At 37.4% G+C, this 72089-nt stretch overlaps 2 protein-coding genes across 3 annotated transcripts; both read left to right on the top strand.

The window, feature by feature from the left end:
- Positions 1–12363: 12363 nt before the first annotated feature.
- On the top strand, positions 12364–45449 carry LOC121413045 (short transient receptor potential channel 4-like). Of its 2 annotated transcripts, XM_041605809.1 has the most exons (13): positions 12364–12601; positions 16120–16143; positions 31894–32073; positions 33346–33679; positions 34369–34538; positions 35214–35568; positions 38264–38403; positions 39128–39243; positions 39857–40090; positions 41920–42118; positions 42851–43045; positions 43466–43510; positions 43942–45449. In XM_041605809.1, the coding sequence occupies exons 1-13, from the start codon at positions 12416–12418 to the stop codon at positions 45181–45183; spliced, it is 3420 nt and encodes a 1139-aa protein (XP_041461743.1). In that variant the 5' UTR covers positions 12364–12415; the 3' UTR covers positions 45184–45449. The 2 variants fall into 2 exon arrangements, with proteins under 2 accessions (XP_041461743.1, XP_041461750.1); XM_041605816.1 differs by lacking the exon at positions 16120–16143.
- Positions 45450–55679: 10230 nt separating this feature from the next.
- On the top strand, positions 55680–70052 carry LOC121413035 (protein FAM47E-like). The gene is made up of 8 exons (XM_041605800.1): positions 55680–55866; positions 59061–59217; positions 60352–60573; positions 61701–61852; positions 62690–63059; positions 66477–66572; positions 68108–68254; positions 69663–70052. Exons 1-8 carry the CDS (start codon positions 55796–55798, stop codon positions 69792–69794), a joined length of 1347 nt encoding a protein of 448 aa, XP_041461734.1. The 5' UTR covers positions 55680–55795; the 3' UTR covers positions 69795–70052.
- Positions 70053–72089: the final 2037 nt, after the last annotated feature.

Raw genomic sequence — 72089 nt, 5'->3', positions numbered from 1 at the left:
TGTTTGCACTTTCATGCTTTAACTGTTTAAATTTCGTCAACGGATGACGTAAAGGGGATTATTTTGTTGACAATGTAAAGGACAAAACGCTCTTAAACTGTCAGACATGACGGTCCCTGTACTTTCTGGCAAGTGTCTAATAGCCCGCGGGTATATATCTCTTTATAAGTATTCAAGCCCTGTTTCACACAGCGATGGAGCGACCTATGTCTGTCTGTCCTGCCAAACCGTGCCGCGTCGACATGATCAACTCCGTTTAAAAAAAAAGTTTGTCACTCTTTAAATTCGTGTACGGTTAAACACTTCAATGAGATTTTAAATGTCATTGTTGATCCATTACGCCATTTTACAAATGCAAATCACATTTGAGGTTTGATCTGAGTATGGGCAGACAGGTAATACGTAAACTCATTGGCCCGTGTCCTGAAGTTGGGTTTAACTTAAACTCAGTTGTGGTTTAAGTATGGGAAGCCAAAAGTATCAAAATTTGTATTAAGTTGTACGTTTCTTATGTTGACTCTGCTCTTTCCTGATTCATCGATGGTGAAAACAATCATCTATTTATACTTCCTAGATAATCATGAATGATTTAAGAGCCAAATGAGCTGAAATATGATATCTCTCTATACTGTTAGTGATTTATGTAACAATTGGCCATCCATACTTAAACCATAACTTTAAACCCGAGTTTAACTTAAACCCGACTTCAGAATACGGGCCATTATCTTCACTGGTTTGGCACTGAGCTGCCACGATATCCATTGATTCGAATTAAAATTGAATTTTTCAATTCCTATTTCAAAACAACATTTTATTCCTACTGATAATTAATTATTCTTAATTGAAAGGATATCTATATAGAACAAAGATTGCTTTAAGTCTTTATAGTTGGGGTAATTGGAAATGGGACATCTTTTATAAAGAAAAACTAACACTTTTTGTTATACTATACTTCTTCTTCTTTTTCTTCTTCTTTATTTTCTTCTTCTTATTATTATTATCCTTCTATTCTTATTCTTGTTCTTACTCTTCTTTTTCTTCTTTATCTTCTTTATCTTCTTCTTCTTCCTCCTCTTTTTCTTCTTTATTTTCTTCTTCTTTTTCTTCTTCTTATTATTATTCATCCTCCTCTTCTTCTTCCCCCCCTCCTCCTCCTTTTTATTTAATTGGCGGATGGCACGTAATGTCGCCTTTAATCTATTAAATTGATGTGGTTCAATTTATCATGATGCACATTATTTAGTCAGGGTCACCGATCTGTATTATCCGTGATTGCGGATTTGCAAATTTACCGCGTTTTTCCATCAGATATCCGGAAGCTACCTGGTCAGGACAGTGTCGTTAACTTTCTTTGAATAATGGAGCCGCCGGCGCGTCACCTTTATCATGTTTATTGAACTAACCAGTTATAGTCATTAAACAATTTTCCGGTAAGAACCAAGAAGCACACTTTCGGCATGCCCCCCCCCCCCCCAACTCCCTCCCATCTCCGGAAAAATGTAATAGGGCGGAGTTGAAGACAACATTCAGATGATTATGGTTTGAACGTAAAAATATTTGCTATATGATAAATCACGCCTTGCTTGATAGATTAATGAGTAGATTATATGAAAACTATATTTCATTCCCCTATATGTACTTTACCCCCCCCCCCCTCTCTCTCTCTCTCTCTCATCATTTGTACATGAATCCCTCCAAAATATACCTATTGTGTCATCATCTCTTCAAGTTCTAAGTTTATTTCATTTCTCAACTCAATGATACAACATAGGAAATAAATACACAGATAAAGAATGATAACCATACAAATCAATACAAATTAATATACATTCCAAGCAATATGACTATACAAGAAAAGTAAATAAGTGTTCATGGTGAACACTAAATAACGTGATATTCATATCAACCAATAACAATATATATAATGAAAATAGAACCAAATGTATAATATTCTCGATGAAATGATATGCAAGGCGACCTTTTTAACTCTTTTTTTCCATTAAAATAAGTTATTAGTACATGGAGGGATCCACTAAAAAGCAGGGCTTGTTGAGTGTGGATCCCTCAAAGGGTTGATGAAAGATTTGTAAAATGATGTAAGGCAGTTGCTTTTGCCCCTACATCGGTTTGTAACAATCAATAGCCGGAACGGCGTATCTGGGTTACATCATTTTATTTTCTTACTCTTGTTTGACAAGCAATTCAAAATAACGTCCACTTACCCACACGCATGCATGACCACGCTTTCCTTTAACATAAGTTGACGTGAAACGCTGAACTCCTGAGCACGGGATGAATCAGATATTGAGATGTTTTATGATGGTTGTTGTTGCCAGTTTTGCTGGAGTGTTTGTGTATTGATTAGTTGTTCCATTAGAAGAAGTATCCATTTCCATCGCACCTCACTATGCATGCCACATTAAAATGAGTATCCTGGCGCCTAGTTTGTTTTCCATGCTTTTCCGGGTTTTGTTTTTTTTACACAGTCAAAATAGACCAGAGTATAGTTCAGCAATATACGAAAAAGGCTTTCAAATGAAAAAGATGAATTATACATTACACTATTATACTTAAACACCTTCAAAGACCCACATAGACAACTCGCACAGAAATATCAATAATTCTTATTCACCCAGGATAGCCAATTTCAGCTCATATTAACTCTTTTCCCATCAGGCTCTGAATAACAAAATGTTTTAATTAACATTATTCATTTTCATTCGTCGGACGCTAGCCAAGTAGGTCCCTTTCGATTCGGCCGGGGATCGAACTCATGAATGCCCTCCGGTTTATAGAAGTGGGTGCTCTACATACCACTGATCGCCTTGTCCGGTATAAACAACTCAAAACGCGACTGTCCTTTCTCCTTCCCATCCACAATCACAAGAAAATGACTATAAAGGAAGGGGAAAGGGTGCGAGGTAAGTGAGAGAAGGGGCTCAACTCGGCTGAAAACAGCGTATGGAATTGACACCGTTGCGTATTAATGTGGCTTTATTGGTATAGAAAGTACTTAGTTTTCGGATAGAGATGGGATGGATTTTAAGCTTCAGATGTGAACGGGGACTTAGCGGAGAAAGCGCGATGTTGGGTGAAAGATCGAGGCCACGGTGAAATAACAAGATCACGAATGCGATTTGGGATTGATCTTTGACTGGGAAAGGAACGAGGAGATATTAGAGGGAGATAAGTGTGGAAAAGAGAAGATAAAATAGATAGTGAGATCAGAAAGGAAATAACAAGTAGAAAATAGGATAAGCTGCGGGTTGAAGTGCGACAAAGGTCAAGGAGGGGAGAAAAAGGGAGACCATGAAAGTGAACGAGAGTGAAGAGGGAGAGAGGGGTAGGAGAATAGATGGGTAGTGTATATAGATGGATTGATGGATAGATAGATAGATAGATACAACATATAGGTACAATAGAGTATGTAAAAATTATATATCACGGTATATTTGTTATTTCATCATTTTTTTTAGTAGCTGTTTGCATTTTTACCATCATCGTCATTATATTCATTATTATAATAAGAGTAATTCATACCATGGTTATCTTGTTTCTTATCATCATCATTAACGTTCGTAAGTTTAGAGCGACTTTCGACTGGTGATCCTCTCTTGCGTGCTAAAACATCGCCAATTCAATATACCATTTACCACAAGAAAGGATCACTAGTCGTTCTTAAAGTCGCTCTTTACTTACGAAGAGCTTTATCAAACACCCAACAGGATGGTAATGTGAATGACATATTGGTTTAGAAGGCACATCATTTTCTCACTAGATTTCCCTTTACACAAAGTTCACATCTAACTTAGATTGGCGTTGAGGTTTCCAACTCTCGGTTGAAAAGTTTGTTTAGATTATTATCCCTACTCAATATTCATTACGACTCAACAGATGTTACGTTTGTTTGTGTTTTGGGGGGTTTTGCGGGGAAGGGAGATCCATTAATTCCCATTCTAAGAATAATTTGATCTTCCCCACAAGCAGGGGTAACTAAATTTGTGCAGACGTCATTTGGCATGTTCACGTTTCTTAGCAATTTGTCACTGTATAGGTCAGATTTGATTTATTCAGTCCACAAATACCATTAAACACAATAGCTAACACAGCTACATGCCAGTAGCGATTGCGGTTTGTTGTGCTATGGTAGTAGATGCCCCATGAGGAGTGTTTGTGCGTACACCCCAGACCACGTTCAGATCTAACATAGATCAACATTGTTTGACGCGACAATGGCTCCGGTCTTAATATAACAGGGCGTATAGAGTGAGGGTTGTGAAAGTTTTTGGTTTTTGATAATGTACAGAGAAGGGTTAGGTTTTATATAATTTTGGAGGTTAGATTTTATGTTTTTTCTTAATGCGCATATTTTCCATCGGAGCAGTTGTCACCGGAGCAAATGTCATGGAAACCGAACATTATTTATAGCAGAACAATATGGAGGAAGGAGAATCACCTCCCCCCTTCCCCTTCCTGTCTAAGCCTCTTTGAATTTTCTTCCATCCAAATCTACACCCCTCCTTCATTGCCAATTCCATAGTTCACTTCTCCCTTCTTTTCTCTCAATCCGGCCTTCCCCAACCCTCCTCCGTCCCAGTCCCTCCACCTCCCGTCCATTTTTTTATCAGTCACACCAACGCACACAACGGCATGACGATCAAAACTATTGCGTTACTCGAATGACATAATATTGATCGAATTGGAGTCAGTTCCGTCGGTGTGGCTACATATTTTTTTTTACTCCCTGCCCCATCTCCCCTATTAGTAACCCCTTAAGTCCGCCTGCACAATCCTCCACTCACCTCACCCTTATACCTCGTGTTACACTTTCTGCGTTCCTAAAACGATTTCATGTTTATTTTCGCTAGCATCCGCTCAGGGGCCTGTTGCACAAAGACTTGCGTTTAAGCACAACTCGACAAAATCGAACCCAAGTCCATAATATGCGCCATTCATTGGCTGTAAATCAAGCAGCGATTGATCGTAGCTCTTTTTGAAAGTGGGCCTTGTTTGCAAAGGGCGGTTTGACGGTTGAGCAAGCTTCCACGCCCTCGCCAAACAAGACTCGACGAATCTAACCTTTAAATCACTGCTTGTTTTCTTGTTGATGTATCATGTCGACATTCGCTTGGGTTGTTAGATACGACAGGAACTAAATATTCTAACCGTTACCCACCTCATATTGTCTCATACCGAGCTGTTGGATCGCTTCGTTCACTCGCACTTGTTTGCCAAGAATCACACGTCACATCCAGACTTCAATATTTGCACCCATTTCAATGTAAATTTCATAAAAAAATGTTAAAAAAAAAAAAAAAATCATAAAAATGATTATGGAGTTCAAAGCTCCATGATTCGCCAGCATATTCTATTTCAATTTCTTTCAAAATCGAAAAAAAAACAACGATTTTTTTCTTTCGAAAATTGGCGCCACAATTTTCCTGTTACATTGACTTCTCTATCCACATTGGGATCAACAATTTATTCTTGTCTATGGGTAGACTAATTTGAGTTTGATAATATCATATCTTGAATGACAGCTCAAAATTGATTGGCTAAGTATAGAGGATGCAACTTAACCATGTAAAGTATCAAAATCAGTTAACCTTTTATGCACTTTACTTGGAGATATGATATACTGTCTAGTAGTAAAATGCCTGCCGTATCAGGGCCCCGTCTTACAAAGAGTTACGATTGATTGAATCAATTGTAACTCTATGGAAATCAATCAGTGTCATATTTTTACTAAACGAAATTTGCAAAATGTCCTTTGTAAACAAAAGAAAACACACAAAATTGTCAAGAAATCAATGACTTTATGGATATACATTCATATTTATGAATTAGATTTTTTTTAAATAAATATGCATTTCATATGTTGACTTTGCTGGCTTTCCATAGTTGCGATTGATCGGATCATTGCAACTCTTTGTAAGATGGGCCCCAGATAAATATGACTGTGTGTTATGCCTAAACATTTCTTTATTTAGGGCCTGTTTATTTTGATAGGTGCGCAGCAAAAACCGGGGTTTAATCGGTGTACATAGAGGACCACAGCAGTCATTTTACACCGCTGTTAAATTGACAGTGTTAGTTTAACACCACTAGGTGTTATTACAACACATTTGGTTGCTACAATTATTGCACTCTTTGGTGTTATGTTCAATCTCTAGGTAGTAATTTGAACATATCAGGGTGTGATTTACTATTAACACCAACTGGTGTCAGTTTTAATACCACAGTTTTTTCGGTGTGTATAGAGGACCTAAACAAGATTCCCCTGGATTCATGCTCCTTTGTCAAAACAATATACTGGCTAGATTGATGGACATGCGTATAGGTACTGGCACAGATCAGGAGCCCGTCTTACAAAGAGTTACGATTGATCCGATCAATCGCAATACGGATGGCCACAGACGTCAACATATTTATGAAATGCAGGTTTGTTGAAAATAATGATGTATTTTTATAAGTTCATCGATTTCTTGACTATTTGGTGTGTTCTTCTTTGTTTGCAAAGGACATTTTACAAATTTCCTGTAGAAAGTTATGACACTGTTGGATTTCCATAGAGTTACGATTGATTGGATCAGTCGTATCTCTTTGTAAGACGGGCCCCAGGAGTAGTGACAGAAGAAAAGGAGGCGCAGTAAAAGAGAGAGGGGAGAGACGGAGAGAAAAAAGTAAAGGTTATATGAGAGACAATAGCTGAGAGAGAGGGAGGGAAGGCAAAATGTGCGGGATTTGAGAAAATGTACAGATATGTTTAGGGTGTGGTTGTGCGTGTGTGGTAGGGTGGGTGTGTGTGAGAGAGAGGGAGTGAGACGGAGAAAGGGCGCGCGCGTGCTTTGAAGTAGTTACGGCTATGGTATACTTCCTCACTGATCAATGTGAACATTATTTTTCCAGGAACGAGAATGTTAGTTGAAGTTGTTTAAGTTTTTAACACTATGACACACCTACTGATATGCGTGTGTTAACGTTATCATTATGGATTCATTGAAAGTGAAGGAAAATCTCTCTGTTTGTTTACTTGTTTATTTGTGTAAATTACAAACCTAATGATGATTTTTTTCTATATTAGTATAATGTCGTTCAAAATAAACGTGTAATCATAATTACTATGATTATAAGGTAGAACAGAGTTGTAAATTACATCACGGATTCGATTTAATTTTGTTTGAAATTGATGGAGTTTATTCAGACGAACAAATAAAACAAATTAACATGTCTTCAGTTGCCAAACAAGGTTTGGGTCTATCAAATTTGAAGCAAGCCCAGATATATAACGAAATATTTCATGTGGAGATTTGGTTGTTTTTTGCATGTAACGTTAAAGATTGAGAACCTAATGACAGAACATAATAGATAACAAAGGTGAAAAGGTGACCTCGAAATGGTTATTCCAGATACCGTTGACTTGCGTCATCAGTCGTACTATGAACCCAACACTGTAAAACTGTGGTGTTAAAACTGACACCAATTGGTGTTAATAGATAACCACACCCTAGAGATTGAACATAACACCAGAGAGTGGAAATGTAACAACCATAGGTGTTGTAATAACACCTATAAGTGTAAAACTAACACCACCAATTTAACACCGGTGTAAAATAACTGGTGTGGTCCTCTATGTACACCGGCTAACACCAAAGTTTTTTGCTGTGAAACCTTAATTAATCTAAATATTAGCAGTCCCATTACATGTGACATGTCTTAAGACATGTCACCATGCTGTGCGAGCACTTATCCTTTCTCGGTTAGATTACTGTAATAGTTTATCTACTGTTTTGTCAGCTAGAGATAGAAGAAAACTTGAAGTTATACAGAATCGTGCCGCTCGTTTAATTTTTGGCATTGGATCCCGAACTCATACTACACCCCTACTTAAGGAACTCCACTGGTTACCTCTATTCCAACGCATTCAGTTTAAAGTCTGTTTATACGTATACAAAACTCTAAATCAATTAGCACCTGAATATCTTAATAATACCATCAAATTATACACACCCACTCGTAATCTTCGTTCAATCACTGACACATGCAGACTTTGCATTCCCTTGTCAAAACTCTCCTCTGCCGAAAAAACGGTTTGCCGTAGCAGCTGCCAAGACTTGGAATGCTATCCCTCTTTCAATAAGAAAAGTTTCCAGTGTTCTTGGCTTCAAATCATCCCTTAAGACATACCTTTTTCCTCAATAATTAATATTTTCCTTTTATCTTGAATATTGTATAGTAATCATTGCAAATATTAAATGTTTCCTACTTTTGTACGCGCTATGGTACTTTTTGTTTTTAGCGCCTCTAAATACCCATTATTATTATTATTATTATTAGGTTTTTGTCAAAGCATGCAATGAAGATATCACAGTATGAACAGTATGTCACCGAAGAATCATGGGTAATGGCTCTCTCTCATAATGAAGTTCCCAGTGTGTAGAAGTCAATCTCAGTGTATTATAATAAGGAGAATAAAATTACCTAATTAGAGATAGACATTAAAATAAAATTACAGGGATCTCTGACTGGGATGAAGGTGATGATAACAAAGCTAATGATTACATTCATAATTATTTCAACATCTTATTTCTTGTCATTCTCCCCTGGTGATTAAACCGTCAATTCAAGACGATGTCCAGGGCAGGTACTCGAGCACCAACGTTGCTTTTATAAATCTCAGTTCGAAAAACCCGAGTAAGCACACATGATTTTGCGTAATTATCATTAGAGGCTTTCTTACGATTCATTAATTTTGTAAGGAGCAGATACAACAAAACATCATTATCTTTTTTTTTATGAAATCCAAAATCAGTAAGAATCATGAATAGTGTGATAATTAAGCGAATATTAGTTATGAAAATATACAATGAACAAGTTCTGACACGGCATTTTGGTATTTTGATAAAGGCCAAGACAACCTCACTTTTTTTTTCTCTATTGAACATGTTGAGTAATAGCATGCTTGATATGCCCCCAAATTTTCACTTTATACTAGATCTACTTCTTTCGCCCCACTCCTCTCTTTCGCCCCACTCCTCCTTTTTTTTCTCCTTTTGATTTTTTTCAATACTTGAAAAACCATAGCGTCGACCCCCCCCCCCCGAATAAGATTTGTTCCCCTTATTTTTCGAATCCGATTTTTTTGTTGACCTGTTCTTTCAAGTTCTCAATTCGTAGGACATAAAGGGCTATAAAGGGGGGGGGTGAGAAATGACTGAGTGTGAGAACATAAGCGAGCCTGCCGATATTAATGTTCAGTCAGCTTGACAAATGTGTTATGCTCCAGTCAAGCATTTATCTCATAAAGAAAGAAAAATGTAAATCCTTCTTTTTATTTTTATCATTTTTTTTCAAGCTCACTCGATCACAAAGTACTGAGGTAGTTGTGGGTAAAATGTGGTCGAGGAAAATATTAACATGGCCCTAAAAACGCAATAATGTCTTTGAAAAACTATCATGTATCGCAGTACTCTCGCGGATTGCTGTGTATGTCCATTTTACCCAGGTCTGCTAACAGGGGTAGGTTTATGCCATCACAGTGCTGACAAGAAAATGTTATCCCACTATACATGCTATTATATAGAAGGGTTGATTTTTTTTCACCCCTGCCTTCCCTTCACCTCTATCTTCATGATCAATCTATATTTATGCCCTCCTCCTCTCTTCTTCTCTCCATCCTTTCTCACAAATTGCACTGCCTTCCTTAACGCCCTCTGCACCCCGTGTGCCATACAAACATTTCCTTGCCTACCCGCTCAAATCCCACTTCTTTATTCTGGCTGGCGTACCCCCACAGAGCCTAGGTTCCCTTCAGAATATGCATGCAGCCTCACGCCTGTGCAGGTTTACATGGCCCCCAAGGCAAAATAAATTGACTTTTACTGAGCAAAAACCATCAGCAAAATTGCACTTAACCGCTCAATTGAACAGGCCAGCCGTGAAAAATACTTGAAAATGACAGGACATAGTCGCATTGCTCTCGCACCCGTTTATTTCATTTTCATTTAATCCAAATCTTTAAAACTTATGTCTTAACCTTTCTCCTTTGTGATGTTTAATTCTTCCCTTTTACGAATAAATGAAAATTAGACATTGAAGAGTGGAAATTCAGACCCAAAAATTAAGAAAATGTTTGGTCCTCGAGAAAATTATTGCTCAGCAGATTAGCCGCTGAACATGAAACTTTTTAGGAATTTATTTGCCATTAGCATTTGACATTTTTAACATTGAAGACGAACGCCCTGCGGAACCAGAATGAGTTATTGCTTTGAAAATTACAGGTATTTTGATTATTTTGATATCTAATAATAGGCCAGAAATACCTTCACATTTCGAACTAAAGTCCGCACAGTTTTCTTGCAATTATAGTATCATAAATTGGATGGAATTTTTTCTCTACATGTACATACGTTATTTTAAAAAATGTCATAATGTTCTTCTTCATACGAATAGGAGTCATTGTCATTCGAGGAGCTATAGTCCTAAACCAACTTTGAGCAGTCCTTCGCGCAGAAATTGTGATAAGATTATCATGATTTCAATGTCGTCTGAGATCACAGGAAAAATAGTCTGAAAGTATTGTTTTTCTTAAAAATGTTCAATAAATAAATGGAACAACCGAGCCGAAAATATAATACCTATTCAAGATGATTATCATATTTATATTGGAAGATGTTTATTTTTTTTCTTTAAAGGTGACTTTTGCATTACACATGCATGGTCAATCGTACAAGGCGTTTATAATTATCATGGCAAGCTCTTATACAGAAAAAAAATATATATATATAGCTAATGTAATGTCAGAGGTAGTATAACAGTGTGTTCAATAAACAAAAGAATACTTCAAGATACAAAGTGATGCTTATAAGAACAAATACTCCCTTTCTGGAGGCTTCCATGGCGAATAATGAATCAGTGTATAGAGGCCCCATTTTATTTATAATAATGAAATAACAGAACATTATATATAAATGTGTGTGTATGTTTGTGGTCGTACGTCGGTTTTCGGTTTTACACTCGGACAAAATGTTGGGTAAAAATTCTCCATGGGCATGATGGGGGTAATTATATGTCCAACCAACATTGGGCAATTCTTTTGGGTATTTTTATTTATCCAGTGTGATACAAATTTTTCCCATTCTCAAGTAACTGCTGCTTTTTTTAAGCTTACTGGACAATATGCTTCCCGCAGTGGGTAAAATACTGTCCAAAAATTGGTTGGATACATAATTACCCTCGTGCTGGTTAAAATGTTACCCAATATTTTTTATAGTGTACTTCGACTTTTCATAAACATATTTTCTTAATGCAATTTTAAAAGTTTGCACAAGATCTAAAACACCATCAAATTCAGCTTGGCCTTCTTCGTTCGTCATATATATATATATTTTTTCAATAATATACCATTTTCATCCCCACATACACAAACACACACAAATTATATGAATACTATAACCACGGATGTTATAGTGACCGACTGCAAAGCAGTTTTGTGATATGATAATAATAGTAATATTTGTTAGACATGATCAAGGCTTAATTTACATCAGTTTCACTTATTTTTGTTCCCGGGGACGATTTGATCTCAATTATTTTCAGCTTTCAATTAACAACATGTTTTTTTATTCATACTTCTTTATGTATCAATTAATTAGTTTATTTGTTTGTATTCTCAATGATAATTTAACAACAAAAGAAAGAAAGATTATTTTTTATTAAAGACGTTTAATGGAGAGGCGAAGAGAACTCAGTGACACGTGCTGATACAAAACAACAACAATTTTAACGAAGAGAAGAGATCGTGTTAAACATCAATTTTTTTGGGGGGCGTTACGTTTGCCTGGAAAAAGAGAGCTAAATCATATGACCTGCTATCTAAAAAAAAAATAAATATTGTTGTAAAAAAAATTGTTATTGGTCCACAAATTAAGAAAATCTTCCTTTGACAAGTCAAGTACGGTTCTAAGTGTTCATGCTAAAAAATAAATGCCCTCGTGTTTCATGTGTTTGTTGGTTTGTAATTATTTGCTATGAATATAACAAGAGCCGATGGTACAAACATGACAAACAAATGTCATCATTGGAAATTAAAATGTCTCGAGGCTGATTTCTTTTCTCGCCCCCCCCCCCCCCTCTCTCTCTCTCTCTCCATCTCACTTTTTTAAATGTCAGTCTTATCACGTTAAGACGGTGGAGCATCATTCAGCTCTTGTATGGTTTTATTCAAGCTATATCATTTTACTAAACGTGTAGAGAAGCAAAGTCCGGGACATACTAGGAGGAAGAACACAAAAACAACTAAAAAAGAATAATTAGAAGAAAAAAAATCAAAGCGGAGAGAGAGCCTCATTACATTCTCTTCTATGTTATCTCCCTTTGCAGGCGGAGTGATGCTGCCAGACAGCGGAGTATCATCATGCCCAAGTTCTACCATGTCGATTCGCTCAGTGACCGCATCCCCCTGCAGATCGTCCGGAAAGAAGTGCCCCTGTCACCGGCCGAGAAACAGTACTTGTTGGCGGTAGAGCGGGGCGACTACGCCAGTGTTCGACATGCGCTCGAAGAGGCGGAGATTTACTTCAATATCAATATCAATTGCAGGGTAAGATGATCGATCTCTGCATGGGGGGGGGGGCGTTTGAAGATTCTGAAGATTTTGGAGAGGAGAGGGGTTAAGGGGTGGGGGTGGGACATGGGATTGGGCAAGCACGTACTCGAAAGGATAAGGGATCGAGCACAAGAAAAACTCGGACCCCACAGCTCTCTCATTCATCCGTAACCCTGCTCCAGATTTTGGGGGCCCGTAACACAAAGCTTAGCAATGATGGTAGAACACTTTTTGTCTACCGCTGATTCTATTGACTACAATGTATACCCAATCGTGAAAATCAAGCGTATGATTAATCGCTATAACCTTTGTGTTAAGGTGATGTTTGATTCCATATTTGTTGTTGTAATCCGACTTTCTAACTGCTTGATAAATAGATCAATCAAGAGATGTCTAGCGTGGAAAAACTTCGTGTAACAAGTTAAGAAAGGTCGTTAACAACTCCGTATAAAGTTTTTAGGGCCCCTGGTACCCCCACAATTAACAGAAGGTCGGAGAAGCTACGAAGTTACCGATTATGTGATAAACGTACTAAACATAAAATTTAACACCCGTCTTCAGGGTTTAAAAAACTTTCCGAAGGTTCATGATTATACTGGTACTCATAAAATAAATGTTAATCAAGTTTTACTAGCTTGTAATGTGAGAGTGGTTTTGCATTTTGCTGGTTGCTTGAAACTTTCGCATTTTTTTTCATTGATACATATCAGACACTTTTCGGGGATGAAAGTATTCTATCAGCTATGTTGTCAAATGTCATTTTTATTTACATCATGAACTAACACATTTTGGTTTTCAATTCATTGTTGTTGTTTTTTTATTCATTCAATGCAAATCTTTATCTCAAGCATGTCCAGTTTAACTAGACAAGCTTTCCTGAAAGATTTGTAATACATGAATTAAAAAAAATGAAGACATGTGTTGTTCCCTAATGTATTACAATATTTTAAGAACAGGGGTGGATCCAGGATTTTCCGGGGGGGGCTAGTTTCCCCGATGAAAATTTGACAAGCAAAAAAAAAAAAGGTTTTCACCTAAAATTTCAGGTCATTTTGTCCGCGGAAAATTAGACAAGTAAAACAAATAGTCTTCACTTACAAAAGGGGCATACGTCGGTAGAAACGACATATTTACATTACAAATTTAGATAATCGCTCTCAAGGGGGGGACGGGCCGGATAAGGCGCCCCCCCCCCCGATCCACCACTGCATGACAGAGCTAAAAACATTTCTATCGATGTTAATTATGTTATGTATTTCTAAAAAGTAAATTAGCATTATGTATTTCATATCAATGAAAATTTAAAAGCGGTAAAATAAAAGGGTTAGACAGGACAGAGAGGATGTGCATGTGTGTGTGGGGGGGGGCGTGTATATAGGGCTCGCTGCATACATCTTCTAATGGTGTATTTTCGCAATCACTGCGTTGACGCTCTCTACAACGCACCAATTCCTTTGAAAATGCAAGTCAAATGACAATGGACAGCTGAGAGGTTTTTGTCGGAAGTCGAGGGAACAGGACAGCCAGCAGATCGTCCGAAGATTCGGATTGGACGAAAAACTGCTAATATGTCTTTTTATCCAGAGTCCAGGACGGCACGGCTGTTTAGATTCACCGATTTTCGACAAATGCTGCTTTGATATGACGATCGTTTGACAATAGATTTTCTGCGTTATAAAAAGCGTCTGCGAATTTATTGCTAAAATACCCGAATAATTTTGTGAAGCTAGCGTCAAATGAGTCTTTGGCCTGCGGCTGTCGTGGTTTGAAATTATATTCAGATTTCATCACCTCCTTTCTTCCTGCAAAACACGAAGCATATCTCGTCGAAAACTTATTAGCTGCGTGGCTGTTACGTCATTTCCCATTTCATTTCCCTGCGTACAGACACGTGCTATATTTTATTATATCATTCAAGTATTTACCTTCGTTCTGGTAAATTGATATGATATCTTATTTATGAAGAAGGGGGATTTCATTTCACTCTTAACCTCATCAAAATCATTATTAAAGGTCGCTTTTTCATATTGGCAGTGTTATTGTCGGCCCTTTTCCTTATTATTTCCCTATCCTTTTTCTGATGTCGGTACTTGTAGTTTATTAATTCCCAATAACATTACCTTATACACAACAAAAACTGTGGTGTTAACCGATGTACACGGAGGACAACACCATGTTATTTTACACTGGTGTTAAATTGGTGCTGTTAGTTTTACACTTATGGTTGTTACATTAACACTCTTTGGTGTTATGTTCAATCTCTAGGGTGTTATTTTAACACATCAGGGTGTGGTCCTCTATTAACACCAATTGGTGTCAGTTTTAACACCACAGTTTTTACAGTGTAGGTGTCCAAGTTCTTACAAACCAAATAATCTACGTTATAGGACTCGTGATATAACATGGAGGATGGGTTTACGTGTTATATGTAATGTACGTCATTTTCCACATACACTCTAAAAAATATTGGGTAAAAATGCTCCATGGGTAATTATGACTTCTGTCCAACCAACATTGGGCATTTCTTTTGGTCATTCTTATTTATCCAGTGTGATAAAAATATATGCCCATTCTAAAGTAATAGCTGCTTATTTTTTAACCTTACTAGACAATATGCTTTCACCATTGGGTAAAATACTGCCCCAAATTTGTTGGACACATAATTACCCTCGTGCCGGTTGAAATGATATTTTACCCAACATTTTTGTCATAGTGTATATATTGTATAACGGACAGCCGCATAGCATGGAATACTGTATACCTTTCATCATTCCCTCCAAAATATATACTATATATATTATATTCCTTTCCACCCCTCTTCCCTTCTCTCCTCCCTTTATTATCCTTTCGTCTATCGTCTTTTCCCCTCATGTTCCGTTCTTGTTCTTTCTTTCTTCTTTTTTATACCCTTCATTTATTTCGATTCCTTCCTTCCGCCTTTCCTTAACGGGGGTGGACTTTTAGGCTAATAACCAGAGCAGATCGAATGTTAAACTCGCACTTCAAACTTTCAATATTTTCATGGCTTATCGTTACGCTAATTTAGGTTTCCTTGTCTTCGAGTGTTATGTTTATACATGTATTTATTTTTTTAAGAAAGATAAATATGCTTGTAAATTTGAATATGAGAAAATAGTTTATCTTCAATCTCCAATTCAAGAGAATAACGTATAAACCTTTTCGAACTATCACAGACTTAAATCTGGTCATGTTTAACCCCATTTTGTAGGATATGGGGAGGGGAAGGAGACTACATTGAGAAATAGCCAAGAAACCTTTTTAAACACCCTTCTTTTTATAAGGCGGGAATAAATTAATATGATTCTACGTTGGATATATGTTAGGTAGATCTCTTTTTCACAATGGCTTGCATTTTCCACTATTCAATGTTAGTGGTTAAATGGCAGAAGATATAATTTCAAACGATATGAACTAAAAATAAAACACACCCATCATTCTTTCTACTCTCCCGCCTTTTCCCTAAATATTTGTTTTGTTTTCCCTTTTTTTAGGTGAAAGGAGCCGGCGAACCAAAGGTTGTTGAAAAATTATATATATATATATCCATTTCAATCCTTCAATTTCATTTCACCTGTTTGTTCATTTACATTCTAATCACGGTCATAAATATGCTCATTTTAACATAGAGAAAAGAACAATAATAACGTCGTCTTTGCATACTACATTTAAATGAAGTTAACCGTTTTGAACAACATTTATATAATTTCTTTCATTTTTACACAGTTTCATTTGGTTACGGTGGTGGTTATGATGTGGTTTTGATCGGGCATGTGATATAGTAACTGATTTAGAATAAATCTAGATTGGCTAGGGTGAATAGCCACTCAAGCACTTGCTTTAGATTTAATTCAGAAAGATGGGAATTTAACGTTTCAAGGTCAGGTCCACTTGTTAATTTAAAAAGTATCCTAAAAACCATGGACCTACAACACGATGAAAACAAAAGAATGATCGTATTAAGTCACACAGACATTTTTTTTTCTTTCTAAATATTTAAATTTTCGTCCTATATTTTTTAACATAATCTTTGAATAAAATAATACAAAATATATAACCTGTCTTATCCTTGAATTTTATATGTATGATACAAAACCTTTTCTGTATAGATATGAAATATCATTAAGATTTGTGGATTTATTATGATAAAATTTATTAATTTTTCAGTGTTTTGCACGTTGAATTGTTCTCTTTTTAAAGTTGTTTTGTGGGATTTGACCTTTCTAGATTTTAATTAAAGGGTTCAAATAGGATTCAAATCATATCAAGTGTTTGACTGATTATTAACCAATACCAGTCTGGATTTATTCTAAATCCGTATAACGCCTGGGTCATACGTGCCTGTGGGCATTGTAAAGCCCTTTCTGACCGATGTTTTGGGTTTAAAACAGAATGCATCATCATTTTATTTAAAAAAAATCATTTACTCGTTATTTTGATTTTACCTTTTTTATGTTGTATATTTTCTTTATTAATCGTGTCTTTTCATAAGTATGGGTAATCCCACTGGAAAATGCCGGTGTCAATTTAACACCAGCCTGGTATCGGTCCACACCAGAGAGGTGTTGGAACAACACCGGTTTGGCGTTAGGCTAACACCAATTAGTGTTAAACCAATATCGGTTTGATTCATAACCGGTGTTCAGTGTTTCAACGCCTCCTTTCTGGTGTGGACCAATATAGATACCAGGCTGGTGTTTAATTAACACCTACGTTTTGCAGTGCCCCTTTTCATAGAAATATGCCATTGTTTGTGTTCGTCCGGGAATTAACACGGTTTTATGATCTTACGCAGATTTTTTTTCTCTAAGGAGAGGACAATGAAATATAATACAAATAATTATTGCGGGGAGCAAAGCGAGTAAACTGATCGGAAGGAAAATGAGGGGATTTTTGTGAAAATGTTCGAATTCGAGGGAGACTACACCTCGCCCGCAACGTACAGCCATATAAATACGACTTCCCTTTAATTTAACGCTCAACGAAGCCTTGTGGCCCAGTGGATTAATCTTCTGACTTTGAAACAGAGGGTCGTTGGTTCGAATCCCAGCTATGGCGTAATTTTCTTCGCCAATAAATTTATCCACATTGTGCTGCACTCAACCCAGGTGAAGTGAATGGGTGCCCGGCAGGATTAATTCCTTGAACTGTTGAATGCACTGAGCGCTGAGAGGCAGCTCGAGCGAAAGCCAGGGTAATAATAATGACAATGCATGCGCCTCGGAATAGATTATTTCTAGATAGATAACGCTATGTAAATGCCTATTATTATTATCACATTATATGATTTTTTTTTCTCATTTTTTCTACAAAATATTTTGTTTGACAAATGGACCGGGACATGACATTTGAATTTCACGTTCATTGCTATTCTGATCTTTAAGATTGTTGGCATACAGAGGCGTTTTTAAAGAAGTCAAATGCAGCTTGAATAATTGTTCCTCGGAAGATTCAGTCACTGCCGCTCAGGTCTTCGTCACACGATCAGACGCTTTTATTTGTTAATGAAATGAGAGCGATTGTTGCGAGAAGGTGAACTATTGCATTTCTCATTAGAAGCAACTTTCAAATCTCTCGCGATGCAAAGAGAAAACGGTCTTCCTTCCCTATATATATAATCAAACTCGCGATGATCAAGTTGAAGGCCTGGTCCCACTCGCCGACGAATATAAAACGTATTCATAAAAGACACGACGGACAAGCAAAACTTCGGGGGTGACTCCCTACATTTTCATCCGCTCCAGAAATGGACAAAATTTGCGAAAACATAACGAAAAAAGGAGTGGATAGTGTGTTTAAACGGAGGTTCATAGGGAATGTAGAGATGAAAGCGGATGGAAGTGGATGACAGCTCCGTAGGGGTTAGGGTTTTGAATAATTTAATATACGACATGTACGAGATGCATACGTTTACATCTTTTGTGCTTCAGTGCTACTGACGATGGATAGGCGTTCCATGCAGGCGCGGATCCATGGGGGGGGCCGAGGGGGCCTCGGCCCCCCCCCCCTTCGGCTAAAAAAAAAGAGAGAAGGAAAGAAAGAGAAAAAGAGGGGAAGAGGGGAAAGAAAAGAAGAAAAAGAAGAAAGGAAGAAGGGAAGAAAAAAAGAGAGGAAAGAAAAAAGGAAAGGAGAGAGAGGAGAGGAAAAAGAAGAGGGGAAAAGAGAGAGGAAGAGGGAAAGGAGGAAGAGGAAAAAAGAGAGAGGAAAGGGGGAAGAAAAGAAGAAAAAGGAAAGAGGGGGAAGGAAGGGAAGGAGAGAAAAAGGGAAAGAAAGAAAGGAAAAAGAGAGGGAAAGGAAAAGGAGAAAAAAAGAGAGAGAGGAAAAAGAGGAAGAAAAGGAGGAAGAGAAGAAAAGAAAGGGAGAGGGAGGAAAGAGAGAAGAAAAAAGAGAGGGAAAAGAAGAAGGGAAAGAAAAAAGGAGAAGAAGAGGGGAAAGAAAGAGAAAAAAGAGGAAGAGGGGGAAGGAAGAGAAGAAAAAGGGGGGGAGGGAGAAGAAAAAAGAGGAAGAGGGGGAAAGAGAGAGGAAGAGGGGAAAGGAAAAGGAGAAAAAAGGAAAGAGAGGAAGAGGGAAGAAAAAAGAGGAAAAAAGAGAGAGAAGGGGAAAAAAGGGGGAAAGGAAGAGAAGAAAAGGGGAAAGGAAGAGAAGAAAAGGGGAAAGGAAGAGAAGAAAAGGGGAAAGAAAGAGAAGAAAAGGGAGGGGGAGAGGGGAAGAAAAAAGAGGAAGAGGGGAAAGAAAAGGAGAAAGGGGAAGACGGAGGAAAGAAAAAAAAGAGAGGGGAAAGAAAAGAAAAAAAAGGGAAAAAGAAAGGGGAAAGAAAGAGGAAGAGGGGAAGGAAGAGAAGAAAAGGAGGGAGGGGGAGAAAAAAAGAGGAAGAGGGGGAAAAAGAGAGAGGAAGAGGGGAAAAGGAGAAAAAAGAAGAAGAGGAAGAGGGATGAAAAAAGAAAGGGGGAAAGAAGAGAAGAAAAGGGTAGAGGAAGACGGGAAAGAAAATGATGTTCGAACCAAAAGGGCGCTGAAATAATGTTCGAAGAAATGTCAAAATGCTGTTCGAACTGGGGCAGAATTGATGTTTGAACGGGGGGGGGGCGAAATGATGTTCGACGTAGGGCGCCAAATTTAATGTTGGAACTAGGGGCGCCAGATTGATGCTCGAGCTAGGGGGGGGGGGGTGGCGAAATGGTATTCGAACTAGGGATGCCGAAATGATGTTCGAAGTGGGACGCCAAATTGATACTCGAACTAGGGAGGGGGCCGAATTGATGTTCGACGTAGGGGCGCCAAGTTGATGTAGGGGGCGCCAAATTGATACTCGAGCTGGGGGGGTGGCGAAATGGTATTCGAACTAAGGGCGCCAAATTGATGTTGGACCTACATGTAGGGGCGCCGAATCGATATTCGAACTAGGAGGGCGCCGAAATTCGAAGGGAGGAATGTTCGAAGGCCGATGAATATAGATGATGATGGAATCGGCGGCCAAAATGATGTCGAATCGAACGGGGGGGGGGGGGCTGAAGAAGTGATGATCGACCTACATGTAGGGGCGCCGAATTGATATTCGAACTAGGAGGGCGCCGAAATAAAGTTCGAAGGGATGTTAAAATAATGTTCGAACTGGGGGCGCAAAAATAATACTCGAACTGGGGAGGGGGGCCGAATCGATGTTCGAGCTAGGGGGGCGCCAATTGATACTCAAACTAGGGGGCGCCGAATTGATGTTCGAACTAGGGGGGCGCCGAAATGATGTTCGAAGTGGGGGCGCCAAATTGATACTCAAACTAGGGGGCGCCGAATTGATGTTCAAACTAGGGGGGGGCGCAAAATTGATACTCGAGCTAGGGGGGCGAAATGATATTCGAACTAGGGAAGGTAAATTGAGTTCGAAGGGATGTCAAAATGATGTTCGAACTGGGCGCCGAATTAATGTTCGAACGGGGGGGGGGGCACATTGATGATCGACTTACATGTAGGGGCGCCGCGCCGTACTGATATTTGAACTGCCGCCTTGTTGTTGGCTCATTGTTCCATATATTGAAAGTTTTTAAATGCCTTGGCCTTGAGGTTTTTAGGCCTTGGGGTTCCATGCCTTGGCCTTGGCCTTGGGGATTGAAGCCTTGGTCTTGGGTATTAAAGCCTTGGCCTTGGAGGTTTGAGCCTTGTCTACAACACTGATGGATATATTGATAGATATTATTTACAGAAATTTTGAAGTTTACTTGCACACACTAAGAAATAAAGGTTTAGAATTGAACCCCAAAAGGCTGATGCAAAATCAGCACCCTATGGGTTCAAAAATTGAACCCCTGATTTGGGGTTCAAAAATTGAACCCTGCGGTTGGGGTTCATTTTTGCACCCTGCGGGTTCAAAACTGCACCCCTAGGGTTTCAATTTGAAATTTAGGGTGCAGTTTTGAACCCGCAGGGTGCAAAAATGAACCCCAACCGCAGGGTTCAATTTTTGAACCCCAAATCAGGGGTTCAAATTTTTAACTCATAGGGTGCTGATTTTGCATCAACCTTTCGGGGTTCAATTTTGAACCTTTATTTCTTGGTGTGCAATATGTAAAAGAATAAATGAAACATTCATTGTAAAGGTGAAAGTTTCGGATGCGTGTTTTATTTTTTGACGAATCGTCAAATACTCAAATAACTGAAATAACTGTATGGTTTTTATCGTTCCTATATTGTTGTTTCATGTAGTAATGCGTTAAAGACAGCTATATACAGTTCATGATACGACACCTTTTCGTTTCCAACCTACAGTGGGAAATCACGTTTTATTATTTTTTAACGAATTCCACTGAAACTATACACAACAAAAAGTAAGTCCCCCCTTAAACAAACATCAATAATTTCCGAACCAATGCGAGTTTTTAATATATTTTTACATGAGCGTGTAAGTAATTTTATAAGCTTTCCTCTGAGTAAATGTTATGGACGTATTTTACGTCATGCTTTAGTGAGCACCGTCAGAAGGCAAAAATGTCACTTTTCAAAAGTCACAAGCCAAATTGATTACTTTGATTCCATTTTATTGGAGCTAATTCCACATTCTCATCATGAAAAATGGTCAGAAGGCTTGTAAAAGGTACTTTCTAAAAGATGATACAACTTTTTTGACTAAATTTTACGGTTGAATAAACACAAGTCCAAAATTACTATAATTGAATTTTGTACACATTTCTATCAATAAAAATGATAGAATATGATGACAGTTATTTTGGGGAGAGCATCTTCAACAATAACCATCGTTTCACGGTTCAATGAATATTTATTGAAAACAAAAATACGATTTTATAAATATCATAGGCATGTATTGTTTCATTTTGGTAACTGAAAATTATCTTTTCTCAACTTTTTTCGTTTATGTTCATGACCAATTAACATGCTTCAATGATTCAAAGGCGTTTAATTACACATTCACGCTTGAATGAACATGTGGAATGTGATCAGCTCGTTTTTACGTTATTAGAAAAATGCAATTTGTAACTATGTATATCTTTCACAAACCTCCTTGCATAGTTCATTTGATTTGATTCTTATGAAAATCCCGATGTTTAATGCATCAGTGAGCACACAATATTCGAAAATTATGCAAATGAGAAGAAAGTTCTAGGCCTTAGCCCCACTCTGTGCCGTATCGAATGATTCTTTTGGTGTGCGCGGCTTTTAGATAGTGTTACCTTGAAGCCATGTGCGAAGTTTCATGAAATATTTGTTGGCAGAAGTAACAAAAACCGTCCATGACACAAACCCTCATTTCATATTTGTTAAAATTTTGACTTCCTCTCTCATAGACTTGTGTACATTAAAGGTGCATATATTTAAGAATAAGTAAGCCCTTATTCAATATGGTGGAACTTTTTTCACGGCTGTCTTTAGCAATGTCACTTGGCAGTAATGTTTATCAACCTATCGGCAGTCTTTCTGTGCAAAAATGAAATCGATTTGTATATTCATGGATGAGCGAGCACGCATCAAAGTGGGAAAATTTGTATTTTCAATGTCAAAGACTCATTTTAAAGGGTAATAAAGTGAATATTGGGGGCAAATTCGGTTTCAAATTTGACTTTAATTGCTGTTGTCTTATCATCCATCATTTCTATCACTACACACGTTCCGAACTTTAAATATTTTCATGGTTGAGCGAGCACATTCGAAAACTACGGTATGAATACTCTTTATACTGCATAAATGCATACTTCCCTAACAATTTCTCATGATCAGTTTAATTTATGGACAAATCAGTCTGTCAGTGGTGGATCCAGAATTTCGAAATGGGGGAGGGGCCTATAATCGGGGAAGACATCAACATTTCCAAATTTTAACATGATCTAACAAGTTTTAGAGGATACTACCATAAACCCTATGATGATACGTCACAATACAGGGGCCGCGGAACGGTTTTGAAAGTGGGAAGGGGGCTGACCATCCAGAAAATCACAATCGTATGATCATTTTTACATTTGTGTACATGCTTTTGGAAAAAAAGTGAGGGGCTGAAGCCCCCAGCACCCCCCCCCCCCCGCGGCCCCTGCAATACACTGTGCTCACTCAACCATGAACATACAATATCAAAATTGTGTGTGGAGTGGCTAAATGGATAGTAAAACAGCATAACACCATGAAATTCACCTAAAAACAATTTTTGCCCAACTTTGCATATGCACAATCTGAAAATCGATTCTTGTGACTTTCAAAAATAGTCATTTTCAATTCAATCTTTAATCACTCATGCATGACACAACCGATCAATCTCATTTTCACCAGGAGTTGCTTAATGAGTGTAGAAAACCACCTACGAAATATCATATCTCAAAATAATTCTGTTCAAAAGTTACAGCAATTTGATTTAGGGGGGACTTACTTTTTTTGTTGTGTATTTACTCAGGCCTAAACTGCATTGCTATCATTTACATTTATTGTTACGTCTTGAACTAGTTGATGTATACAAGATACATGGGACCTTGGAATTCATGTTTCGCTAGTATCGTATGAAAGAGAGAGATTAGAACTTATCGTCCAAAATGATGCGAACTTAAGAGCATTGTTTTCATATTTATAAAGACACTGATAATAAAGAATATTTTTTACAGTATATTTATCTTTAGTATTTTATTTTCTATTTATATACACCGTTTACACGCATTCTGTTTCTTTTGAAAATCTATTTGGAGTATATAAAATTTGAGCAAGATTATAAGATACATAACCTTTTGATACTTTATATGATTTTTGCAAGAGCGGAAGAGCCAATGTTTGTTGATTAGGATTGACAAGACAACTCACTGTTTTGAATGGATTTCAAGCGAATAACAAACGATTATATAATAAATCCAAACACAGATCTAAGTAGGCAGTGCACTCCCAATTAGTAAATGCTGAGTGCTGACTACGGAGTCTACCTCAACTATATAATAAAAAGCATGTTAATTTATATCTTTTGAAGAATATCTTACCCAAAATAAATATTGATTTTCTTTCATGCAGAATATGCAATTTAGTTATTGCACAACCAGTTTTCATACGTGGCGATACAGGGGTGTCATCCCCCTAAGATTTTTCAACCCTGAAACAAAAAGTAGAAAAAAATGGGAGTACCCACAGGAACGAAGAATGCCTACAATGCAAGAGAGGTTTCTGTGAGAATTAACTGAACTAGACATTACCCATTCGGCAATGGGAGTCAATATTTCGGCACGATTATTACTTGACTTGAAATTAGGGCCCCCTAAGAAATCCTGGATCCGCGCCTTGCTCCCGCTCACATAATTCTAGCAGGGCCTACTCTGATGAGAAATTTAACGAAATTGAAAGCATCAAATGGTTAAAATACAAATCGCTCGAGTTTCCCGCTCGCATTGATTATTTTTATAAGTGATATTACATTTATTCATGAACACATCATTATAAATCCATTATTCATTTGCCTCTTCTTCATGCATAGGCGGATCCAGGTGGGGGCCCGAGGCGCCCGCGCCCCCCTATTGGTAGAGCAAAAAAAGGGGAAGGAAAGAAAAAGGAAGGAAAAGAAAAGAGAGAAAAAAAAGGAGGAAGACGAATGAATAAAATAAGATGAGAGGAAGGCTTGGAAAAAATATTTCATGTCACTATATAAAATTTTCGCTCGCGCTTCGCGCTCGCATTGCCTGTTAAATGATCCACATATCTTGTTCAACGTGGAGCTTAAATATCAAGTTTGGAAGTCAGTATACAAAACATATTTCTCCTTGGAAATCGAACTTTCATTATTTTTGTGATTTACATATTGAATTTTAAACGTGCTCTGTAAAAATGTCAGTTTTATGGTCTGAATATTAACATTTTCCAATTGCGCTGTGCGTTCGCGAATTTGATTTATCAGGTACCTATTATTTTCATGTATTCCATAAAGTTTTCAAAATATCCCTTTTCAGGTCTGATTATCAAAACGCATCAGCTAGCGCCGCTATGCTTGCATTTTTAATTGGCGGGTTATGTATGTCTCAATATTGATTGTATAACAAACTACCTAAAATCCCCTTTTCATGACAGTTTATCAAAAATTTCGGCTCGCGATTTGCGCTCGCATTAATGGTTAAAAATATATCAACTAATTAATGATGCATCCTATTCATAATAAAAAGGTGCTTGAATGTACAGTGTTCAGGCCATAATATCATCAGATTCCGCGCCCTCATTATGCATGTATAATAAGATATCAATTTAATAATTAAATTGTCCCTTTTTTTAATCTCGCGCTTAGCAAGATGAATAGGAAGATATATAGTCATCATATTCATATGATAACATGTCCTAAGGATGGCAAGGTCCTATGTCTCAAAATTAAAGTAATAATGAAACATATCCGCTCTTTATCAAGTGCGATTTATATCCACCTTACAAGTTTCCTATAAAGTGTTTGAAATATCAGATCGGAATATCAAATATTTTAAGCTCGCGCTTCGCGCTCGCTTTTATTTTCATGATAAAAGATTATGTAGAATGCCTAGATTATAGGTCTAAATCTGAAACACGCGCGCGCATTTTCATTCACTTATCCAGTTTCAGATCACATATAAAAAAATTCCGCTCGCCCTTTGTGCTCGAATTATTAATGTAGGAAGATCCCCTTTCTCATCCCTTTCATGATTTAAACATGAATAGAGTATCCCGTTCAAGGTCGAAATCACGATTTTTTTTTTACGCTCGCACTTTGCGCTCGCATTATTAATATAGGAAGATTCCATTTTATTCATCTTTTTCATGATTTAGGAAACAAATCTAGAATTTTTCCGCTCGCACTTCGCGCTCGCATCAATTGATTTGATTTGATTTATTGTTTTCTTCTGCATCCATAACATTCGTATAATACATTTTTCATAACATAATAAACATAATATTAGCATTTTTGGCATGAATCATAAATAAAGAGTACTAAAAAAATAATTCCAGACAAAATTATTAACTATATGATATTCACAATTTGCAGGAGAAGGATTGTCATCATAAGCAGATTGCTTGAAAAAATGACAATCCCAAACTTATACTAATTGAATTAATAATATTTATAAAGCAGAATGGGCATATATTTTCAAATACGAAACATGAATTCATGCAATATCATAGTGTGAAGATGAAGATGATAAAGCTGAGGGTGACGGTGATATGATGTTGTTGTTGTTGATGATGATGATGATTATGATGGTGGTCATGATGAAGATATTGGTGATGACTAAATCGAAGGAGGAATAAATTCACGATAAAAAGGATACGACACAGAAATTTTACTTCAAATATTCTGATAATAACATAGATTTAACGTTAGCCTTAAATGAGTGAAGAGACGAAGATTGTTTTACAGACTCTGCTGGTAGAGAGTTCCACAAATCTGGACCATGGTGTCTTATGGATCTCTGCGCAATAAGCAGTTTGGGGTTGATTAAATGGAAATTTGAAGAGTAACGGGTAGGGTATGAATGAATAGATGTATTAAGAGTATAAAAATTGTGGAATGAAGGTGGGAGCATGTTATTTATGTACTTAAACATAAGTAGTAAACTCTGAAGTGTATTATGTCAAATACTGTTAAGAGTCTTTAGTTTATGGGATAATGGATTTGTGTGTGATAAATATTGGGAATCAGTACAGATTCGAATTGCTTTTTTCTGTAATAAGTATATTGTATTAAAGTTTTCCATTCTTTATGTAGAAATGTCAAAAATTTTCAGCTCGCGCTTCGCGTTCGCATTATTTGATTGATGAAATATGTAATGTCTTCATGGCTAAATGCAAGCAGTCCTTAAAAGGCACCTTTCGATCAGTTCAAAACGTATACAAACATTTTCTGCTCGCGCTTTGCGCTCGCATTCTAGAATTCTCGCAAATCTAGAATTTTTCCGCCCGGACTTCGCTCTCGCATCAATTGTTAAGTAATACTGTATAGCTATCCTGTTCATGATTACAAAAAAATAATTAAATTTTTTATGTAGAAATGTCAAAAATTTTCAGCTCGCGTTTCGCGCTCGCATTATTTGATTGTTGAAATATATCACGTTTTCGTGGCTAACTGTATGCAGTCTTTAACAGGACTGATAGGCCTACCTTTCCGATCAGTTCAAAACGTTTATCACAAATTTCTACTCGCGCTTCGCGTTCGCAGTAATTATTGCAGGCACATATTTTTTTCAGAAAGTTCAATTTTAGGAAAAAATTCATGCAATTTAAAAAAAAAATTGCTCGCCCTTCGCACAGGCATTATAAAATAAGGATTATGATATTATACATTTATGTTGATTTAAAGAATAAAGCTAAGATGTGACTTGTAAGACTACCCCCTTCAAAGAAAAAAACCCAAAAAAAATCTTCGAGCGGCCGATCGGGGAAAATATGGCTGAAAAAAAAAATTGGGCCCCTTTATTGGCGAAAGCTGGATCCGCCCCTGATTCATGTGCCTATGAAATAAGATAATTTAACATGCATTTAAAGCACTTATGATTGCCTGGGGAGGGGCCGCCATTTTTCCGAAAAGTACACAGGGGCGCCAAAATCAGGTCGAATTTGGGCCCCCTCCCTACGAAATCCTGGATCCGCGCCTGGTTCATGTACATTATCTTTTCGTTGTTCAGCTTGAGTGGAAATTACAACGGACATGGAACGTTTGTTGCTCGTATAATTATGTTGCGGATTTACATCGTACACTGCGTTCATGCGTTCTAAAAGTTTTGTGCGTCTCAAAACTTTTGCGCGGATGAAATTACGATGGACGGACACTCGATGGATGGAGCGGTATGTAGCACGCGTATGCAATGAGTACAATAACGGATGCATAGCGCTTTATAACGGATGGCACGATTTTTTCCGTTTTACATCCTCTTTGCATCCATGAGTGCAGTGGGACCGGCCTTTATAACCTTTACTATTATTTTTTAAATGACAGATAAAATCCAGACTCTCAGACTTGATTACAGTTCGAGGGTTTCTCGTTATTTGTTCTATTTTGTTCATAATATCACGGGATTTAATCGTGATTTGAGATGTCATATTATGATAATGTTTTGTGTAACCGTAACCTATTGGATGCTTTTGGGGTTTATATTAACAGACTAAATTGCGGTGTACATGGTGCAAGAAGTTGATACCTGGTTTCACATGTTTTACTAATGATGATAATGGTGATTCCTGTTTCTTTGTATGCAGTGTTAAGGTTAATCACAATATTAATGTCGATGATAAAATGACAATCATTAAGCAAAGGATAAATGAGCGGGGGATAATGTATGGTTAGGGGACCGGACTGTCGGTTGATCGGTTGCAAATCTGGTGGATCTAAATAAAGGTACTTCCTCTAGTTTCCACCCAATTCGCATCATTTTTTGTCTCACCTGCATAGCAGTGTGAGACTATAGGCGCCGCTTTTCCGACGGCGGCGGCGACGGCGACGGCGGCGGCGGCGGCGTCAACATCAAATCTTAACCTGAGGTTAAATTTTTGAAATAACATCATAACTTAGAAAGTAAATGAACCTAGTTCATGAAACTTGGCCATAAGGTTAATCAAGTATTACTGAACATCCTATTAGAGTTTCATGTCACATGACCAAGGTCAAAGGTCATTTAGGGTCAATGAACTTAGACCATGTTGGAGGAATCAGCATCGAAATCTTAACCTGAGGTAAAGTTTTTGAAATGTCATCATAACTTAGAAAATATATGGACCTAGTTCATGAAACTTAGACATAAGGTTAATCAAGTATCACTGAACATCCTGCGTGAGTTTTATGTCACATGACCAAGGTCAAAGGTCATTTAGGGTCAATGAACTTTGGCCGAATTGGGGGTATCTGTTGAATTCCCATCATAACTTTGACAGTTTATGGATCTGATTCATGAAACATGGACATAATAGTGATCAAGCATCACTGAACATTTTGTGCAAGTTTCAGCTCTCATGATTAAGGTCAAAGGTCATTAGGGTCAATGAACTTTGACCGAATCGGGGGTATCTGTTGAATTACCATCATAACTTTGAAAGTTTATTGGTCTAGTTCGTTAGACTTGGACATTAGAGTAATCAAGTATCACTGAACATCTGTGCGCATTTCATGTCACATGACCAAGGTCAAAGGTCAATGAAATTTGGCCGAATTGGGTGTATCTGTTGAATTACCATCATAACTTTGAAAGTTTATGGATCTGATTCATGATCTTGGACACAAGACATGCAAGAGTAATCAAGTACATGCAAGAGTAATCAAGTATCACTGAACATCCTGTGCGAGTTTCAAGTCACATGATCAAGGTCAAAGGTCATGTAAGGTCAATGAACTTTGGGCATGTTGGGTTTTTTGTTGAATAACCATCATATCTCTGTAAGTTTATTGGTCTAGTTCATAAAAAGTGGACATAAAAGTAACCATGTATCACTGAACATCTTGTGCGAGTTAGAGTAGTTTTCAAAGTCAGCACTGATGCTATATTGAACCGCGTGATGCAGGTGAGACGGCCAGAGGCATTCCACTTGTTGAAAAAAAAAACATTGGACTTGGAGTTAAGATGTGGAAGGTACATTTTCAGAATGTGTCTGGTTGCCATGGTAACGGAATATTACGGTAATAAACCAGAGGAAATCTTTCGGAGCGCATTACTTCCATCGATTGTATCTAAAGTTCGTGAGACATTACATAAATACATACAGATCTTGGAGTAACACATTATTCAAAATTGCTCAACATTACGTTGCCATAGTAACAGCATATTATGTTTCACATATTTAGTCGTCTAAGGCGTGGTATTTGAAATCCCCGGTTGTACTTTTAGTTATTGTTATTATTATGATTATTATTATCATTATTATGGATACCATTATTTCAGTGTAACTGTTATGCTCATTTCGATCATCAATTATGATGATAAATATAATTACTGTTGCTATGATGATTCTAATAACATAATGATAAAAATGATATATTTCGGAACCTTGTTGTCTTCTTTGTAATTGAATTCCAATCCCCTTTCGATTTTCAACTATTCCAAAAGCATCATTACCCCTAAATCTTTGAAATCATACAAATGCAAACACAAAATTTTCAACACTATTTATGCAATTTATGATAGGAAACACACAAACACGATCGGTATGCCAAATAATACACCTCTGGAAATCTTTTTCATACGGGTCTACGCCAGAAATTCATGAAATTTGGGTTAAAAATTATCGAAACATGACACTATCTAATTTTTTCAGAGATCGTCAAATAGAATTGATTCTCGGATAAAATTACGGAAAAAACAACGGTATCACGTGTTCAGGCTTTGGTCTACAGGACTCAGCTTTTTCGAATTTCTGACGATAAAAAAGCTTGATATTGACCAACAATTTCGAATTCGGTGCCAAATAGGGTCTCAAATTGCAATATTCATTTCAAGACATCCTGGATCACATCTTGACGCCTGAGGTTTTGTGATTATCGCTCGTATCGGATTGAAATCAATTACAGAATAATAAAGGTAGAAGGTTTTTCGGATATCACACTTTAAGTCGTATCCGTAGTTACGAAGGCATCTCCGATGTCAGCTAGTAGTCCAGCAAACAGGACATTAAATATGATGGCTTTGATGAAGAGAATATCATCTTTCTAGCAAAGGGCCTAAGGCCCCTAGATATGGTCAATGGGATATCGCATGTAACTATAGGTGAGATGCTTCAATGTGCAACCTGATTGCAAGTTAAAAATAATCTCAAATTCAAAAGGTTAAAAATGATCGAATTTCGAATGGTGTGGGGGATGTAGGTCGATCAATATCCGCCGTCGGCAATCATATACCAAACACTGCTTTAATTCAAGAATTGTAGTTAAACATGTCGATATTTTTAATGAAAAAATAGAAGTAATGAGCATTGGAAGTGGTAACTTAACGCAGAAAAACAGGCAGGCTATAGTCAAAGATGCTGACAAAATTAAATATTAATGAAAGATGTAATTAGCATGGGGCTATAATGCAACATCTCCCAATATGACTAAAAGTTAATTTTAAAGATTCCCAATCCAGTAATGAAATAAGGTCATTTCTTACGTATTGCTTTGGTGGGATCTTACATGTGACATCTTTGTTCTATTTGCAAACGATTTAACAAAATGAGCACTATAGGGGTGACGAAAAGATGAGTATATGTGCGGGTTCTGTCCCAGCGACAGGGGATGATGCACTGGAAATTGAGAACGGAAAATGGTTCCATGTTAAAAGAGAGAGAAATACAGCTAGAGCATGGTGACAGGCGAAACATTGCATTCTTTCACATTATCGGCCAAAATTGAAGTAATCGGCTATCACAGTTTTGTGATAACCACGAAGATTATAAATTACAGAAATATCGAATATACATAATACCTACATGTCAGGGGCCGCGGAACGGTTTTGAACGGGGAGATGAGGCAAAATTGGGGACTGAACATGTCAAAAATCACAATCACGTATGGTAATTTTTACGTTTTGATTTGTACATGGCTGTGGAAAAAAAATGAGGGGGGGGGGGCTAGAGCCCATCGAGCTTCAGCGGCTTTCAGACTCCACATTTTTGTGGCCCTAGCATTTATATTACTTCAGAAGGCTAAAGGAAATAACATCACTACAAGCATGCTTGTAGGGAAATATTCCAATGTCTAATTGTTAGATAAAACCTTGCGTTCTTTTATCCTCTTATTCCAAGAGTAAGCCGACACACCCAGTTTCAACAAAATGTAATCATCGTTTCTTTTTCTTTTCTTCTCCATCATCATCATCTCATTCTAGGATCCTCTGGGTAGAACTGCGCTCCAGATTGCCATTCAAAATGAGAATATCGAGATCATTGAACTCCTTCTACGGTACCATGTTCACGTGGGCGACGCTCTTCTTCACGCCATCGACGAGGAGGTCGTGGAGGCCGTCGAACTCCTACTCAACTACAAACCTCCAAAGAAGGACCTCCATGTAAGAATGTTTGTTTCTTGGTATTAATATTGACACGTGCGACCGCTCTTTTCCCCTTGCTATGGTATGTCAGATGGCCAAAAATGAAAAGAAAATTGGCGAAAAGGGATGAAAGAAGTAGTTTGCCTGGTCCATGTAGCTGTTATTTTTGTAATTGAAAGGTCACCTCCTTTCTTTTCCCCGGTGTCAAAAGGAAACTATCATCACCAGCCTGGATTGACACAGAGAATCTCGTATTTCAAATACAAACGATTCCGATTTCAAAGTATTTTCTTTGCGTTCTTCATTATTTTACAACTAAGAAAATAAATTTATTTTTGGACATAATAAATTCGTCTACTCTTATTCTTGTTCATTTGTCGATCTCTCCTCACATTTTTATCCAAAGTATTCAAAACACTTTAAGCCCACACAGCATAAACGTTGTGATGAGCAGATTGCTGTGGGCAATGCATCACAGATTTTCTCCGATTTTCCCTGTCTATTTCAATTTATCATCTTTTATCATCACGTTTTATAAAAGGAAGCAACAGATTAAAGCCTACTTCTTCCGACGATATATCCCCTAGCAATGGAGAGTTTATGTCAACAGAGCGATTTTTCCATCATTCATGATACTAAATAATAATTCCCCAGAAATTGCTGACGTATATACACCCGCAAATGGAGAATCTAGACATGGCGATGATTAGTTGGCCACAAATACTCTTTATCGTTCATTTGGACTGAAATCGAGCTCGGGAATTAATGGGACCGCAATAATCGTCATCTGAGAACAGACGACGACGAATTGCTTTTAAAAATGTAGGATTCTCGCTTTGGTCTTTGTTGTTATGGCAACCTCGCTTCTTAATATGGAACCGGGGTAACATTTTGCACAAAAATAAATGAAGGATAAGAAACGAAAAACGTCCCAGACAAAGTTTAAGAAAAAGAAGTAAGGCTAATTCTGCCGCCGAGTCATGCTTAGACTTTCTTGAGATCAGAGTCTTACGATGCACGTATATCATGGGGGTGTCAACACGGTAGAAAACAAAATCCTGCAACTCGTTGTTTTACTTTGTGTTAGTAAATATCATGTCTATCTTTCTTTTTATAAGCAACAATATGCTTATGGAATAGAAAGGTTTAAATTATCTCATTTTGCGCAAGTCTTTTAAATCACGTTCTCATGTCACTATTTAACATGATCAAACGGATGACAAGCTATTTCATGTTCATTCATATCATAAGTTGTACACCTTTTTTGTCCCCCGTTATTTCGAAATATAGGTCCGGATACTTCAAGAGACACAAGAATCTGACTACGACTCGGATATCTCACCAGTCATCATGGCGGCCCATCGGAACAACTACGAGATTCTCAAGGTGCTTTTAGAACGCGGAGCTTCGATCCCTAAACCTCACGACGTGAAGTGCGGCTGTGACGACTGCAAGGCCAGTATACGACACGATGGTTTGCGGCATTCACGGTCGAGGCTAAATATTTACCGCGCCCTGGCGAGCTCTTCGCTGATCGCCCTCTCCAGCGACGATCCAGTACTCACAGCCTTTGAGCTGAGTTGGGAGCTGCGAAAACTCAGTCATAAAGAAAACGAGTTCAAAGGTCTGTAGGCATCAATTATATCTTTCTCTCTTTTGTTAGGCTCTTATGTGTTCAGGGTCGGTCTCTCACTTATTTCGGTCGACACTACAAAAAACAACCGAGAAACAGAATATTCAGTATGTAAATGTACAACAGGCGTTCGCTATCTCCATTTTGATATTTGAACGACTAAGATAATGCGTGCGTAGATATAGATAAGTTATTTTTTTAAAGGAAAGGATTTAAGTTGCTCAGGGTATGTTCTACCTCTTTACAACCGTAACACCAGTCGTCTGTGAACTAGGCGAACCTGGCGAACTAATTACCTTACCAAATGAATTAACCTACTGTTGAAAACATACTCTTGACTCGTCCAGGGGGCGTTTCATGAATATTTAATGGTATTTCATTGTTTCTCGGATGTTTTATAAAAAAAATATCTAAAATTCACATGGAAATCGCGCTTCTCAGCCAATCAAAATCGAGGAAAGTTGTCATATCAGGCAACTTTTGTGAAAACAAATTTTGATAAGACTTCAATCCATATCTTACCTCGGATCAGGCCGACCAAGCTAGCCAAAAGGAAACAGAAATTAGCCACGATACCTTGAGGTCGAGGCATCTCACCATAATTGTATTCATCATAAAAACTAAACCATATTCGGCCATTCAGTTGATATTCCTTTTCACAATTTTGTTGGTGAATGCAGAAGAGTACGAGAAGTTGGCCGAGAACTGTCGAGAGTTTGCGACCCAGCTGTTAGACCAGACGAGAGGGTCCCACGAACTATCGACGATCCTCAACCGAGACGAAGACGCGCCATCGGGGGAGGAACCTCTCAGTAGACTCAGACTTGCCATCAAATACAAGCAAAAAGCGGTAAATATTCAAAAAAATTTTTGGGGGGGGGCAGGGTTGACTTGCTTTTTGTTGTAGGATAGGGCATTGTCGAGGATTAAGCTTTCTTTTAGAGCTTTAGAGCTTTCTTTTTGAGTTATGTATATACAAACATGACCAAATCTACTTTACCCTTTTAGTTTTAGAAACTGACTTTCTTTGTAATTTAGAAACTTTAAATAGTTATTTTGTAGAAGGTTGGTAGATAAACCTCAACTCATAAAGAAACATATCGCAACGATCTACTCTTGTCTTAATTGTCAACTTATTTCTAGACCTTCTACGATTCCACAGATTTATCATCCGTAGCCATCTTATATAGTACAACGAAATGGTTAACGTCTCGATTTGCGTGAGGTGTGGGAGATGGGGCCATACTACAATTAGAATATCGCTGTACTTGTTTTGGGGTTCAATTCAGGGAATACTTGCCAAGAGTATCTTTTTGTTTTTAATACATGTTAAGGATAGGGTTTCACGCGCCAGTACTTGTTAGGGGTTGCATTTTCAGAATATGGGAAATACTTGTTTAGGGTGCTTTCGAGAACCCATGGTCGCGCATTGTATCCACTGGTCAATGGAAGTAACCCCCCCCCCCCCGTTGCAAATCTAATACAAATTTATATTTTAATCTTCTGAACTCTCTTCTCTTCCCAGTTTACTGCCCATCCGAACTGTCAGCAGCTCCTCGCCGAGGAGTGGTACCAGGGTCTCCCGGGTTGGCGGCGGCAGCATTGGACCCTCAAAGTAGCCATCAGCGTCGTCGTAGGCATGTCCTTTCCACTGCTTTCCTTCTTGTATCTCCTAGCGCCCAAGACTAAGCTTGGCCGTATATTACGTCTTCCATTCATCCAGTTTATTTGTCATAGTGCCTCCTACTTGGTATTCGTCGTCTTACTCCTCATGGCGTCGCTCGAATTCGGTAACAATAACACTTCGATCACTAATCGAGTCAACAGTCGCGGTCCACCGCCGTCGGAAGTCGAGCTCCTCATTGTCTGGTGGATTGCAGGTGAGCATGAGGGTCTTGTCATTCTTACAGGAGTTGACATTAAACTGATCAACCACAACTGTGAAAAGTCTGCAACCGGTGTTGAGTGTTGAGAGCGTAAAAAGGCAGCTGAACGGAGCTCCAACTCCTAGCTTTTTTAAATAAGTTTACACCTAGTTACCAATGATGCATGTAGTATTCCATTTATTTGAAAGCAGGATAAAAGAGCATTGTAGATTAAGCGCCTTGCTCACGGGCATAGATGCCGCGGCAGGGGATCGAACCCGGACTTTTTCATGAATAGCCAGGCGCCTTAGACCACTCGGCCACGGCATCGTCTTCTGGGTTCTTCTTCATCTTCTGGGTGGAGGTGCCGTGGCCGAGTGGTCTAAGGCGCCTGGCTATACATGGAAAGTCCAGGGTTCGATCCGCGGCTCCTATGCCAGTGAGCAAAGCATTAAATGTACAATGCTCTTTTATCCCGTTTTTAAATAAATGGAAATGCTACATGCATTGTTGTTAACTTGGTGTGCACTTGTTTTTTTTAAAGCCACGTGGAAGTTCCGAGGCCGAGTGGTCTAAGGCGCCTGGCTATACATAAAAAGTCCAGGGTTCGATCCTGTGAGCAAGGCATTTAATGTGTAATGCTCTTTTATCCTGCTTTCAAATAATTAGAAATACTATAGGCTTTATTGGTAACTTGGTGTGCACTTGTTTAAAAAACAAAAACAAAGTCACGCCTCTGTCACGCGAGAAGTTTCGACGACGAAAATGAAACCGAGAAAAATGCATTAAATTCGCATCGCACAGAATACCGATGCTTTGATTAATTCAAGAATTCGAAAGAGTGAACATTATTTTTCATCAAAATATATTAAGCTCAAATGATTTTGTACTCATCTTAACTGTAAAATTTTACGGGGACGATTCATCGCGTTCGCCGCCTGTTCACGAGATTGAGATTGCCAACACTAACACCGAAGTTGAAATCATGATTTTCCCAATCCATGGGGGTTGATGTTGGAGAATGGGGAAATTGCACGTAGATCGTAAACACCAGCCGCAATGCTGGGTTCAGCAGACGACATTCAACACCATTCTTCAACACGATCTACCGAAAATACGTCATACTCAATCCCAACACCAGCCTGATTTCAAGTACGGTGTTTTGGCTGGTGATGTCAATACACCAACACCAGATTTCAACACCGTACTTGAAATCACCCAATTTCTTTTCGAAATGTATTCTAAATGTGATGTATATGTATTGCATGCCTTGAGGATTCCAAGCGCCCCTCTTTTTTTAGAGCAATACCTCTGAAATACCGCTGTATGATCATGAAACTTGCTTGATCTTTCTGAAGTCTTTCAATCAACTTTCAAAGATCTCCGAAGTCTTTTATAATTCCTGATTGATATTTCTGTGATCTTCGTGGTCTCCATAATCTTCAAAACTTTTTGAAACAGTTCAAAACAGTCTTTCAGCGGTCTTTCGGGAAAATTGTCTATTGGTGGTCTTTCAGTGGACTCTTGATTAACTTTCAAAGTTCTTTCCATGATCTTTTTGATAGTCTCTCAAGATTTTCTTTTTGCGGAAATCACTAAAGACTCCTGAGAGACCATTAAAATATCATTGAAAGACAAGACAAAGTCCATGGAAAGAATTCTGAAAGATCACTAGAAGACTGTTGTCTAAGCCTAACAAGACAAGTGGTATTAATCACTACTTTTTCGGAGTTCTTTGAGGGGTCTTTCGTAGCCATTTTACAGAGATGACAAAGTTCAGTGATCTTGGAGACTGCTGTAAGACCTTGCCAATTGTTGGTCTTTCAAAGGTCCTTTATAGGTCTCCCTACGGTGGAATTGGGGCCTTAATACGAAGGAACATTGTGCAAGTTTCCTGTATGAAAAAAATTATTAAAAAAACATTGAGGACTGGGTGCCCCATGATGACACAGCCCCCCCCCCCCCCTTCTGATCTTGGCCGCCGTTTGCGCGATCACGCCAAAATTTGGCACGCAAGTCTTTAGCGCATAAACTACAAGCAAGTATAATAAAAAAATAATCATTTATTCTATTTATCATGAATAAAATATGCAAATTTATTCGTGAAAACCATTATTTGCATATTTAACACCCTATTTCACTTTAAATTTTCTTTTTTTTCCAGATGTCATCTTTGTAAACTAATTCAAAGGTTTTCACAAAGAAAAATTGCGGAAGCCAATTTTTTCCATATGTATTTCTTTAAATTTCGTCTTTTTGTTTTTTCATTATTTATTCAATGGAAATTATTACAGACCGTTTAAAAACTACATGAAACCCTGAATTAATTAAGCAGACCAATTAGAACGAAAAAAAAATCATTCTTTTATGAATTTCATCTCTCATAGACTTTGTAAAATGAGTCATTTTCGGCATGTCATTGTCTCATAAAAAGTCGCGTAGCGTCGCGATGCTATACGTGAATGTCGCAAATGTGTTCTCAAAAGTTGAGCGAGACTTAACAAAAAAGGCATAAAATTTTACGGCGCTACCTGTTTTGCTTTTTGAAAATATCGCGCGAAGTGTCGAGTTGGGATATCATGCCCCCCCCCAGTCCTTTTAGGGTTAAGACGTAAAATGTGTCCAAAAGTTGCTCAGCTAGATCCTTTGGGGATTACTTCAACAGAAACCGAAAATATCTAAACCCCCCCCCCCCCCTTCTTTTGATCAGGATTCGTCTGGGCAGAAATCAAGCAACTCTGGGATGCAGGAATAATCGAATATTTACACGACTGGTGGAATTTACTCGACTTCATAACCAACTCGCTTTACATAACAGTAATAGGTCTTAGGATAACGGCCTACGTAAATGTAAGTATAATTAAGCAAATTGTTATGCAGTTGATACTTCCACCATAATGTTTTAGGATCTTTTTTGCATTGTATCTATTGATATCTGATAGTTCTACGTTCAGACTGACGTACATTCAGGAGACTTTCTTTTAACAAAGGTTTGGGGAATTTGACAACCTTACATGGAAGGAAAAAACTGGTGTAAGATCCGTATAAGAAATATTGGAACGGACAATGATTTAGCATAGCATTGTTTAGATAGGATGTACTTAATGAGTTGTTATTGGATAGATTATTTTAAAAATCACTCTTTGATAAAGATTCTAGTCAAAATGACTAATATGCTGCCTACTTTTCACTGAAGTTAAGTAATTAGTTAACTCTACATAGTATCCACCCATATTCAGTAAGATTATCATTATCAGGGGCCGCGGAACGGTTTTCAAAGTTGGGGGGGGGCTGACCATGCCAAAAATCTCAATCATATGGTCATTTTTTCGTTTTTGTACACGGTTTTGGAAAAAGTGGGGGCTGAAGACCCCGGGCACCCCCCCCCCCGCTTCCGCGCCCCTGATTATTATTATTATCATTATCATTGTAAATGAATAAACAAAGTTATCATTTTGGCTTTATTGATTTTGTTCATATTACATTACGATGATTTTCCATATCTGTGATCGTAAAAATTGAGACTGTTGCTTCGATTTCTATATGAAGTTGTATGGATTCTTTCCTTCTTTAGATACACATTATACAGAACGAAGAGTATGGTGATAAGGACATGCCTCGAGATGATTGGGATATGTGGGATCCAACCCTTCTGGCAGAAGCAGCTTTCGCAGTAGCAAATGTATTAAGGTAAAAAAAATAATTCATCAACTTCATTACTAGCAACTAAAGAGTTACAAAAGAATAATCGTATAATGGGGTGAATTGATATTGTCGAAAGCAATACTGTGTGGGTCTAAGCTGCGGGCTTCTACACATGACGGTGAAATGTACATCTATGATATCGTTTGTTACTTTAGAATAGACAGATCTAGGGGCGATGTAGCCGCCCCACCCTTTATTGGAGGCGTAAATACAAGAAAAGAATGAAAGAAAATTAAAAAAAGGAAGAGGGGAATTAAGAAGAAACTGGCGGCGCTAAAAAAAATTAAAAGAAAGAAAAGAAGGGAAGAAAAAAGGGGAAAAAGAAAAAAAAACAAAGAAAGAAAATTTTAAAAAGGGAGAGGAGAATTTAGAAGAAATTGGCCAAAAAAAAAGAGAAAGAAAAGAAGAAAGAAGGGAAGAAAAAAAGGAAGAAAGGGGAAAAAAAGAAAGAAAGAAAGAAAGAAAGAAGGGAGGGGATGATTAAGAATAGAGAGAAACATTAAAAAAGGGAGTTAAAAATAAGATTAGTCTATTTAGCAAAGGTTTTCAAATCGGATTTCAAATAATTGGGTGTCCCATTATGTTTTGCCCATTCCAGCATGCTCCGTCTCGTCTACCTGTTCACTGCCAACTCTCACCTAGGTCCTCTCCAGATATCTCTAGGTCGCATGGTGGAAGACATCGTCAAGTTCGCTTTCCTAGCCATCCTCGTCCTCTTCTCCTTCGCTGCGGGTCTTAATCAGCTTTACTGGGTGTATAGAAAGACTCCTACTGGGCTAGATACGTGCACTGGCGTGACATGCGCAGAGCAGGACCATAATGTCTTCTCAAAGTAAGTTCAATTATGAAATGCTGTACACGATCAAATCCTGTCAACTTCACTCACGATGGGGCGCTTTTATAATCTTGGCTTGAGTTGGTGGCGGACTATCGTAGCTCAAGGGACCCGTTGCATGAAACATTTGCCATAAAAAAAAACTCTGGCAAACAAAATTATACCATTGAAATTACACCAAAAAAATGCGAGAGTTTTTATGGCATAGGTTTTATGCAACGGGTCCCAGATAATCAGACGCGTCTATACATTAATCGTCAATACTGAGTTTACGATCCGCGTTACACGACGGATCAAGAACATGGTAAAAAAAAATGAAAATTCCCGTAAAATGACAAAGAACAGCTGTGAGGTCTTTGTCAAAAAATGGTGAACCAGAACAGCAGTTTTGTCCTAAGATTCGAAGATGACCAAGAAATTCAAATAATGTCGTTGGTCCGGAGTTCAGGATGAAAACTGCTGTTCACCAATTTCCGACAAACACTGCTTGGTTGTGTTTTGTAAAGGAGAGCATTTGCTAGTAAATTCTGTTCTTGAACCCGTCATCCGTTGTGGAAGCGAAGACTGTCTATTGAGATCTGCTACCAAACTCAACGGTGCTGATAAAGCATCCAGGGTAGGATATGAAACTGCCCCTCTCTCGATCTCAAAACAATGCACTTAAATGATTTTTTTTTAACCAACTCAAAAATATCGAATTACTTGCTTGTTCGTTTGTCTATTTTTTTGCTATTTCCTTTAAAATATTAATTCATACATGTAACTCAATAATTTTACTGATATCCTTTCGGGGACTAGCCCGTGATAGGCCCTTGGCCTTTGCTAGTTCCATCATACTCTCAATTGTTATGTTCATGCTATTGTTTAAATTTTGAATACTCTCGTTTGTACTTGTTCTGTAAATTTTGATTGTATTTGATGTTTTTATTGAGATTATGAAAATAAATGAACTGAACTGAACTTTATTCATTAATCCAGTCGACAAAATTTATTATCTTCTTATATTTATTAAAACTTTTTCCTTAGGCCAAAATCTTTGAATCAGTTTGTTGATGGTTGTTGAAATGTCAATCTTTTACTGGTATTTTTTAGCGAACTCATTTTTCACCAACACGATAAGGTCGGATCAGAGAAAGATATATCAATGGACCGGGTTAATGGACGGAGTTGTTCATTTTTGAAGAATTTGTATAGATCGGCTTTAGAGTTAAAGGGGAAGTTCACCCTGACAAAAACTTTATTGTAAAAATAGCAGAAAAAATAACAAAAAATATTGCCGAAGGTTTGAGAAAAATTCATCAAATAATTAAAAAGTTATTAGAATTTCAATTATTTGATTTGTGACGTCATATGCGAGCAGCATTCCTACTTAGCGAATGGTAAAAAATCAATAAAATGTCATTTTCTCAGAAAATTGAAAATGGTTTTAACTGTACCTTTTGTATATCAATAGACAAATTATTTCACACCCGATCATGAATAGAAAACAAAATTAAGTCATGAACCATGCAAAATTTGAAATTCATGCATTTTATATTACATAACACATGGGGCAGCTGCTCGTTTATGACGTCACAAATCCAAAACTTTGAACTCTAATAACTTTCTTAATCTTTAACGGATTTTCCTCAAACCTTCACCAATATTTTTTAATATTTTTTCTGCTATTTTTGCAACAAAGTTTTCTTCAGGGTGAACTTCCCCTTTAAACATGATATGAGGTTGCTTCGATATGAAATAATGGTATTTCATTATTGCATTAATATCAATGCAGAAACGTTCGTGCTTATTTGTTCTAATACTCTCCCCCCCCCCTCTCCCCTCAGTATGCTCTCATCACTAGAGGCGCTGATGTGGGCAATCTTTGGTCAGCTTCAGGTATCTGTGGTCAATCTACCCGAAACACAGCATGACGTCACTGTGTTTATCGGCGCCGTCATGCTCTGTACATACAGCGTCATCACCATCGTCATCCTTCTCAACCTCCTCATCGCCATGATGAACACCTCATTCCAGAAAATCCAGGTATAATCATTTCTTTTATTTAAATGTTATTGTTTTGTACTTGGTACTTTCGTGCGACTATAAACCATGTTACAAAATATAACCTGGCAAATAACTGAACTGCATAGATTAGACAATTGAAAATAATTATCAAAATGAGTGTTTGCTAAGTCACCCGCTCCATAATAAAACCAACGATATTAAAAAAAACAACTTGAAATAAACTTGCAACGATGAATTCCTCAAGACAGAAAAGGTGTCACTTTACATCTCTTTCATTTATATTCCCGTTTTTCGTCTCCACTAAAATTATTTTCATTTACCACATTTTTCTCCCGTCATACTCTATTTTTTTCTGGCTCCCCTCCCCCTGTACTCCCATCTCTATTTGGATTGCCACTTTTTTTGTTACTGCTCTTCGCCCCCTCTTCTTCTTCTCTCTCCCGCTCATGCTCGTCTCTCCCTCTCCCATGCATGGTGGCTCAATGGAAGAGTGCCCGCCGCATGAACGGGAGGTCATGGCTTCGATCCCTGGCCGAGTCATACCAAAGACTTATAAAAACAGGACCTTCTGCCTTTTTGCTAGGCGCTCAGCAATCAGATTGGAAAAGGATAATAATAACATACTATGTTATGCAGGGCCCGCTGCCGGGTAGAGCAGTTTCCATACTGAAGTGGCTACCCTGGGTAAATAAAACGGTATTGTTTTTTTTTCTTTGCCACCCTCCATCTCTTACCCTTTCCTTCCCGTAGACCCGAGCCGACATGGAGTGGAAGTTCGCCCGAGCCAAGCTCTGGATGAGTTACTTCGAGGAAGGCAACACCCTCCCCTCCCCCTTCAACATCATTCCCAGCCCTAAGTCATTCTATTTCTTATTCCGATGGTTATGGAAAAATATATGCTGCTGCCAGTGGAAACAGAAGAAGCTAGCCAGTGTCAACAGAGTGGTATATATATATTGTTTCTAGTTCATTTTATCAATGAATTGTTTATACCGTTATGGAAACGACTTGATAGTCAATATACTTTCTGCACATTTGAATGTTAAAATTGTAGTAAAATATCGAAATGTTGATAATGAAACCCTTATGTTACAATACCGTAATCGGCTGAAGACCAACCAACGCTTTTAGGTGTCCGGTAATTCCAATGACATGCCTTTAGTCGTTTTGGAATTCGACTCGAGACCGAGCTAACCGGTATTTCCAATGACATGCCTTTGGTCGGTTTCGCCGGGTTGACTATGGTAGTTTCCATGTTTTAGACGTGTGCGCTTCGAGAACTTACATAGTTTATAACAGTGACAATCTTATTGCCATTCAAATTATGTCGCAAAGTTTCATTTATATATTTTCTTGTGTTTTCAGCGTGATCAGACACAGAAGAAAAAAGAGAAAGATGACGATTACCAGGTGTGTATAATGATCCAACGTTATATAACTGTTTAAGAAGGTTAAATTGGGTAAAAGGGACACATGCAGGATTAAAAGGGAGTACTCATTACATGTTTTTATCAATATTTCTACTATTATTATTATATCTTACCCAACAATCATACATGTGCCACGATTAATCAATATATAGAAAATTCTTATAAATGGAAGACTGAAATATGGAAACACTAGAAGAAAGGGGTTGGCTTTCCGAGCGAATTTTGTAAATTTTTGCTTCTCAGGAATGTGATTTTCATTTCATAACATGGTTCTGCGATTGTTTTAATTCCCCAATGGATTGGGGAATCCTCATAATCAACTATTCCATCAACGACACATATTTTAATTTAAGTAGGCCTACTACCTTTCGTTTGTAATATCTTTCCCTTATGCCATGTTTTGTCTTACAGAAAGTCGTGAAAAACTTGGTGAAGCGTTACCTGAAGTATTCTAAGCGTGGTGAACAAGAGAAGGGTGTCACCGAGGACGATCTGAACGAGATTAAACAGGACATCTCCGCCTTCCGCTATGAGATGCTGGAAATTCTCAAGAAGAAGGAACCAGTGGTCGCTCCAAAAAGTGTCTCGTTCCAAAATGGAACTGGGGGCAATGGCCCCGATCATTCACGAAAGACCACGAACTCCTCCGAAGACGAAAATAGCCTTCACCGAGTCCCGTCGTACCTCTATCGGAAGGGAAAGAAGGGTAAGAAGAGCCCTCAGCATCGCGATCAACCTTCCATTAAGCCAATCAAGAGCGCTCCCATTCGGGAGGAGGACTACTCCATGCCGGAGTTCTTAAAAGTGAAAAACGTCAAGAATGTGGTGCTGGCGGTCAACGAACTTCAAAAGAAATCAATGAGGAGGAGACTATCGCAGGCTGCGGCTTCGGAGATGCGAAATCAGGAAGAAAGGCGGTTGTCGTCATCGTCTCTGTCACCGGAAGTCGTACCGGAGGTGGCTTTACCCTGGAAAAGGGCAGCTCTGAGTGATTCTGGTATTTCCGAATCGGTGGAAGACCCGCCCACTTCAAGGAAACTCGATACGGTTGATGAGTATTCGACGGAGGGTGAGGGGGAAGGTGGCAACGGTGGTAGTCATGAGAGGAAAGAAAAGGAGGTTGATGATGTGGACGATTCATCGCGAAGATCATCGCTGAGTGGAAGAGCTCCTCTGAGAAGGGAAAAGGCTTTTGCCTCACGAATGGAGGATGAGGACAGTCCACCATCGATTCCTCAAGGAGATCCAGACGCACCTTCTCCGGACGCTAGTGCTGACTCGCAAAGCACCTCAGGAATAGCCTCAACAAACAATAGCTTCCAATCCCAGGACTCAAGAGAGGACGACCCTGACGACGAGAATGACGATGATGATGACGACGACGACGATGATGATGATGATTTGCAAATCCCCGAAGACAATGCTACGAACAGCCTCGATGAGAACGATGAAGATGCTTCGATCGATCGAGTGAATTCGTCGCCGCTTCTCGGTAACGGCGGGGACGTTGGAGACCAGCCCTTGACAGAAATTCCGCAGCTTAACTGGCAAACCAAAAGGCCTTCTTATCCATGGGCGGACAATAATTCCCCAAAGGATGGAATCGAAATGAAAAGATATGTCTACAATGGTTTCAACAATTTACCGCACTAAAACATTCGAGTTTTTTTTTAAGTGTATTATAATTGGTTATTCAATGCAGCTACTAGTGTACGGTCAATAAACGTTTATCATGATAATTATCAGAGCAATTATATCATCAACATTTTCATCCACGTATTCATTTGTGATAGTGTTAAAAAAGAACAGACACCGTTACCTCGGAGATATTTTCAATAAATGGTGAGCGTGTAAAGAACTGCTGTATAACAAAGTCAAGCCCCAAAATGTATTCTGAACTTGATAAAATCACTCAATCATTTTGAGTGGAGAAAAACATCTGGCGCTTAGAGATCGCCTACTATATTAAATACAATGTTGTATTTTCTTTACGACGTTATCTTATCGTTTTATATAGCAAGTATTTTGTAAGACTAGCTCGACCTGACTTCCATGTCTTTTTTTATATGTTTATAGATATGGGATTTTGATTTGATACAATGGAGTGTGTGATAATGTGATGCTTTCTACTTCTTGTAGTTCAGCCGCATTATGTAAGATTCGTTTATTATTTTGTCAAATTATGTTGAATATACGTTTCATACTTAAATCAAATTCATAATTTCTAGTGTTTCTAATTCTTTCACTTTCTTTGCCTCTCATTTCGCTTCATAATAGATATCTGAATCTGTTCTTCCCATCTTTACCCCCCCCCCATCCCCACTCTTTCTAATCTTTCTGTCTCTTCACCCTCTCTCTAGCAGTATGCGCACACTCATATTTTTTTTAAGATCTCAGTTTAACATGAGTTATATGAGCATCATGTTATAATTGGAAGGAAGTCGTATTATGCAACAGTGAATATTATTTAGATGAATATACGTAAGTTTATCGATATAAGTATCTGAAGGTTGCTATGGTAACCATCTTCATCAATGATTTCATCACGCCGCCCGGATATCGCCAACTGTATCTCGAATTCAGAAGATTCAACGAAGGATGTGATTTTTTCCCCTTGCATTTACCATGATCTCATGGAGAACTAATAATTGTAAAGATTGGTGGAATGAATTCGATATGCAGTTGCAGTTTATCATATAACTTATTTGATGAATTGGTAATTTTCATGTAATTCATCGAAAAATTTTATCATGTATATTAATCACAAACAAATGAGTCGACATTATTCGTTCACCTGATATTATGTTAATACTTTGTTTTGAAAAGACGTTATATTTATCGCATAGCCTATTTCAAATCCGCCGTCACATTGTATATACATTGATTTAGATGGACTCGACATATTCAGCTCGATTCACCATAACGTTTTTAATCATAAATAATTTTTTTTAATATTATAAATCATGGAGGTGTTTCATGCAATTTGTCTCACATACTATATTATCAACTCTCACATTACATGAAATTCTTTTGGAGGGACGGTTAGCTCAGGGGCGCTGTTCTTTGACTGTTAGTATAGTAACTGTCAGTTACTATGGTAACTTTCAGAACTCGCAATTTAGTCAGTGCTGACAAATTTCATGACACTTCCACCTTAACAACAGTTTTTCATACTATGTCAACAAATCATGCTTAAAGTGTCGGCGTATTTCGAAACACATTTTGTGGTGCAACCTTGAGATGTGAGCAATCATCAGTTTTGGAGCTTTATCACGCAGCTATTTGTCATTGACGTACTGCCGTCCAATCAAATTCCAGGATTTTAGTAGCTTATAACGGTCTAATATGAAAGTGTTGGCGAATCACTCAATGAATCTCTCACATGACATTGATAACGTCACCAATTATGTTTCCATTTGATTTTTCTTGTCTGCAAGCCGCTTTTTATGTATAAGGTGGTGTATGTTTTGCAGGCAAAGAGGCCCTGGCTTGGAAATCGGGCTGGTTCATTATGAGATTATGAAGCTTCAAGTTTTTGCAAATACATTTCAGTCTAAGTTGGTGCAATAGCAAATCATAATAATTATTTTTGTAAAGACCCTTTGTTATGTGCAATATAAAAACTGTTCGGCAAAAAAATGTTATATCATACCAAACATTAACACGAGTTTCATTTCGTTTTACCATAGGAGCACCGCTCCCCCTTCCAAACTACGCTTTTAAAATAGTTGGGCAAAATATGCCAAACTTTTAACCAATCCTGGGCAACACACTGTCCACACAACTATTGGTTAATAAAAACTTATAAAATAATAAAAAAAAACTAATATAAACTAGTAATTGGGATTATAAATTTGCTCAATTGGATAACAATTGTCCATAAATATTTACCAAAATACATTACTCAACACAGTAGACAGTATGTTGCCCAACATTTTAAGTGTGTACGTTGATTACAATTACGTGAGAATGCAGTAATGGGGAAAAAACATGTTCTTTAATTTTAAATATGCTACTTGCATTTTGATTGAATAAATGTTGTCATTATGTGACCGCTTAGATTTCCTAATGTTGGAAATGAGTTTGCCCCATCACTTTAACCATCTGTAAGTGTATGTTTATGTTTTTTTAATCACCATGGTCTATATACCGAATATTACTCTACTCTAGCACTTTCTAATATAGCCATCATACACTACATTTCGCTTTCTCCTAGCGAGCGAAGCTACAAAAGGAGTATTATCTCAACAACCTAGGGTACCCCATATTCCAAACAAATTTTACATTGTACATTTCTACATTTGTAAATGTACAATGTACATTTCTAAATTTGTAAATGGGCTGGCATCTTGTTGCCCCAGAGAACATCAATGAGAATTAGAATTCATTTGCCAGAATACATGGAATAAGAGTGACTGCTGTCTGAAATAAACGAGCGTATAGGGAGCGAGCACAATAGAAATCTCGAAACTGTGATAGACTATATTTGCATATCCAATAAATAATAATAATAATGAACATAATGATAATAATAATAATAATAACATCTTTATTGTTTCCCCACCTCTTAACGACTTGTAGAAAGTGCCCCCCCCCCCCTCTCCTTGATTTAATTAACGTTCATGCACCGTTAATTATAATCGTGTTTACTGTTTGGCCTTTTATAATTATTGCTTGTTTAACAATAGGCCTATATCATTGATTTTATTATATCTCGATTGTGGAAAGTATATGGCGTACAATTAAAATTGAATATGTCTTTCAAATTGTAAATCAACGTATAAAGAGGATGTTGACTCTTTACGATTAATGTACTATGGTTATGCGATTTCAGACTTATACGCTATTAAACAAAATGATTACTTGTTTTACATTTCGCTCGATAACTGAATGTTAAATGTCATTCGATGTATTTCATCCAAAAGGTTTTGGATGGGCTAGTAGAGCACTTGATTAAACTATGCTGGTTATATTCCCGGCAAACAATTTTCATAAATATATAGTAATCATGAAGAATTAAGATATAATTGAATAGGACAGCTAACGATTATGAAGTGGGTAACCTCAGATGATTTCTTCACATCTTTTCTGACCGTGAACAGTCACATTTTTAGTGGTGCTTTTGGTTAATTATGTGCAATTAATGTCGTGACATGTTTCGTTTTGCTGGTTATAATATAGCCACATTATCGGAAAAACTAATTGAGCAAAGGAAGTCCATAACGACTCCACCCGGACTTTAGCAAACCAAATACTGACTTAAGTTCGACTCTGAACTCCATACTCAGGCAGACTATTAACTCCAATCTTTCACCGAATAAATTGAACGCACCTTCCCAACCGATTGCAGCCGTCTGAACGTCACCGACGACTCCATTCCGACTTCTAACGACAATCTTACTGTCAACACCGATGAACTCCATACTATTTCTTCATCATGTTAACTGACTCCACCAAACCTAATAACGTTGACTGTAAGCTGCACTCTAGAAACTAATCAGACAAAAATTACTTAGTTATTAGGGTCAGCTGGGTGCAACTGTTATTCTAGTCACATTTGACTATTTTCTAGTCATATTTTACTAGAACAGAGTTATTTCTGACCACAATATATGTCAGAAATGTGAATATCAGTGATTGCCATATCAGTTGCTCCCAGCTGACTACTGGTCTAGTCAATTTGACTGATTTGGTTTAAGAGTGTGACTCTATATAGTCTGACTACAAATCTGATGCAGAGGTTCGAGCCCTGGTCACGTCTCTCGGATGGTGACGTTAAAGGTCGGTCCCAGACGTAAATAATCGTATATGATTGATACATGACTGACAAAACTCAAATACACACACATACATACTCGACAATGACCAAAACAACCACATACCAGACTAAAAACCGTTAATCTAAATTCAAACCGACTTCAAAGTCTGACAAAGTTTAAATTCCACCAATTCCAAACCGTTTCAGGACTCCGAAATTTGACGGCAAACCCGGCAAACACCCAGCTCCCTTGCACCGACTGCACACAAATTTGAATCCGACTAAAACCGACTCTAACCCGAACGTACGCCGCAGACTCGAATCCGGCCTTCAACATGTTCAACCGGTCTGAAACCGATGCGACTGCACAATGATTTTGAGTCCGGTTTCCCATCGCATCTAAACCTTTATTATTGTAGGGGTAGGCCTTGAGATACGTCATTTTTCATTGAGTTTGTCATGTGTCGTACTTTTTGGATGACTAATTTATTAGTATTTAAACGGGGTTCATTCTTCTTAACCTTGTTTACATTACCACGATAAAAATGAATATTGGGAAGTATAATTAGCATGAAAATGTAGCTATTATATTGCCAAAAGGGAGCGTGCAACCTTATGGAAATAGAAATTTGCAGGGAATTATTTCCCCTACTTTAAGCAGTTGTTAGAAAAGAGCGGGTATGCACTACACTGTCTCAACGGCGATATTGTTATAATATTTCTAATAGTTAACAGTTAAAGGGGAAGTTCACCCTGACAAAAAGTTTATTGTAAAAATAGCAGAAAAAATAATAAAAAATATTGGCAAAGGTTTGAGAAAAATCCATCAAGTAATTACGAAGATATTAGAATTTCAATTATTTGATTTGTAACGTCATATGCGAGCAGCATTCTTACATAGCGAATGGTAAAAAATCAATGAAATGTCATTTTCTCAGAAAATTGAAAATGGTTTTCACTGTACCTTTTGTATATCAATAGACAAATCATTTCACACCCGATCATGAATAGAAAACAAAATTAAGTCATCAGGAACCATACAAAATTTGAAATTCATGCATTTTATATTACATAACACATGGGGCAGCAGCTCGTTTATGACGTCACAAATCCGAAACTTTGAACTCTAATAACTTTCTTACTCTTTAACGGATTTTCCTCAAACCTTCACCAATATTTTTTATTATTTTTTCTGCTATTTTTACAACAAAGTTTTCTTTAGGTTGAACTTCTCCTTTAATGGACTGTGCACAAACAACAGTTCGCAACAACCATTGTGTGTACATATTTCCCCATTTTGTCGAGAACATTATTTTCTTATTACTATCTCACTTTCCTTCAACCATGTCTTGCAATCGTTTTGATGTTTGTTCTAATATGAATGATATGTATTTTCGTTGTGTGATAATGAAACCGTCAGTTACTTTGAATAATGATTATTTTTACTTATTTCCTTGAGTTATTTAAAGTTATTTGAATATTTCTCTATATTTTTGTTCCTTTCTAATAATTTACGTTTTCATTCTCATTAAGTAATCTATTGATTAGATAATTACATTGATTTTCTTATTTTTCATAAGCATCACCTTCATTATTATTATCATTATCCTCATTATTAGTATTATTGTTATTTTACTTATTATTGTTATTATCATCATCATCATCTTTATCATTATTATTGTTATTATTATCATTATTACTATTATTATTATTGATTAGCATTATTATCATTATTATCATCATCATCATCATTGCTGGATCATAGTTATTATATTCATCATGATCAATAGCGCTTTCACCAAAAGAGCGTATATTTCTTGTTGTGCTGATTACTAATGCACTATCAGAAACCTAATGTGTCTTTATTTTTGATTACCTTTGCCTCTTTTGGAATGGAACTGAGGATGAAATGTCACCTAGAATGGCAAGAATTTATAGAAATATTGTACATTTCATCTATTTTTGTGTTTTTCCTATGCAAAACGTTTTTTTTTTGTAGATTAGAACATCTTTGTCCTCGACCAAGATGTTTACGCTACAAAATGAGAACCTATGCGAAGACAATGCAAATATTCTTGCAAGAGATTGATAAGAGAAGCAGCATTGGAATTATACGTATTTGGAGGTTTGTTTTGAGCAAGAGTCTAAAATACGGAATTGTGCAATACAGGCCGAAATGCACGTGTCACCAAAAACAATATGAAAACAATATCTGGTTAACGTACGTTATCAAATGACAATTTCAAAATGAATAATTTTTATTTTATATATCATAACTATTGAATTTGCTAATAAATTGTCAATATAAAGGAAATCTTGCACTTTTTCCGACTGTATTAGTTGGGGTATGGCATGGGACTTTCTTTTTACAGCTCATTTCACTTCATTCTTATTTATATCTTGCACATAGAATTATTACTTCGAAAAACAAAGAACTTTCAAACACTATTATATCGTCTTTGCAATGAAGTGAATATTCGAATAAATGATACCAAAAATATCAGTTCTATCATAGAGACATATATTATATATATTATTCATGTTATTTGCATATTCTTGTTAAAAATGATGTAAATACATTTGATATACAGTACTCGCTCATTTAGGCGTATTCCATTATAAATAAATTTTGAATTTCAAGCATTTGTATACAATAGGGCATAATGTCGGGTTAATGAACTATTGGTAATATCGCGTGGACGATTGTGGAGATATTTATATTTGCATTAGTTAAATTACAGTGTGTGTTAACAATAGGGTTTATTGAAAATCAACGCTATAGACCTATATATTTTATCAGAATGCAATGTGAGTATTATTCACTTTTCAATACCTTGCACTTCTTTGATCAGAAAAAAGATTGTTTGAAGTATGATGTTCATGTACGAATTATTGCACTTGGGGAAATTTATGAGAGTTATAATATGTATATAGACTGTTATAAAGTTTACAATTAAAACAGTAAAAGATGAAAAAGTGTATTGCTTGTTTTAATTGATTTGTTCGTTATAACAGGTTATGTTTGTTTGCTGTTGTTTTTTCAACATCGCCATTTTGTTTCTCCCCTAGCCATTCCTCCCCCCCCCCCCAATCTTTTTTGTACCTTTCCTCTGGAAATGGAATATAGATGGGATATGATTTTCTTACCTTCTCCCCCCCCCTTTAATTCGTATAATTTACAATGGCGTATATAACCCCCATGCACTGTGCATACTTTGCATTGTACCCTTTTATAGCTACATCACTAACTTAATGCCATTATGGTATAAGCCACTGGCGTAAATCCCGGGGGGATGGGGGATATATCCCCCCCCCCCTTTTCGAGGAGGGGGGTGGCCTGTACAAACATCCCCCCCACACTCTTTACGAAAGAAATGCAAAAAAATCACAAGAGATAATTGTTTTATTGGTGAAAATTCTTCCTAAAATACCGCTTAACAAATAAAACAATATTATTGAATCATAAAATGCAAATAAAGAGCTAGTTCACCATTTCCAAACGAAATGCTTACGTCCTTATCATAACATTGAAGAGAAACTCCCGTTTCTTCCAATTCATCAATGTTGGGGTTTTGGGGAAGGGATTAAGATGGAATATCCGATATTAATATCGGAGGGGTATTTGCCATATGGACATACAGTACAGTGGCGTAACTACAGGGGGGCATGGGGGCACATGCCTCACCCCCCCCCCCCATCGTTTGACCAACAACAAAAAACGGGGGAAAAGGGAAAGGGGAAGGGAGAAATGAGGCAGAAAGGAAGAGAAACGTAGTGGGAAAGAAGAAAATATTATTCATTATAATGTTATATCATAATTATGTTACATTATCATAACATTTTTATCATAACTTTATGAAAAATAATTTGCCCAGGGCCTACGTCTTCATTGTTCCTGGTGCTCGCATTGTCTGTTTAACGAGATATATAATCCTGTTGTACTAAAACATTCCGTTTTCAAGTCAATATAAACCAAATTTATTTCCTAGCACTTGAGTTATCATTTTTTTTATGTAGTGTCATATGCTTCTTTTACATGACTCAAAAAGTGATTGTCCCATGCTAAGGTCTAGTATGAAACATTTCCTGTCCGTGATTACGTTCGCATTAGTGGATTGATGAGATATGTCTGCTCTTCATGAATTCCTAAAATCAGTCCTTAAAATGTCCCTTCTGATATGAATATAAAAAATTGTCAGCTCGGGCTTCGCGCTCGCATCATTAATGAAATACGTATGGTCCTAGTTAATTCATACAAAGAAACCTTAGAATGCCCCACTTCAGGTCTGAATTATCTAAATTTTCAGCTCGCGCTTCGCGCTCGCAATATTTTGATTCGTGAGATGCGTATGACAATCATGATTGCAATGACTACAAAAGTGTTTCATGTGTTCAGATGTAATTCTAATAAAATCAGCAAGCGCTTGGCACTCGCATTAGATGACTATGGTGAGATATGCATACTCTTAATGGATTCCTAAAATATATTCCTTAAAATCTCGCTGTTTGGGGTCAAAATATACGAAAATTTCAGCTCGCGCTTCGCGCTCGCATTGTTTAGCAAAACAGGTACCTATCAGGATTACACAAATTTGACTATAATGTCCCTTTTTAGGTGTGAATATGAAAAGAAATTCAGCTCGCGCTTCGCGCGCTCACTCAGTGATTAAAAAAATTTGCTAGTGCCCCCACAATGCCGTGACCCAAGGTGCGCTACTGTGGACATATCAATGACAATTCTTTGCATATCTATAACATGATTGCAAAAAAATGCCAAAATATTTCAGTCATCCCCCCACCCATCAACACGGATTTACGCCAGCGGTATAAGCAAATGGGTGAAGCAACCAAATACGGGAATTCAATTCATCTTTGATTTCATAAAGCGAATTTTTCCCGCATTTTGCCCATAAAACTTAAAATTTATAATAAATACAATGAATGGAAATTGAACAGTAGAGGTGATGAAAAAATGATATTAATCATTTCAATGAATTGTTTCTGTGTTCTTGATTTTAGGGAGTACAATTAACGAAATCTTTGTCAAATACTCAAAGCTTATATATTTTTTTTAATTGTAAACATGGCCATACGCAGCATATAAGAGGCAGGGGCAGTTCTCATCCCCCCCCCTGAAATTTCGAAAACTTTTTTTTACAGATTTTATTTTTACAAAATCCACAAAAAAATTCGATTGCGGCACTTTTAAGAATATGCAAAAGTGCCCCAAAGACAAGCTCGGCCGCTTTGCTCCTTCTCTTTTGAGGTGTTTCAAAATTGTTTGTGCCCCCCCCCCTCCCAAAGGGTAAAAAGGTCTGCATACCGCCATGTTGCTGTAAAATATACGAGATCCTGAAATATACATTTTATATGATTTGTGCGAGTGAGGGTAGCGACCAAGCTCCATAAAATGATAGCCATAAACTGAGCTTAAAATTCAAAATTTGCGGGGCACCCCATATAGACCTAGAGAAATTATGTATACAGGTAAGTAAAAACTGTACATAAATTATGGTTTCATCTGTCACTTTTTATTTGGATGGCGTTAAAGCCCTATCACAATGTTCGCTGATGTGGTTTACGTACGGTACACCATGTGAAGTATTATAGAGAAAGAAAAAGAAATGGATAGGCGAGAAAGTGGGAATTTGAGATCATTGGCGGGGAAGCCAAAAAAATTTAAGGGGGGTCCACCAGAAATTTTGGGATGGACACATGCAGGTAAAAAATTTGACAAGCAAAAAAAAAAGGGTTATCAATAAAAAAAATTTAGGGGGGACCGCCCCCACCTCAAATTTAGGGGACAGGTCCCCCCCCCTCCCCCATCTCCGCTTCCGCCTATGGTTTAGAGTAATCTTTCTTGAATGTAGTCATGAAAAGGACTGTAAACCACTAATACCAGAAGAGATTGATGAGTTGAAACAGCTTGAGTAGGAGGAGGTGCTGGCTTGAGTCGGCGAGTAGAGGTGATGAGCAGAAGCAGTAGTTTCAACCTTTCTGTCCATACTGTTTATAAATTAATATATATCAAATAAGCCTGTATCAAATACGTTTTATTGGGAAAATTAAATATATCAAAATTATCAAACACAACACAAAAGGGGCATGCATCGAGGGGCCATCAGTCAAAGTACGTCGAGCGACAGTACGAGAGAGCGAGAGCCACCTGTCACCCATCTCCATAGCAACCAACTGTTGATGGCGGATTGATATTAAAAGAAGTGTCTAAACGTATTTGAAAGGAAACTAATCATCTCTAATGCTTATTTATGATGCTGAAAGCTATCATATTCTATAATTTCCACGATTATATTTCGAAAAATCGATTGATATAAAGAATTTTCCTTGTCAAAGATGAGGAAGAGGATGTACATTCTCTTGTCGCATATCAAATGATCAGATGAGTGATTTGCCCAAATAGTAAATTTGTCCCACTGAAATCGGAGAACCTCAGTTCAATTTTCATCCATTTGAAAGGACCTATTCGGATAACAGTCAAGTTATAAAATGGCGGAAAGAAAATACGACTTGGCGCTTGTAAAGACTCTCAGTGATAAAAAGATTCAAAATCAAGAATGGTGAGAAAACAAGCATTTTTAGGAAGTTCATTCTATATATTGTAGTCCCATACATCCAATATGGTGTAGGCCTATGGCGAAGCTGATTAACCTTACCGCCCACTCGCGACTCACACTCACAGTCACACACGTATTGCGAGGCACTCATTCTATGAACAAGGTTATGTTATGATATAACCTTGTTCTCTGTTGTTACTCCTCTCCGTGTGGTGAAATAAGGTTGGCAATGCAATGTTTGGCTTATTTTCTCTTTTTCTTTGGGACAAATGCTTGATTTTTTGACACTGTCAAGTCAAGTCATGTTCCATTAGACTTTGTCTTTAGTTTAGGCTTATAGCTATTCATCATAACTTGGCTCTAAATATGATTCTTTAAATTATTTTTTCTTTAAGAGATTGCTAAACTACAATTGTCTTGCCATATCATTTTTCACCAATAAAGGGCGTACACAAAAATATGCCCAAAATTCAAGTTTTCGAGCACTAAGTTCTAGGCCCTACTTGGATTTACTTGGATGTAGAACTAGAACAGCTGGAAGCTTATTTGTCCCTTGTCACGCACTTGTTCACTGCAACCATCCTGCCTGTGGGAAATCTACAGGTAGGACTGTGGGGAATCTACACTACAGGTAGGACTCGTACTTAGTTGTAGGACTTAGTCTTGAGGACGCAATGATGATGATTTTTTTAGATATGTAGTATATTTCTTCATCATTGACGTCTTGACACTCTCTCCATAGTGCCTTCAGCGAAGGACCAAAACAAAGATGGATTCCCCCAAAAAATCCATCCTTTTCAACCGAAGTCAGGAACATTCATTTAATTTTATTAATTCTTACACCTTCCTACGCCTAATGCGTAGGAAGGTTTTAAATATTACTATTTAAAAATGTAAAAAAATGAAGATTTCTTACCTAACTGATGCCGCGTAGACCCCTCGTTCCACATGTAAACAACGGAAATACAATAGCGTCGACCCTTGAACCGCTTATGTATGACGTACTTCCGGAAAGCAATGCCGTCTTAACGAACAATTTAGAGATAAAAAATCTTATTTAACAAATATTAAAATTTATTTTGTGATCATAAATAATTTATATATTAAATTAATAAAATTAAATGAATGTTCCTGACTTCGGTTGAAAAGGATGGATTTTTTGGGGGAATCCATCTTTGTTTTGGTCCTTCGCTGAAGGCACTATGGAGAGAGTGTCAAGACGTCAATGATGAAGAAATATACTACATATCTAAAAAAGTCATCATCATTGCGTCCTCAAGACTATGTAGGACTAGTAGTAGGACTATGGTGTGCCAATGCTGTACATATCACACACTTTAAAAAATCATTAAAATATCACTTTTGTGACCAAAATTACTAATTTCCATTTACTAACGTACATGCTTACTCTCAACGAAGCCAGGGATTCTACTATTGCATTCATCTACCGCTAAAAAACCTCAAACTTTCGCCCCCAAGATTTCTACTTTCCTTCTAAAAGATCTAGCCCTAAATCAATTACATGGGATACAACTTCATTCCCAACATTTCTACAATATTGATTTCATGTGTAAACAAGAATTCATTAAAAAAACGAAAAATTTGCCATCGTGATTACTTCGCCATCTTGATTTCACTGTCTTTCGCTTGGGGACAGTATGCGAATCGCGTCATTTTTTTTATGGTACTGAAGATCAATTGACTCACATTCATGAACAAACAGTACTTTTAAGGATTTAAACCCTTTTGAAAATGTTTTTGTCTTGAAAACATCCCGATCACTTGCAAATGATGGAGAGAATCTTCAACATGTCCATGTTTAAGTGAATTAATCATCGCAAACAAACTGTGTTAATACTTTACGTTTCTGCATGACTTTTATTCCGCGATTATAGTAAGGCTAATACTCTAGATCAGGTATCAATCTATCACTAACACCCCCACCTGGTACCATTATCACCAAAAAATAACCATTTAGTAGACCAAAAGCTTCGGTCTCTGTTATGTTGATTATTCCGCTGAACGTACGAGGAGAAAAAAATAAAAATGTTAAAAAACTCCTCGAAACAGACAGCTGCCAGCTGTCTACCCTTTAGAAGTTGTATCCCGTTTGTTAACTATGTCAAGAAGCCCCCCTTTTAAATTTCAGAATACGTATTGAAAGCAATGCTTTTGATCTTTTTTTTTTGAAGCTGAATAATTAAACCAAGCGATCGAGCGAGCAGCCAGTCGGCCGCTGCCAGTTGTACAAGAGTTTAAGTGAATAGCCAATCAACAATGCCGTACGTTGCTAGGGGCGGAGCATAGTATGAAGCGAAATTCAATCAAGTCAAGCGTGCCAAGTATCAGAAATTTCTTAACTGACCAAAAAAAAACACTCGCAGAAAAGCTACTTTTTTATCACTTTCCCGTCATCAATTTCACTCACTTTTTTTCACAGAGTAATTATGAAACTTGGAAGATCAGAAAATGAAAAAAGAAATCTTCAATATTTTGACTTTTTTATTGGTTTGTCAAATTCCGAGGAACTTTGATTTGCGACTTGTCTCTCATTTTGGTATGATCGATCACATATAACTTGGCTCTAATCTAAGTAAAGTGAATCCTTTAATGATTTTTTTTTCTAAATTAAAAATAGAGATCGTTGAATGATAATTTTCTTGAATATACTTTCTGCCAGAGGCCTACACATAAACATGCCCAAAATTCAAGTTTTTTTAGCTCTCTGGTGAATACAAAAATGACCCCCAAGTTACGAAAAATAAATTGCATCTGTATGGGTCTGAGTACTTGTTAGTACAAAAGTGAGATTTTAATGACATTTTAAATGTGTGTTGTATTACTGATGGATCTACATGTAGATTCCCCACAGGCAGGGTGGTTGCAGTGAAAAAGTGATTATCACAGTGGCAAAAAACAGATAACATTATCATAGTGTTAAGCACTAGGGGGCTCGTACACTTTGCTTGTTACGTGACGTCTGCATCCAGCCACTGCCAAGAGCCAATTTATGAATGAAATGATCTGACAGACCCACCCATTAATCTGGTATGTGATTCCTACTTGTAATTCTTTTCCATGAAAAAAAAGAGGCAACAGCAACACAGAAAATTAGATCAGCTTAGATTGTGTCCAAACAATTTTTTTTAAAGGTGTAGGCCCTGTAAATTATTTTTTTTTCTCTCTTCTATCACCAGGTTCAAAGAAAGGTTACGCACAAGATTTCTCAAAAGTAGAAAGCCAGGTGATCTCTCAAAAACATTGCAGAGTGGTCAATGGACTTTTGTTCAAGATGGTCTTGACGACTTCAGAGATGGGCTTCCACCTCGAGTTGATGGTCAGTCAGTTTACAAGGTACAGTATATTGCTTACATACAGAGTAAACAACGTTTGTAATGTACATTGGAGCTTTTTGTTCCTTTTCATGGAAATGTATGGACATAGGCGTACTGTTTATTTGTTATCTGTATGAGACATAATTTTCAATCAAACACAAATCTTTGACTCACTATTACTTGTAAAAACCAGAGAACAATAGATTTGGTACACTTTTAATATATTGTTCTCTGGTTTTTACAGGTAATAGTGAGTCAAAGATAAGAATTATAAATTGAAAGGATAAAATTAGTGACAATAATGAGGATAAGGGTAGTAATTTGATTTTCATTAAAGGAGAAATGTATTGATTATGAATGTAGTCTTATTATATATCAATGGAAAGGTAATGATGTGGGGATTATCAGTGGGTCATTCAAAAATACCGAAAATAATACAAAAGGTGAAAATCGCCAATTAAAAAACACTGTAATGCCTCTCCGAAATATGCCTCGCATCGGTCTCTGAATTGACTCGAATTTGACGTCACTGTCTGTACGAGAGGCGTGATTGGCTCTCCCAAATGAAGCTCCACTTGCATGCAAAACCTGTTGCGTGGGTACGTTTTTTCCACACTGTCACTGAATACTTTGATCACAAAATGAAAGAAAACCCAGAATTTTATCTAGATTTGGATTTTCAAATTGATGATTTTGAGATGAAGAGAATGATGATGAAGTGAACAACAAAGTGACGTAGTTGGAGGTAAATTGGGGGAATTACGCCGATGATGATGATGATGAAAATTCAACTTGCATGACGATCACAAGTCATGTACATGCCGATTCGCTACCAGCTCATGCAGCTGCTACAAGTGCTAGCTACACCGCCCCAATTTCGCGGACATAATTCTGCCTGTTTGAAGCATTCAGAGAGAGAACTTTATACTATCAATTAACTGAGTTTCATCGGTCTCCATGATAAATGATGTACACCATCGTGTGATCCTTATTTTCTCCTTTATTTTGATACATGTATATGATTCTCCATTTTTAAGATTTTCAATATATTTCTACTTTAAATCTGTTTCTTGGTCTTGTTATCTTACTGTGTGCGAGGTTAAATGATTATTTTCATGTATTCATTCCAATCTCTAACCTTATCAAATATCAGGGTACAAAAACACTGGAACCAAACATTCATGGAGATTCAGAGCGAAAATTTGCAGATAGGAGAGCTGTCAACAAGGGGCGATTCACCAAAGAGGAGCTTGCTTTCTCCACCGTCACACCGCTCCAGCAACAGCGAAGAGATCATATTGATGAGATGGAATACGGGCTCCTTCAACATCCTCTAGCTCTTTATCCTCATCTTGAAGAGAGTGTGCCCCCAGATGTAAGTATTGTCCATTTTAGGATTTATAAATCCCAAACTTCTTTGAGATACATGTATGACGCAACAAAGGTCAGCAATGTGTGTCATGGTGTTAAAGATATTGTGGAGGCAAATAACACCACTTTTGCCGATGAACATTATTATACGTGTCATGTCTCAAAAGTGATCCAAAGTTGTGCAGACCAATTCATGACATTGTGAGGATTTCATTATTTTGTCCTGTGTTTGGTTGTGCTAACTACTTATTAATTAAAGAATTTGATTAGTCCAAAGCATATGTTCCTTTGCAGCTAGTATCCCATTCATTGACTCTGAACACAAAAGTGGTGCTGAGCCTTGCTGTCTGTTGTTTGATGAAACCTGGGCCCAATTTCATAAGAAGTTGGCAAGATAATTTTCATTGGAAGGGCCAATCAGAAAGGAAAATTTTCACTGTTGTCATGTCCGTTGACATTCCAGCAAGAGTTGATGTCATATCAATTATGTTTTTTGAAATGGGGTCCTGGTTTTATCAAACAACAGACAGCAATACATAAAAACACTAGATAACACATAAGGATTTTTTAAAGGGGGATGGGGTTCATGCTGAATGAAATGTTGACAACTCCCCCCCCCCCAAAAAAAAAAATGGTCTATACCACCAATTTTAGGTTGTTTCCTAACCCCAAAAAATGACAAGCAAAAAAAAAATTAGGGGGGTATCAAAAAAAAATTAAGGGGGTTTGAACCCCTGTGACCATCCCCTGTGTGCGCCACTGTGGAGGATGTGCATTCATATATGGATCGGGGGGGGGGGGGGCACCACTTGGAAAAGAGAGACATGTCCCATCCTTGAATATTAAATTTTATGGCACATTACTATCAGAAAGTGTGGTCTCTTTCCCCACCGTGCCTGCCTGACAAACATTATCAAAAAATCGTCACAATCCTGATTGTGATTGGTCGATTTTTTTTTATTTGTAGCTTCACTTTAATAGTGCATGCTTATTTTTTCTTAATACTGATGCAATCGCTGTAAATATGCTGTATAAATCACACATATATTGAAATATGAGCAATCTTGCTTAGAATTAAGGACAAATAAATCAAGAATAAATGATATTGATTACTCTTCATTTTCTTACTAGGTTTTTGAGGATGTTGTAGATATTCTTGATCCAGAGATGAACCTAGGCAGTGATATTGACGAAGAAGATGAATACAGAGAGGATATGACAGACTCATTTGGTGTAGCGCAGAAGGTTGATGATGATAGATCATCTACAAAATCATCAGCTGGGTAATGAATCTTTCATTATATTCTCTTACTATCTGGGTTATACTAGTATGTTGCATGGCATGTACTCATAGCAGCATTGAAGTGTTTTTTAATGATTCTCTGTCTTTAAACAAAAAAGCAGCATCTTGTCAAAAGAGAATTTTTTGATTCATTTTATTATAAACTCTATTTAAAAACATAATTGATCCGAAGAATGTAGATTGTAAAGAATAAGAAAATTGAGGCAGGCACTCTTTCATGGTACTCATCAAAACTTTGCATATCTTTACTTAATTGATGTGGTATGAATATGTTAACTCAAGTCAATCTTCCTCATGTAATGATTTGAGAGAGCTTCCAGTCAATACTAGTCATAAAGGACAAGTGAAAGTACGCCATCTCTTGGCCCCTAACAATCTGTACCAATGATGGTATCCACTCTGTTACTGTGTTGTTTGTATCAAAGTTCTCACTTTGAAAGCTTTCTTATAGAATGGTCTACCACATCGCTATTGCGTTAGAAATCTGTATAACAGTGGTTGTCAAGGAAAACCATCAAAAAGGGAAGGTGCTGCTGACTCCCAGTATTTCCTTCTTAATGTGATTCAGATTGTACCAGAAAACTTTGAGTATTTTTGACATGTATGCATATTGCATAATTATCAATGTGTATCCTTCCTCCTTTCAGCAATTATAAAGATCATCACATTTAATGATATTGTAATTATCACTTCTTGTAAATATGGAATGTGCAGTTGTCAACCATTTCATCTATCAATACAATTCGACCTGCAATATGCACTCATGTTTGCAACCAATAAAAGATTAAATTGAATGTATTTCTGTTGCTGTTGTCAGGTCGTCACAAGGCCAGAAGGTCCGGAACCCCTACAGATGGTTGCCTCGCAAAGAAGAGCAGCAGAAGGAGGATCGTAGGGCCAAGCAGAAACGACAGGACTCCCCGTCCCAAGATGAACACATCAAAGCAATCACCAAAGAGTTCTGCGACTGGGTGTCAGGGTTGGGCGGGGACAGCAATAATGTGGAAGAGTCAACGATTCACAGTCTCTTTGCGAGTGGTTACGAGACAAAGCCCGCCCTCTCTGTGCCAATCCATGTCGTTGAGCTGACAAACGTTCCTGCGGAGCTCCGGATGTCGGCAACAGTTTCGCAAGAAGAGACCCCTTCACAGACTCTAGAACAGGTGGAGAAGAAACAGAAAGAATTGGTGAGTCAAATCAATTTTCTGAAAGATGCTAGAGATTTTGAATGAAAAGGAAGAAATGAGGGGGACATACATCTGCATAAACAATTTCCAATTGCCTCAAGTGCTGCCTCTTTCGAAAATTATGTGGATAATTTGTGTTTTGTGCAGCATTTAATTTTCTTTCTTTATATTTATTAGACTTATCTGTACATGTACTGTTGCACTTTAAATTGAAACAAATGATAAGAAGTGCAAACAGGTGCAATGAATATTCAGCATTTGGAGAAAAAAATAGGAACAGGAATTTCAGTTGTGGTATGTCCTTGATATTGTCTTGTCTTAACTTGCTGTTGAATAGTACGACGGGGGTCCAATGTCCGGACATTTAAGCAGCTAAAAAGCCCATCTTTTTCTCTGAATTTTATCAACATACAATCATCAAATAGTACCAAAAAAAAGGTCACAGTTAGTGCTTTTAATATTGTCTGCCATTATTGTCAAACAATTTATCAAATTTTGTGGCAAATTTCTTGTAATTGCCATCTTGTCTGAACAACGAAGTTGAAAGAATCCATCCGATATTGGCACATCAGGGTTTACTCACAGAATGCATTATACATGTAATTAAAGTTTAATAGTTCTTTATACAGTGCGTATCAAAAAAAAGGTTTACACTTTGAAAAAATCATGTAAAATTACACAATTGTAATATCCTGAAGATTTTTCCACATTTTAACATTGGTACAGATCTATGTAAGCAAATGACGATATAACTGTCAAAAAAATATTTCCGCTTGAGTGAGCACCACTTACTTTTGAAAAGTTAATGAAAAATGATTTGCGCAGAACTTTTAAATAGTTAAGCAAATAAAGTAGACCTTATTCATAAAGAACACATGGAATTTAGCTAGTAAAATTGATTTGAAGATATCTTTTACCTTTTAAAACTTGTTTCCTTGCACAAAACACTTCGAAGAGTGCATTGCGCCCACCCCACTCCCCCACACATCGAGGCCATTGAGACGTATTTTGCTTTACACTGAGCTGTGATTTAAATGAAATGGCTTAGGCTTGATTTTCATTTAGTAAATCATTGTCAAGCTTGGGAAAAGTGTGGAGAAACAAGTATTGAATGAAAAGTCAGGCGCATAGCCGGTGGGGGTGGTCCCCCCAAAAAAAACGTCCCCAAAAAGGAAAAAGAGAGGAGAAAAGGAAAAGGGAAGGGAGGAAAGGGAAGAAAGGTAGCTTTGTGGGTTTTTTTGTCCTTTTTATTCTTTTTTTTTCTCAAAAGAGAAACTCCTTCATTCTTTCTCTATATTTTTATATGAATTTTGCTTCCGCGCTGCGCGCGGTTAAATGACAATTTTGAAGTTCTCCATTGTTTCCCCCATCCTTTGTCTTACCCTATTTTCCCTATGTTTCTTGCCAATTAAAGTTCAAATGTATATAGGGCATGGATTTAGATTAAGGTAATTAGGCCGAAGTATATGAAGTTATCCTTTTTTTATCGCGCAACTTCTGGTCGGCTCCGGGTGGGTAAAAATCTTTATATCAGTTTCTGCCGTCACCTCCATAAAGTCAAGTTCTCCCGCAGCTTTTCAGCTCATTAATAAACAACCATAATTTTTGGGGAAAAAGGTTCCTAATTTAAAAAGAGGAAGGTATAAAATTCGTGTCGTATTGAATAAAAAAGTACAATATTTTTTAAAAATCAAATTCTATTAAATTTCATGTCATTTCCCTGCACATTCATCTCCTGTCCTGTTTTGCGCCCTCAGTTTGTAATTTTTAATGACACTTACGTGTCTTTGATTCAAAATGAAGCGCTTCAGGATAAGTCAAAGAAATGAGGTATCCTTGTTAATATAATTTCAATAAATCAGAGAAGTTTCAACTTTTTGCGCACTAGTTTCCTTGTAATGAAGTTAAATAATCTTAGAAAATCAATTGAATGAGAGCCGATGTGGTACAAGATACCTGCATTTTATGAAACGTCCGCCCTTTGAAATTTCAGAGTTTCATTGCTCTGCGCGGGAAGGAATATCTTCCTCCCGACAAATATATTTCTTTTCCTCTGTTTTGCGAGTTAAAGATATGTACTGTCGCTAAAATCTTTGTAATCAATTCTGATCTTTCCAAGAGAAGTATTCAATATATCTTTGAGAATACCCTTTTCTCGGGACCCTTTCCATGAAAAAAATTGATAAAAAGCTTTAGCTTTCGCGCTTCGCGCGGGGTTATTAGTATTTTAATTTCCTCCATTGTATTCCTTTTTTGTGCGTTCACAATCACTTTTGAAAACAAGGTTCATGAAAACAAGGCTCAAAATCGCCAACTGAATTGGAGCTGATATAGGTAATAGAGACAAGAGAGATTGCTCCTTTTCATTTTAATTAATGAAACACCAAAAGCTTTGCGCTTCGCGCAGGAGAGGGAAACTCCCCCTCCCTGCACCCACCCCCTAGGGAGCGCGCTTTGTAAGTGTTGGCACGCTTCGCGTGGATTTAACGCCCCCTCCAAAATGAAATCCTGGCTACGCGGTTGTGAAAAGTGAAATGTAAACCCACTTTAAATGATTAAAAAACTAGTGAAAAAATGCTGGAGATGTCTGATATAAACTTTTGTTCAGATAATATCCTCAGATCCAGCTGGCACAAAAAGGGTACAGTTTGTGCTTACTAAATGTTAACATTTCAATTTGGGTGGCAAAATTTTCACAAAATGCTTCAATGTATCTGTTTTTATTTCAATTGACTAAAAGTGCATGGGAAATGTATGAGAAATGTTTCGCAGGGTAAGTTTGATTTCGCCCTTTCCCCTTGACACAGCTTGAAAACAAGCATTTCTGCGCAAACAGATTTCTGCAAGCTTTTCAAAAATGGACAGTGCTCACTCGAGTGTAACATTCTGTCAAAACATTTTTTTATTGGAAAGATGAGACCTAAACCCAAAATAATCAGTGAAACAAATACCAACATGTTGTATAATTTTTAATTCCCAGGTCTTTTTCAAAGTGTAAACTTTTTTTTGATACGCACTGTATAGGGATCTTGACTGTCAGATATTACCCTCATAGCAATTGTTACATTGGTGTTAGCAGAGATGCGAATGAGGTCCTCTAGCACTTCATTCAAGAATTGAATTCCTGCCAGATACCCATTTATCTCACCTTGTACAAGTTTGCAGATTCTACAAGATCATTGTCTTGCCAATAGACCTCAGTGCCACAGCGGGATGGAACCTCATACGCTGTACCTTGTAATCTACAGTCTTATAGAGACTTAGCAAGTAGATCATGACAGCTCCACTGGACCACTTTACTACAAGTATCCATGTAGAATCTACAGAAAATATGTTCCAATAATTTTGAGCATGTCTATTGAATTAGATTATTGTCACCAAGATTTACAATTTTTTTTGTTTTTGCATGAAATACAGTATGGTTCGGGGAATTACACTCCTAGCTGGGTCAAGATGAAATACGGAGCATGGTACCTCAAACCAAGGACATGGGAAAGAAGACCGGCAACGGAGGTAAGGGCTTTCTTCCTGCAAGGATTTGAGTTTTAGAAGTGGTGTGCATTATCATGATGATGGTTGGGAATCCAGCTTTGGTCATGAAATGTTGTGTTGGAAATGAGAAAAATTATTTTTATAAAACCCAGAATGGTGAAAGTTTGAAAGAAATCGAACAAGCAATCAGATAGTTATGGCTGCTTTAAAATTGAGATCCCTAAGATTGTGTGGATTTCAAATTTGCATTTGTGTAAGTAACTTTTGATAAGGGCAAGGACAATTTCCCACATAGGCAAAATACCTTATTATCAGGGATTTGTGGTTTTCTTCTAAGTACCCATTCCCTGGGGCAGTAATCTGAATATAGCCCAGGTAACTAATATATCGTTTTATGTTTTATTTTATGATAGAAAAATATAATTTGAAGTAAAGCGTTTGAAAAAAAAATGACATTTTAGCCATTTTATGTATTGGAGTACATGACATCAAATCAAACATGTGGCCGATTTGAGGTCTCCATAGGACTGGTGATTACCAATATTTACAACTTTAAAAAATGCATAACTTTCTTATTGTTAGTCTGAAATTGTTCAAACTTTCATCTATCAACTTGTCTGATTTTTCTTTTCCTCTAAAATCAAGTTTTTATTTAGGTTGGATTCCTCTTTTAACAAGTTTGGCGGGAGTAGAAAATATTGGTGGCAAATACAAGTAAACCACAGCTTCAATAATTTTGAATATGGGAAATGCAGGGAAATACTTTGATTTATGCTGGAATATTTTTAGGCACCGGTATTGCCCGGGTATTGCTCAAGCATATTCTAGCATTTCCCTGTACATCTTGAGTACATCCCAGAATTTACAAGTTTTTTCCCAGTATTTCTCATCCGGGCAGGAAATACCTGAATTTCCTGAAAATTGCCAACCCTGGATGTAATCGTGATGGTGGTGATGATATTAATACTAATATTTATGATAATAATGATTTCAAAACTTAATCTTGCCACTGTGTTCTTGGGCTTCTACTGCAGGACTTCAGAACCATCTGCCACGATGTTGCTGACTTGGTCTCTAAAATGAGTCAGACTTGAAAAAGAAAAGAAAATTGCGAAACACTGGTTTATGAATTTGAAGAGATTATATGTTGCATATATCTTTGCCTATTGCAGCCCCTATTTCATGTATTTACGTTGTATCAATAAATTTCATGACTTTTACATTGTGTCTACATTTTTTTTAGAGCTCTTTAGTGATCATTTCCAGATCGTTGTTCAAAAGAGTAGAAAAATAACTGATGAAAAAGTGATGTACTAAAACATTCTTTAGGTACCTGTTCCTCCCACAAATTTAAATCACAATCTTATCCACTGATTTCTATACTCGTAACTTGTACCGTATTGACGAATAATGTTTCTACATATACGATCCTTTCATTGATAATGCATGCTTGAATAAAGCCAATGTTTATAATGAGGTGTGAAGCACAGCATGATGGATTGAGCTTGAAGAAGGCCATGGTTTTTGAGGTTTTTCCTTCTTAATACCTCACACAGCCCTTGGAAGATCCCCAGTCCCTGAAGGATAAGGAGATGTCCGATTCCAAGAAGAAGAGCCTTGCCATGGATGAGCAGCTAGCACCTCTCCATGGTTCGCATTCCTTTAAAGAATTCATCGAGAAAAAGGGAACCAGGAAACCGGAGGTATGTCAATGATGCATTTGATTTACGACCTTTCTCTCTCTTGGGGTGTTGCGAGAAAATAATTACAATCAAATGCAAATTACTGTCGCAGTTCTAACTGTTGCAAATTAGGTTACAATTAACCTAGTTGAAATCTTTGTTCACAATCAAAGGATCTTCTCGCTGGAATACATTTAATATCCAAGACTTTGAGTGATGGGAAATTAATAATAATATTCCGCATTTATATAGCGCTTAATACATCGGAACGACGTCTCTAAGCGCTTTACAGACATATTATTACCCCGGTCATCGGATCCTTGCATGCCCGCATACAATGTATGCACCTTCTCCACTCCCTGGGGAGCATTCCAACAAGAGTTCCAAGACTCAATTGCTAGGCATACTACATATAGGCTTTCACATCCTACCGGGTACCCATTTAACACCTGGGTGGAGAGTGGCAAAGTGCGGATTAACGCCTTGCCAAAGGACGCTAGGCCATGGTGGGATTCGAACACACGACCCATTGATTTCAAGGCGAGAGTCAGAACCGCTACATCACGACGCTTCCACATTTCTGTTTCTGATAACTTTATTAGCAAAATTGATTTGTACCGAAATTGAGGAACAACGCATCTCATGATGTAATTCCAACAGATTTGAATCTGTGGAATCTGTGCTGAAATCATAGCTTTTTTTCTAAAAAGCCATGCAAAAAATTAAATTAAGCCTTCATTACACATAGAGATTATATATATGGTATTATGCTTCTCTAAGAAGTGACCAACATTATGTTACTTGTTAGAAGAGCCAAATCAGAAGACATTTGTAAATGTGCTATTATTTGAAAGATTTATGTGAAACATATCCAGGGGATGTTTCACAGAGGTTTTTTGTGACTTAGGGGGATGTTGCAAGAAACTTACAATGAATTGCAAATCAATTTTAGGTTCCAAAGTCAATCAGAAGTCTTGCAGTTAAGTCTTGATTTACACTTGATTGCTGGTGTGTTATTTGCAATAAGAAATATAAATCAATTCTGCTAATAAAGTTATCAGAAACAGAAATGTGCAATTGATAGCAAATATTTTCTTGCTATATCCGCTTAGAGTTGGACTTGAGTTTTCACGTGCACGCAGTATATAATGCATCACTGGCTCACTGCACCGGTCATCTCATGCACACGGGACGCATGCTACCGCGAACCAATCAGACAGATTAAGTGTTAAATAACATGTACGCATTGTGTTTGAGCATGAGATTGTTAAAGTCTCACTTAACTATTTGTGAAACAACCCCTCCCCCCACAAAAATAAGAAATGTTATTTTGTTCAGGATTTGGTAGATGCGCTTTCTTTGATTCATGTGAATGTGTTCAAATCTTAATCTTTCAAAATCTCTCTTTCTCACCTCTCTCTTTGTCCAGTTCCTGGAAAGGGTGGCTGAATTCCAGGCACAGGCCGAGGCAGAGGCGGCGGCAGCCAAGCAGCAAGAAAGGGGTACCAAAGTCCTAAGTGCAAGCAGTGGGAGTGTTAGAACCAGTCTAGCCGCCAAGTAACCCCTCTACCGCCTCCAGGACTCTTACTCAAATTGAAGAAATGTGCATAATCCCAAGCAACTCATTCTGCACAAATGTTGTTCCAGTCGAACCAAAAATTATATGGTTTACCTTGAAGCCTTGATATCATTCTTTTCTCCTCATCATGGAAACCTGGAGAAATATTTGAATGGTTTCCATTTTCAAGATAGAAGATAGATGTAAACTGTTTTGTTTGACAAATTTCTATTTCATCGTGGCTAGAGGAAGAACATTGATTTGCAAGTTATTTGTGTACATTCAGTCATGGGAAAGTAATATTTTATCATGCATTTAGTAATGATTACTTTCAAAACTTGCGATTTTGTTAGAAGGTCGAGCGGCATTGTGATTCGGACGAGACCTACATGTTACCTGGGGGCCGTTTCATAAAGCTTTTCATAAGTTAAGATGGGTAATCCTTGTGGTAAATGATATTCACCATTAAATGTACATGGGTGATTATTTAGCGCATAAGAAAGTTCACCAGTCGGTCTTAAATCACTCTTACGAACAGTTTTTGTCTCACCTGCGAAGCAGAGTGAGACTATAGGCGCCGCTTTTCCGACGGCGGCGGCGTCAACATCAAATCTTAACCTGAGGTTAAGTTTTTGAAATGACGTCATAACTTAGAAAGTATATGGACCTAGTTAATAAAACTTGGCCATAAGGTTAATCAAGTATTACTGAACATCCTATTAGAGTTTCATGTCACATGACCAAGGTCAAAGGTCATTTAGGGTCAATGAACTTAGACCATGTTGGAGGAATCAACATCGAAATCTTAACCTGAGGTTAAGTTTTTGAAATGTCATCATAACTTAGAAAATATATGGACCTAGTTCATGAAACTTGGACATAAGGTTAATCAAGTATCACTGAACATCCTGCTTGAGTTTCACGTCACATGACCAAGGTCAAAGGTCATTTAGGGTCAATGAACTTTGGCCGAATTGGGGATATCTGTTGAATTCCCATCATAACTTTGAAAGTTTATGGATCTGATTCATGAAACTTGGACATAATAGTAATCAAGCATCACTGAACATTTTGTTCAAGTTTCAGGTCTAATGATTAAGGTCAAAGGTCATTTAGGGTCAATGAACTTTAGCCGAATTGGGGGTGTCTGTTGAATTACCATCATAACTTTGAAAGTTTATTGGTCTAGTTCATTAAACTTGGACATTAGAGTAATCAAGTATCACTGAACATCCTGTGCGCGTTTCAGGTCACATGACCAAGGTCAAAGGTCAATGAACCTTCTCCGAATTGGATGTATCTGTTGAATTACCATCATAACTTTGAAAGTTTATGGATCTGATTCATGAAACTTGTACATAAGAGTAATCAAGTATCACTGAACATCCTGTCAAAGGTCATGTAAGGTCAGTGAACTTTGCCATGTTGGTTTTTTTTGTTGAATAGCCATCATATCTCTGTAAGTTTATTGGTCTAGTTCATAAAAAGTGGACATAAGAGTAGCCATGTATCACTGAACATCTTGTGCGAGTTAGAGTAGTATTCAAAGTCAGCACTGCTGCTATATTGAACCGCGTGATACAGGTGAGACGGCCAGAGGCATTCCACTTGTATGAAAGATCCACGAGGCTTGTTTTTACCATCATAGCCGCAATGCTTTACCTTGACCCTGTATCATAAAGCTCAGCAATTGATCGTAGGGTTGAATTCTTTGATTGATTGCATTGATTAGTGTGTCTAATCAATCATCAAAATTAGCCCCATGATTGATTGCTAAGTGTTCTGTTACAGGGTCCTGATTGACTATTAGTTCTGGGCTCCAAGCTTAGCTTAGCTTAGCACTTGATCAGTCATCCCGGTGGATGTTTCATAAAGCTGTTCGTATGTAAAGTTAAGAGTGACTTTAAGAACGACTGGTGATCCTTTCTAGTGGTAAATGTTATATTCATTGGCGATGGTTTAAGAAATGTTCACCAGTCGTTCTTAAAGAGAAATGCCAGTAGTTGCAGTAAACACTGATTTCATGAGAAAGTCTGTAAAACCAGGCTTAATTGTCAGTACATCATCGAGGATCTAGATCTGGTGCAGTTACATAAACTGAACTTTGTGAAATCTTGAAATCTACGCCAAAAATGTTCACACTGAAGATCACCAACACAGATAGGCACACGTGGGACAGTGTATTATTATTGCTGGAATAAAGACCTGACGGAAGTGACCGAAACCGCGCTTATTTTGCTTATTTCTCAGCAATTACACAATTTCTTCCAGAATCCTTTGGCACATATTTTTGATTCA

This window comes from Lytechinus variegatus, chromosome 1, assembly GCF_018143015.1.
Source record: "Lytechinus variegatus isolate NC3 chromosome 1, Lvar_3.0, whole genome shotgun sequence".
NCBI classification, from domain to species: Eukaryota; Metazoa; Echinodermata; class Echinoidea; order Temnopleuroida; family Toxopneustidae; genus Lytechinus; species Lytechinus variegatus.
Note: the sequence above shows the minus strand (reverse complement) of the source record. Positions and strands in the feature narration are given on the sequence as shown.

Excerpts from the sequence above, each read along its gene's own strand:
- LOC121413045 (XM_041605809.1), top strand. The coding sequence starts at position 12,416 with ATGCCCAAGTTCTACCATGTCGATTCGCTCAGTGACCGCATCCCCCTG. Across the intron at positions 32,074-33,345 it reads CTCCAAAGAAGGACCTCCAT|GTCCGGATACTTCAAGAGAC; the intron begins GTAAGAATGTTT and ends TTCGAAATATAG. Across the intron at positions 40,091-41,919 it reads GACCATAATGTCTTCTCAAA|TATGCTCTCATCACTAGAGG; the intron begins GTAAGTTCAATT and ends CTCTCCCCTCAG.
- LOC121413035 (XM_041605800.1), top strand. The coding sequence starts at position 55,796 with ATGGCGGAAAGAAAATACGACTTGGCGCTTGTAAAGACTCTCAGTGAT. Across the intron at positions 55,867-59,060 it reads AAGATTCAAAATCAAGAATG|GTTCAAAGAAAGGTTACGCA; the intron begins GTGAGAAAACAA and ends TTCTATCACCAG. Across the intron at positions 68,255-69,662 it reads AGGGAACCAGGAAACCGGAG|TTCCTGGAAAGGGTGGCTGA; the intron begins GTATGTCAATGA and ends CTCTTTGTCCAG.